Genomic DNA, 52,827 nt, shown 5'->3' on the forward strand with positions numbered 1-52,827 from the left:
AACACAATACTGCATGTTCAATAGTTAAGTTATTATATTTTATATTATATAGATACAGTGCCTTCAGAAACTATTCACACCCCTTGACCCTTTCCCAATTTTTTTGTGGTAAAGCCTGAATTTAAAATGGATTAAACTGAGATTTTGTGTCACTGGCCTACACACAATACCCCATAATGTCAAAGTGGAATTATGTTTTCAGAACTTTTTACAAATTAATTAAAAATGAAAAGCTGAAATGTGTCGAGTCAATAAGTATTCAACCCCTTTGTTATGGAATTCCTAAATAAGTTCAGGAGTAAAAATGTGCTTAACAAGTCGCATAATAAGTTGCATGGACTATGTTCAATAATAGTGGTTAACATGATCATCTCTGTACCCCACACAGATCTGTAAAGTCCCTCAGTCGAACAGTGAATTTCAAACACAGAATCAACCACAAAGACCAGGGAGGTTCTCCAATGCCTTGCAAAGAAAGGCAGCTATTGGTAGATGGAGAAAAAAAAGCAGACAGGACAATAACCTAAAACACAAGGCCAAATATACACTAAGTGTACAAAACATTATTAGCACCTGCTCTTTCCATGACATAGACTGACCTGGTGAATCCAGGTGACAGCAATCATCTCTTATTGATATCACTTGTTAAATCCACTTTAATCAGTGTAGATGAAGGGGATGAGAGGATTAAAGAAGGATTTTTAAGGCTTGAGACATGGGTTGTGTATGTGACATTCAGAGGGTGAATGGGCCAGATGAAAGATTAAAGTGTCTTTTCACGGAGTATGGTAGTACTCCGCTGCTGCGTTTTTCCCTCTCAACAACCAACTTGACAGAGCTTGAAGATTTTTTGAAGGAATAATGTGCAATCCAGGTGTGCTAAACTCTTCGAGACTTATCCAGAAAGACTGACAGCTGTAATCCAGAAAGACTGACAGCTGTAATCCAGAAAGACTGACAGCTGTAATCCAGAAAGACTGACAGCTGTAATCCAGAAAGACTGACAGCTGTAATCCAGAAAGACTGACAGCTGTAATCCAGAAAGACTGACAGCTGTAATCCAGAAAGACTGACAGCTGTAATCCAGAAAGACTGACAGCTGTAATCCAGAAAGATTGACAGCTGTAATCCAGAAAGACTGACAGCTGTAATCCAGAAAGACTGACAGCTGTAATCCAGAAAGACTGACAGCTGTAATCCAGAAAGACTGACAGCTGTAATCCAGAAAGACTGACAGCTGTAATCCAGAAAGACTGACAGCTGTAATCCAGAAAGACTGACAGCTGTAATCCAGAAAGACTGACAGCTGTAATCCAGAAAGACTGACAGCTGTAATCCAGAAAGACTGACAGCTGTAATCGCTGCCCAAAGTGATTCTGACATGGCCTGTGAATACTTATGTAAATGAGATATTTCTATATTTAATTTTCTAGAAATTTGCTAAAAATTCTCAAAACATGTTTGAATTTTGTCATGATGGGGTATTGTGTGTGTAGATGAGTGAGATAATTGTTTTCTTCATAAATGTTGAATTCAGGCGATATAAACAACATGTGGAATAAGTCCAGGGGTACGAACACTTTCTGACGACACTGTTCATCATTGTTACTTATATTTCCTCGCTGGATCAAATGTGAACTATGAATATTTATTGTTTGGCTATTTAAGGATTATTTATGTTTACTTTAATTACTTCAGATCTTGTGTGTGCTTGTGTGCGTACTAATGTGTGTGTGTGTGTGTGTGTTGATAGCTACTGTAGATGCTCATGCTGTTAATGATATGTATATCAGGGATATACAATGATACTTTCTGTTTTATTTCATGACTACTACAACACTACAGACAGTGAGTCCAGATGAAGTGTTCTGCACAGATATGTGTCATTGTAAAGTATGATAATAGTGTTGTATATTAGATACAAAGTACTATTGCAAAGTAAAAATGGTATAATACGTATGAAGTATTTAAGTGTAAAGTTTAGTAAAACATTGTGTATACAGTATAGTGTTTTATGGTGTGGGACATACAGAAGATTTAACATGATGATAACTGTGTGTGTGTGTGTGTGTGTGTGTGTGTGTGTGTGTGTGTGTGTGTGTGTGTGTGTGTGTGTGTGTGTGTGTGTGTGTGTGTGTGTGTGTGTGTGTGTGTGTGTGTGTGTGTGTGTGTGTGTGAATAGTGATAATAATGACGTTAATCATTAAACATTCTGGAGCAGCTGAACACCATATTACAGACCTACCTATCTACATGGAGGTTCAGACACTGCAAGGCGTGTGTGTTTGAGTGTGAGTTATTGAGTGTGAGAGAGAGAGAGAGTGTTAATTCATGTGTGTGTTGGCTCTTGCTCAGTGGGAGTGCTATAAACTGACAGTCAAGTGGTTGTAGGGTGATGTTGACTACAGGAGAACAGATCTGTAACCCAACATGTCTGATATTTTATAATAAACAGGTTTTTGGATCAACTCTGTATTCTTTTCTGGTTTCCCCGCTTGTCTTGGAACATGTGCACATGTGACAGAACAAAGAAACAAGACATAATAGACAAAGAGGGAGGATTATGAGGGAGATGGAGGATAAAGAGAGAGAAATAGAGGCAGGATAATGAGGGAGAGAGAGAAAGAGAGGCAGGATAATGAGGGAGAGAGAGAAAGAGAGGCAGGATAATGAGGGAGAGAGAGAAAGAGAGGCAGGATAATGAGGGAGAGAGAGAAAGAGAGGCAGGATAATGAGGGAGAGAGAGAAAGAGAGAGGATAAAGAGGGAGAGAGAGAAAGAGAGGCAGGATAATGAGAGAGAAAGAGAGAGGATAAAGAGGGAGAGAGTGTGTCAGGATTCACCTAGGGGTCATGATTTGGGGCTGTACAAATGTTTGATGTATTACAATAATTGATTATGCTTATGTTATATTAATAGAAGGGGATGGGTTATAAGACCCCTCCCTCCTTACATTTATAGGGTCCTAGACTACAGAATTGGCTGCCTCTCCTTCCAGTTCTCTGCTGCCAATGACTGGAACGAACTACAAAAATCTCTGAAACTGGAAACACTTATCTCCCTCACTATCTTTAAGCACCAGCTGTCAGAGCAGCTCACAGATCACTGCACCTGTACATAGCACATCTATAATTTAGCCCAAACAACTACCTCTCCCCCTACTGTATGTGTGTATTTATTTATTTATTTTGCTCCTTTGCACCCCATTATTTCTATCTCTACCTTGCACATTCTTCCACTGCAAATCTAGTGTTTTACTTGCTATATTGTATTTACTTCGCCACCATGGCCTTTTTTTTTGCCTTTACCTCCCTTATCTCACCTCATTTGATCACATTGTATATAGACTTATTTTTCTACTGTATTATTGACTGTATGTTTGTTTTACTCCATGTGTAACTCTGTGTTGTTGTATGTGTCGAACTGCTTTGCTTTATCTTGGCCAGGTCGCAATTGTAAATGAGAACTTGTTCTCAACTTGCCTACCTGGTTAAATAAAGGTGAAATAAAACCAATTATAAAAGATTAACAATATATATATTCATTATATAGTTTTAGAATTGTTCCACAGCTGTTTGCTCTTTCTGTCTCTTATAATGTGTGACTGAGACAGAACTCTGCAGGGGAGTGTGGAAGATAAGCGACTACTCAGACATTCCACAATAAATCAGCTTTGTGGAGGGGACATGTATTGCCTAGCTTTTAGATAAACACTGAAACTCTGTTTGTATAGCTATGGATGCAGGGTTTTGTTCTCAGGAGTAAAAAGGTCATGACGTAGTCAGTGACATCACTAAGGCGGGACTTCGGTTTAATAAAACACCTTGAGACCTTTTGTTTGATGCAGAACTTACTCAGCAACATTTGTGCTGTGTTCCTGTTTGTCAACTTATGTCTGCAATTGAATTAATAAAGGTTTTTGAATGATTTTATTAAAGATATTGTCATAATGCTAATTTCACCAATGAGCCAATGATGATTGACAAGGAGGAAAGGAACAAACCTAACAAGAGGATGAAGAGAGAAAGAGAGAAGATAATGAGGGATTGATAGAGAGGATAAAGAGAGAGAGGATAAAGAGAGAAAGAGAGAGAGGGGATAAAGAAGGAGAGAGAGAAAGAGAGAAGATAATGAGGGAGAGTGATAGAGAGGATAAAGAGAGAGAGAGGGGATAAAGAAGGAGAGAGAGAAAGAGAGAGAGAGGGGATAAAGAAGGAGAGAGAGAGGGGATAAAGAAGGAGAGAGAGAAAGAGAGAGAGAGGGGATAAAGAAGGAGAGAGAGAAAGAGAGAGAGAGGGGATAATGAGGGAGAGAGAAAGAGAGAAGATAAAGAGAGGAGAGTGATAGAGAGAAAGAGAGAGAGAGGGGATAAAGAAGGAGAGAGAGAAAGAGAGAAGATAATGAGGGAGAGTGATAGAGAGGATAAAGAGAGAGAGAGGGGATAAAGAAGGAGAGAGAGAGAAGAGAGAAGATAATGAGGGAGAGATAGAGAGGATAGAGAGGAAAGAGAGAGAGAGGGGATAAAGAAGGAGAGAGAGAAAGAGAGAAGATAATGAGGGAGAGATAGAGAGGATAAAGATAGAGAGGATAAAGAGAGAGAGGAGAGAGAGAGAGGGGATAAAGAAGGAGAGAGAGAAAGAGAGAAGATAATGAGGGAGAGTGATAGAGAGGATAAAGAGAGAGAGGATAAAGAGAGAAAGAGAGAGAGGGGATAAAGAAGGAGAGAGAGAAAGAGAGAAGATAATGAGGGAGAGTGATAGAGAGGATAAAGAGAGAGAGGATAAAGAGAGAAAGAGAGAGAGGGGATAAAGAAGGAGAGAGAGAAAGAGAGAAGATAATGAGGGAGAGTGATAGAGAGGATAAAGAGAGAGAGGATAAAGAGAGAAAGAGAGAGAGGGGATAAAGAAGGAGAGAGAGAAAGAGAGAAGATAATGAGGGAGAGTGATAGAGAGGATAAAGAGAGAGAGAGGGGATAAAGAAGGAGAGAGAGAAAGAGAGAAGATAATGAGGGAGAGTGATAGAGAGGATAAAGAGAGAGAGAGGGGATAAAGAAGGAGAGAGAGAAAGAGAGAAGATAATGAGGGAGAGTGATAGAGAGGATAAAGAGAGAGAGAGGGGATAAAGAAGGAGAGAGAGAAAGAGAGAAGATAATGAGGGAGAGTGATAGAGAGGATAAAGATAGAGAGGATAAAGAGAGAGAGAGAGAGAGAGGGGATAAAGAAGGAGAGAGAGAAAGAGAGAAGATAATGAGGGAGAGTGATAGAGAGGATAAAGAGAGAGAGGATAAAGAGAGAAAGAGAGAGAGGGGATAAAGAAGGAGAGAGAGAAAGAGAGAAGATAATGAGGGAGAGTGATAGAGAGGATAAAGAGAGAGAGGATAAAGAGAGAAAGAGAGAGAGGGGATAAAGAAGGAGAGAGAGAAAGAGAGAAGATAATGAGGGAGAGTGATAGAGAGGATAAAGAGAGAGAGGATAAAGAGAGAAAGAGAGAGAGGGGATAAAGAAGGAGAGAGAGAAAGAGAGAAGATAATGAGGGAGAGTGATAGAGAGGATAAAGAGAGAGAGGATAAAGAGAGAAAGAGAGAGAGGGGATAAAGAAGGAGAGAGAGAAAGAGAGAAGATAATGAGGGAGAGTGATAGAGAGGATAAAGAGAGAGAGGATAAAGAGAGAAGATAATGAGGGAGAGTGATAGAGAGGATAAAGAGAGAGAGGATAAAGAGACAAAGAGAGAGAGGGGATAAAGAAGGAGAGAGAGAAAGAGAGAAGATAATGAGGGAGAGTGATAGAGAGGATAAAGAGAGAGAGGATAAAGAGAGAAAGAGAGAGAGGGGATAAAGAAGGAGAGAGAGAAAGAGAGAAGATAATGAGGGAGAGTGATAGAGAGGATAAAGAGAGAGAGAGGGGATAAAGAAGGAGAGAGAGAAAGAGAGAAGATAATGAGGGAGAGTGATAGAGAGGATAAAGAGAGAGAGGATAAAGAGAGAAAGAGAGAGAGGGGATAAAGAGAGAGAGGATAAAGAGAGAAGATAATGAGGGAGAGTGATAGAGAGGATAAAGAGAGAGAGGATAAAGAGAGAGAGGATAAAGAGAGAGAGAGGGGATAAAGAAGGAGAGAGGATAAAGAGAGAAGATAATGAGGGAGAGTGATAGAGAGGATAAAGAGAGAGAGAGGGGATAAAGAGAGAGAGGATAAAGAGAGAAGATAATGAGGGAGAGTGATAGAGAGGATAAAGAGAGAGAGGATAAAGAGAGAGAGGATAAAGAGAGAGAGGATAAAGAGAGAGAGAGGGGATAGAGAGGAGAGAGGATAAAGAGAGAAGATAATGAGGGCGAGTGATAGAGAGGATAAAGAGAGAGAGAGGGGATAAAGAGAGAGAGGATAAAGAGAGAAGATAATGAGGGAGAGTGATAGAGAGGATAAAGAGAGAGAGGATAAAGAGAGAAGATAATGAGGGAGAGTGATAGAGAGGATAAAGAGAGAGAGGATAAAGAGAGAAGATAATGAGGGAGAGTGATAGAGAGGATAAAGAGAGAGAGGATAAAGAGAGAAGATAATGAGGGAGAGTGATAGAGAGGATAAAGAGAGAGAGGATGAAGAGAGAAAGAGAGAGAGGGGATAAAGAAGGAGAGAGAGAAAGAGAGAAGATAATGAGGGAGAGTGATAGAGAGGATAAAGAGAGAGAGGATAAAGAGGAGAGAGAGAAAGAGAGAAGAAAGAGAGAGAGAGAGAGGGGATAAAGAAGGAGAGAGAGAAAGAGAGAAGATAATGAGGGAGAGTGATAGAGAGGATAAAGAGAGAGAGGATAAAGAAGAGAGATAAAGAGAGAGAGAGGGGATAAAGAAGAGAGAGAGGATAAAGAGAGAAGATAATGAGGGAGAGTGATAGAGAGGATAAAGAGAGAGATAAAGAGAGAGAGGATAAAGAGAGAAGGGATGAAAGAGAGGAGAGGATAAAGAGAGAAGATAATGAGGGAGAGTGATAGAGAGGATAAAGAGAGAAGATAAGAGGGAGAGTGATAGAGAGGATAAAGAGAGAGAGATAAAGAGAGAAGATAATGAGGGAGAGAGAGAGGATAATGAGGAAGAGAGAGAGGATAAAGAGAGAAGATAATGAGGGAGAGTGATAGAGAGGATAAAGAGAGAGAGGATAAAGAGGGAGAAGATAGAGGGGATAAAGAGAGAGAGGATAAAGAGAGAAGATAATGAGGGAGAGTGATAGAGAGGATAAAGAGAGAGAGGGGATAAAGAGAGAAAGAGAGAGAGAAGATAAAGAGAGAGAGAGGATAAAGAGAGAAGATAATGAGGGAGAGTGATAGAGAGGATAAAGAGAGAGAGGATAAAGAGAGTTAAAGAGAGAAGATAATGAGGGAGAGGATAGAGAGGATAAAGAGAGAAGATAATGAGGGGAGTGATAGAGAGGATACAAGAGAGAGAGGATAGGAGAGAGAGAGGTGAGAGTGAGAGAGGAAAAGATGAGGGAGAGATAGAGAGGAGAGAAAGACAATGAGAAGAGACACAGTAAAAGAAGAAAAGAGCTAGATTGAAAGAAAGATGAGACTGTTACTCATCCTTGAACTGGACAGAAATCAATGGGATCAGGTGGTTAGAGAAGAGATGGGGAAGGGGAGAAAAGAGAGAGGGAGGGGAGAGGAGATACAACAGAGGGGGTAGGGGAGATGAGGTGAGGTGAGAGAAAAGATGGGGGAGTGGAGAGAGAAGAGAGGGGGTAGGGGAGAGGTGAGGTGAGAGAAGATGGGGGAGTGGAGAGGTGAGACAAGAGAGGGGGTAGAGAGGGGGAGAGGAGGAGAGAGAAGAGAGGGGGTAGGGGAGAGGTGAGAGAAAAGATGGGGGAGAGCCTGACAGACAGGGGAGAGGGGAGAGAAGAGGGGGGAGAGGAGAGACAAGAGAGGGGGTAGGGGAGAGGTGAGGTGAGAGAAAAGATGGGGGAGTGGAGAGGTGAGACAAGAGAGGGGGTAGGGGAGAGGGGGGAGAGAGAGGAGAGAGAAGAGAGGGGGTAGGGGAGAGGTGAGAGAAAAGATGGGGGAGTGGAGAGGTGAGACAAGAGAGGGGGTAGGGGAGAGGAGAGAGAAGAGGGGGAGAAGAGAGGGGGTAGGGGAGAGGTGAGAGAAGAGAGGGGGAGAGGTGAGACAAGAGAGGGGGTAGGGGAGAGGAGAGAGAAGATAGGGGGAAGGGGGAAGGTGAGAGAAGAGATTAGGAAGGAGAGAGGGGAGTAGAAGAAGTGATGAGTGGAGGAGGGGAGGGGTAGATGTGAGGAGTGGAGGAGGGAAGAAGGAGAGAGAGGGGAAGAGTTAATGGGCCTGACAGACACACAGACACACATGAAATGCAACTCAGGGCTGAGGAACACACACACAGAGTGATGAGTAACAGACAGAATAGTCATTCAGCAGTGAGATTAACGACTGAACTCTTCTGTCTTAATCAAACACCTGCTCTCTCCCTCTGTCTTTGTCTTTCTCTTTCCTTCTGTCTCTGTCTCTCTTTCTCTCTCCCTTTCACTATACCTCCCTCTCATCTCTCACTTACTCTTTGTACTTACTATTCCTTGTCAGTAGGACAGTCCAGTCTGCAGGGACAGTCCAGTCTGCAGGGACAGTCCAGTCTGCAGGGACAGTCCAGTCTGCAGGGACAGTCCAGTCAACAGGGACAGTCCAGTCTGCAGGGACAGTCCAGTCAGCAGGGACAGTCCAGTCAACAGGGACAGTCCAGTCTGCAGGGACAGTCCAGTCTGCAGGGACAGTGCAGGGACAGTCCAGTCAGCAGGGACAGTCCAGTCAACAGGGACAGTCCAGTGCAGGGACAGTCCAGTCTGCAGGGACACAGTCTGCAGGGACAGTCCAGTCAGCAGGGACAGTCCAATCAGCAGAGACAGTCCAGTCAGCAGGGACAGTGTCAACAGGGACAGTCCAGTCAACAGGGACAGTCCAGTCAGCAGGGACAGTCCAGTCAACAGGGACAGTCCAGTCTGCAGGGACAGTCCAGTCTGCAGGGACAGTCCAGTCAGCAGGGACAGTCCAGTCTGCAGGGACAGTCCAGTCAACAGGGACAGTCCAGTCTGCAGGGACAGTCCAGTCAACAGGGACAGTCCAGTCAGCAGGGACAGTCCAGTCAACAGGGACAGTCCAGTCAACAGGGACAGTCCAGTCTGCAGGGACAGTCCAGTCAGCAGGGACAGTCCAGTCTGCAGGGACAGTCCAGTCAGCAGGGACAGTCCAGTCTGCAGGGACAGTCCAGTCTGCAGGGACAGTCCAGTCAGCAGGGACAGTCCAGTCAGCAGGGACAGTCCAATCAGCAGAGACAGTCCAGTCAGCAGGGACAGTCCAGTCAACAGGGACAGTCCAGTCAACAGGGACAGTCCAGTCAGCAGGGACAGTCCAGTCAACAGGGACAGTCCAGTCTGCAGGGACAGTCCAGTCTGCAGGGACAGTCCAGTCAGCAGGGACAGTCCAGTCTGCAGGGACAGTCCAGTCAACAGGGACAGTCCAGTCTGCAGGGACAGTCCAGTCAACAGGGACAGTCCAGTCAGCAGGGACAGTCCAGTCAACAGGGACAGTCCAGTCAACAGGGACAGTCCAGTCTGCAGGGACAGTCCAGTCAACAGGGACAGTCCAGTCTGCAGGGACAGTCCAGTCAACAGGGACAGTCCAGTCAGCAGGGACAGTCCAGTCAACAGGGACAGTCCAGTCTGCAGGGACAGTCCAGTCTGCAGGGACAGTCCAGTCAACAGGGACAGTCCAGTCTGCAGGGACAGTCCAGTCAACAGGGACAGTCCAGTCTGCAGGGACAGTCCAGTCAACAGGGACAGTCCAGTCAGCAGGGACAGTCCAGTCAACAGGGACAGTCCAGTCAACAGGGACAGTCCAGTCTGCAGGGACAGTCCAGTCTGCAGGGACAGTCCAGTCTGCAGGGACAGTCCAGTCAGCAGGGACAGTCCAGTCAGCAGGGACAGTCCAGTCAACAGGGACAGTCCAGTCAACAGGGACAGTCCAGTCTGCAGAGACAGTCCAGTCAACAGGGACAGTCCAGTCTGCAGGGACAGTCCAGTCAACAGGGACAGTCCAGTCTGCAGGGACAGTCCAGTCAGCAGGGACAGTCCAGTCAACAGGGACAGTCCAGTCAGCAGGGACAGTCCAGTCTGCAGGGACAGTCCAGTCAACAGGGACAGTCCAGTCAGCAGGGACAGTCCAGTCAACAGGGACAGTCCAGTCAACAGGGACAGTCCAGTCTGCAGGGACAGTCCAGTCTGCAGGTGCAGTCCAGTCAGCAGGGACAGTCCAGTCTGCAGGGACAGTCCAATCAACAGGGACAGTCCAGTCTGCAGGGACAGTCCAGTCAACAGGGACAGTCCAGTCAGCAGGGACAGTCCAGTCAACAGGGACAGTCCAGTCAACAGGGACAGTCCAGTCTGCAGGGACAGTCCAGTCAACAGGGACAGTCCAGTCAGCAGGAACAGTCCAGTCAACAGGGACAGTCCAGTCAGCAGGGACAGTCCAGTCAGCAGGGACAGTCCAGTCAGCAGGGACAGTCCAATCAGCAGAGACAGTCCAGTCAACAGGGACAGTCCAGTCAACAGGGACAGTCTAGCCAGCAGGGACAGTCCAGTCAACAGGGACAGTCCAGTCAGCAGGGACAGTGCAGTCAATAGGGACAGTCCAGTCAACAGGGACAGTCCAGTCAACAGGGACAGTCCAGTCAGCAGGGACAGTCCAGTCATCAGGGACAGTCCAATCAGCAGAGACAGTCCAGTCAACAGGGACAGTCCAGTCAGCAGGGACAGTCCAGTCATCAGGGACAGTCCAATCAGCAGAGACAGTCCAGTCAACAGGGACAGTCCAGTCAACAGAGACAGTTCAGTCAATAGGGACAGTCCAGTCAGCAGAGACAGTCCAGTCAACAGGGACAGTCCAGTCAACAGAGACAGTTCAGTCAATAGGGACAGTCCAGTCAGCAGGGTCCTCTGGTGTTTCAGTTCTCAGTGCGTGTCACTGTGTTTGATTGTGATAGATGTGTGTAATGGTGTGTGTGAATGGACAATCAATCAATCAAATTTCAATCAAATGTATTTATAAAGCCCTTTTTTCATCAGCCGATGTCACAAAGTGCTATACAGAAACCCAGCCTAAAACCCCAAACAGCAAGCAATGCAGATGTAGAAGCACGGTGGCTCGGAAAAACTCCCTAGAAAGGCAGAAATCTAGGAACATAACTAGAGAGGAACCAGTCCTCTTCTGGCTGTGCTGGGTGGAGATTATAAGAGTACATGGCCATTAAGGCCAGATCGTTCTTCAAGATGTTCAAACATTCATAGATGACCATCAGGGTCAAATAATAATCACAGTGGTTGTAGAGAGTGCAGCAGGTCAGTACCTCAGGAGTAAATGTCAGTTGGCTTTTCATAGCCGAGCATCCAGAGGTCGAGACAGCAGGTGTGGGAGAGAGAGAGATAGAGACAGAGGCCAATGTTGTCTGTACACAAAACTGCACAGAATTCTTGATACTCACAATATTATAGCGAGTATAGGGAACAAGGAGATCTGATGAGCTTAGAAAGGTTCTGATCAGATTGTTGTGTTTAGAGGTTAATTCAATATGTATCGGGATCATAGACGTTACACACAGATTAGACAGACCAGTGGTTAAATTGAGCAGGAGCTACCCGGAGTCAGGCTCCTGCATATTGGGTCAAAGGGAGAGAACAAAGCGGACCTGAACTCCAGCACCTTACAGGTCCAAATACAAAAGTAGGATAGAAGAAGGATTAACCAAGGTTAGGTTTGAGCTGGGATGTGGACATGAAGCTAGGTTTAGGGTTTTGTGTGTGTCTGTGTGTCCCTCTTCCTTAGGTGATAACACACTCATCTATGTGAGTATTTTCTATCTTTTGGGATTAGCATCATATGTTGGTTAGGCTGTGTATCTTATTTATTTCTTTTTGCCTCGTCTAAATAAATGAACGATATATATATATAAAACATGTCCCTGTTATGCCCGAATTCGACCCAAAACCAACCAGGAAGTCTGCAGCGTTGAGAGCGGTTGTATGAAACCAACCCGTTCATCAAGCAAAGCTCTCAACCATACTAGCTCGCTCTTAAAATCTATTCAGTTCAACTCGCCATAAATTCTGCATCTGAACTGTGCATAAGCTGATACTAGATCTGTGGCTATGAGCAACTTCAAAGCAGTCTCTCAGGCAGACGGGTTGCCTCCCGCAATGTTCCAATATTCCAATTTACAATGTCCACAGGAGGCTGCTGTGGGGAGGACGGGTCATAATAATGTCCGGAACAGAGCAAATGAAATGGCATCAACACCTTCAAACCATGTGTTTGATGTATTTGACACCATTCCACTAATTCCGCTCCAGTCATTACCACGAGCTCGTTCTCCCCCACCAACTTCCTGTGCCATATGCATACAAAGTTAGTTAGGTATAGAGGAAAGGGCAGAGTTGGGTCATCCGACTTTCTTACATCACAGCCTTATCCGCTTGTAGCCATAGTGTAAACATTCCCCGGATACAAAGTGACTAGTTTGCGTAAACTACCTTCCCTAAAACCACTGCAAAGGTTTTGCCTGCAAACTTTGGTTTTGAATTGCGATGTTTGGAGGTGTTTGCCTCGTGATTTATTGGGAGAGTTATCTGTCTGAAGAGGATCCTCCCCAGATTTTTTTTCATTATTTTTTTTAATTACCAAGAGAATCCGTCATTAATTCCAGACCCTAGTAACTGTTGCTGCCGTAGGTCTAGGATTTCTTATTGAGTTGGAATGGAGAATTAGCATGCCACATAAGAGACAAGAATTAGCCTGTTTGTATTGTGTTTGAATGGTAGCGAACTATTAGCCTGTTAGTGTAGGGGTTGAATGGAGAATTAGCATGGTAGCCATGAGACAAGCATTAGCCTATTTGTATTAGATTTGAATATAGAAGTAGCATTCTAGCAATGAGACAAATAACAATTTGCTTTGTGGTTGAATTAATAATTAGCATGCTAGCATGTCAGCGATAGGGAATCAGCACACCAGCCCCTTACAAACAAAAAAATACAAGATAAGATTTAATTCATAAACACATTAGCTATGCCACAGCAAAGTAATTACACCAAGCAACATAAACAGCACAAGCTTGTGTTTTTATTTGCTATTAGCTTCATAACTGAATTGTGTCTTTCAGCTATGCAGGAACATATCATAGAGACACAGTGTTTTTTGACAGAGAACATATTATTTGATTAGGTTTTTAATTATATTTTGTTGCCAAAGGAGTCTGCATATTCAGTGAATTTAGTTGATATAAGGATTATTTATGGGTTCTCTGACCCTGTTTCCATGGGGATTTGATACAGTGTTAAACATTTAATAATAATATCACTTGAAGCAATATTTTGTGCAATTATATTTGAATGTATTTCTCCCAGAGTGAAGAAGAGAAGTCTGTACAGCTTCTTACAGAAGAGAGAAGAGGAAATGAGAAGAGAAGAAAGGAGAGGAGAGAAGGGAAGGGAAGAGGAGAGAACGAAAGGAGGGAAAGAGGAAAGGTTTTCTTTCCCTATCTCTCCTCAATCGCTTTGAATGTGAGTGTGATGTCATCATTATATTATATTAGGTTTTAGTGCAGTATTTCACTAGCCTAACCCACAGACTTTATTTAAAACCTAACTCAAGAGTGTGGTGATGAAATTAAGCAGTTAAACGTTGAACGGTGGTCGATTGCTATCACTAGAAATCCCAATTCAGGGAAATGACAAAGTATGCAAACAATTGATTGGTCATCACTATAATAACTTAGACCTACCTACGACTTACAGCCTTAATTAAATGCATTGTCCCTGGGTCACATTATTATTGTCCCTGGGTCACATTATTATTGTCCCTAGGTCACGTTATTATTGTCCCTAGGTCACATTATTATTGTCCCTAGGTCACATTATTATTGTCCCTAGGTCACATTATTATTGTCCCTAGGTCACATTATTATTGTCCCTAGGTCACATTATTATTGTCCCTAGGTCACATTATTATTGTCCCTAGGTCACATTATTATTGTTCCTAGGTCACAGCCATTTTAAAAGTTATATATATAAAGTACCAATCAAAGGTTTGGACACACGTACTCATTCCAGGGTTTTTCTTTATTTTCACTACTTCCTACATTATAGAGTAATAGTGAAGACATAAAATATATGAAGTAACACATATGGAATTATGTAGTAACCCCAAAAAGTTTTAAACAAATCAAAATATATTTTACATTTGAAATTCTTCAAAGTAGCCAACCTTTGCCTTGATGACAGCTTTGCACATTCTTGGCATTCTCTCAATCAGCTTCATGAGGTCACCTGGAATACATTTCAATTAATAGGTGTGCCTTGTTAAAAGTTAATTTGTGGAATTTCTTTCCTTTTTAATGCCTTTGAGACAATCAGTTGGGTTGTGACAATGTAGGGGTGGTATACAGAAGATTTGGTAAAATACCAAGTCCAAATTATGGCAAGAACAGCTCAAATAAGCAAAGAGAAACAACAGTCCATAATTACTTTAAGACATGAAAGTCAGTCAATGTGGAACATTTCAAGAACTTTTATTAAAGTTTCTTCAAGTGCAGTCACAAAAACCATCAAGCGCTATGATGAAACTGGCTCTCATGAGGACCGCCACAGGAAAGGAAGACCCAGAGTTACCTCTGCTGCAAAGGATAAGTTCATTATAGTTAACTGCACCTCAGAAATTGCAGCCCAAATAAATGCTTCACAGAGTTCAAGTAACAGACACATCTCAACCTCACCAGTTCAGAGGACACTGCATGAATCAAGCCTTCATGGTCGAATTACTGCAAAGAAACCACTACTAAAGGACACCAATAAGAAGAAGAGACTTGCTTGGGTCAAGAAACATGAGCAATGGATATTAGACCAGTGGGAATCTGTCCTTTGGTCTGATGAGTCCAAATTTTAGATTTTTGGTTCCAACTGCCGTGTCTTTGTGAGACACAGAGTAGGTATGATCTCCACATGTGTGGTTCCCACCGTGAAGCATGGAGGAGGAGGTATGATGGTGTGAGAGTGCTCTGCAGGTGACACTGTCTGTGATTTATTTAGAATTCAAGGCACACTTAACCAGCATGGCTACCACGGCATTCTGCAGCGATACGCCATCCCATCTGGTTTGTGCTTAGTGGGACTATCTTTTGTTTTTCAACAGGACAATGACTCAACACACCTTCAGGCTGTGTAAGGGCTATTTGACCAAGAAGGAGAGTGATTGAGTGCTGCATCAGATGACCTGGCCTCCACAATCACCCAACCTCAACCCAATTGAGATGGTTTGGGATGAGTTGGACCACAGAGTGAATGAAAAGCAGCATATGTGGGAACTCCTTCAAGACTGTTGGAAAAGCATTCCAGGTGAAGCTGGTTGAGAGAATGCCAATAGTGTGCAAAGCTGTCATCAAGGCAAAGGGTGGCTACTTTGAAGAATCTCAAATATAAAATACATTTTGATGTGTTTAACACTTTTTTGGTTTCTACATGATTCCATATGCGTTATTTCATAGTTTTGATGTCTTCACCATTATTCTACAATGTAGAAAATAGTACAAACAAAGAAAAATCCTTGAATTAGTAAAAATTATGACTGATACTGTATTTGCCTCAATTACTTCGTACCCCTGCACATCAACTCAGTACTGATACCCTGTATATCTTTACTCATTGTGTATTTATTATTTATTTTACCGTTAGTCTACACCTGCTGTTTATGAAGCATGTGACAAATGAAATGTGATTTGAATTAATTTGACACAGATACACAGGTCACAGCATGTGCATGGAGCTGTGTGTGGGGAGAGGGGGAAGGTGAACTCATTTCATACCAAATTAATTTGAAAATAATAATTATTAGTTGCTTAATACTTCATGTAGGGATATGTTTTTTTTCTTCAGAAACAGAGAGGTATGAATAAAGAGAGAGAGAGAGGCAGAGAGACAGGTGTTTTTTCTGATCTCCTGCACACACACACAGCTCTTCTCTGCAAGTACCCGCTGTCACACACACAGTGGAAATGGACTCTATCGGCAGTGCTGACCTCTGTTTCTCTATCTATCTATCTATCTATCTATCTATCTATCTATCTATCTATCTCTCTAATCTCCCTCCCTCCCTTTTTCTCTCAGTCAACATGGATACTAGCCTACTGTATCATACTAAAATATTGCCCTGACCACTGACCACAAGAGGGAGGTAGAGGATCACCGTGTGTGTGTGTGTGTGTGTGTGTGTGTGTGTGTGTGTGTGTGTGTGTGTGTGTGTGTGTGTGTGTGTGTGTGTGTGTGTGTGTGTGTGTGTGTGTGTGTGTGTGGCAGGTCATTTGGGGGGTATGACTTTGTCACCAGCCGGAGTCACACGCAGTCAGAGATAAATATAGGAGCGCAATTCACACAGGCACACACATGCTCAGACACACAAGGACGAGATAGATTTGTATCACTCTCTTCTACTCTCTCTCCACTCCGTCTCTTCAGCGATTCCCTGCTTCGTGCAATCTCAGAGGTCACAGATCAGAGGTCAGGTCACCATGGTAACAATGAGCTGGATGCTGCTGTTGTGTGTGCTGGCAGAGGGGTATGGGTCAGAGGTCGGAGTTCAGGAGGGGTGCGGCCATTGGATGGGAGGTGTTCCTGGGACTCCTGGTCTGGACGGGCAGGATGGGAGAGATGGGAGAGAGGGACGCCAGGGAGAGACAGGAGACACTGGACTTCCAGGTAGAACACATCAGGGAATCAACAATCAACATATAGATTCTCAAACTTTCTCTCACTCACTCTCTTCGTCCATCTCATGCTCTTTCTCCTGTCCTCACTAGGTGTGAGAGGGGAGAGGGGAGAGGTGGGGGAAGTTGGGGGGGACGGATTCCAGGGACGACGGGGTTTCCCGGGGGCCCCAGGGCTGCAGGGGCAGAGGGGCGAGAGTTCCTTCCTGTATCGCTCTGCCTTCAGCGTGGGACTAACCACACCCACTACCACGACAGACACACCCCTTCACTTCACCAAGATCTTCTACAACGAACAGGTACTGTGTGTTTGTGTGATGTCAGAGCAAATATCAAATATCGATTCTTCTTTCCAGCTTCACTATATCCGGTTTTTCTGTCTGTCTGTCTGTCTGTCTGTCTGTCTGTCTGTCTCTGTCTGTCTGTCTGTCTGTCTGTCTGTCTGTCTGTCTGTCTGTCTGTGTCTGTCTGTCTGTCTGTCTGTCTGTCTGTCTGTCTGTCTGTCTGTCTGTCTGTGTCTGTCTGTCTGTCTGTCTGTCTGTCTGTCTGTCTCTGTCTGTCTGTCTGTCTGTCTGTCTGTCTGTCTGTCTGTCTGTCTGTCTCTGTCTGTCTGTCTGTCTGTCTGTCTGTCTGTCTGTCTGTCTGTCTCTGTCTGTCTGTCTGTCTGTCTGTCTGTCTGTCTGTCTGTCTGTCTGTGTCTGTCTGTCTGTCTGTGTCTGTCTGTCTGTCCGTCCGTCCGTCCGTCCGTGCAGCATCACTATGATGACATCTCAGGGAAGTTCCGCTGTTTTATCCCCGGAGTGTACTACTTCACCTTCCACCTCACTGTACAGGTAACACACAAACAAATCCTGTAGTGGTAAGTTACTGTACAAAAAGGTACAATATCTTACTGTAAATTTGGTTTAAACAGTACATTACTGTAAACTTTGTTTAGAGTCAGGGGTGTAAGGTGGGCTGTCTGTACAGTAGCGGTGTGTGTGTTGTTTAGGGTCAGGGGTGTAAGGTGGGGCTGTACCGTAACGGCCGTGTCATGTCGCTGACTCTGGACCAGTTCCTGACCTCTGACCTGGACCAGTCCTCTGGAGGGGCGGTCCTAAACCTCTCATCTGGAGACCAGGTATGGCTGCAGGTGAGTCATACGCTGCCAATTCAAAGAAACAATGAAGGGGTCTTTTTTCCTTTAGTTCCTTTAGTTCCTTTAGTTCCTTTAGTTCCTTTAGTTCCTTTAATTCTTTATTATTTAGAGTTCTAAAGTCTGGTTGAAAAAGTCAATATGGCTGAATCAGGCAAACAGAACTATTTTACCAAACTGGTGAATTTCCTATGGCTGCTATTAGATGTTGTATGTTTGCATTAGAATTTGACCTTTTACTCCTCACCACAAGTCACTAACTTATTACTTCATTAATAGCTAATATAATATCCCTCTGTCTACAGGTGTATGGTGCGGAACAGGAAGAAGTTGGAATTTACGCTGACATCAACAACGACTCCACCTTTACTGGCTTTCTGATTCAGCCGCGCCTACCTAGCAGCCCATTGGACAACCGCCGACGCTGACTTCCTGCTTTAGCTGTGCCTACCAGGCAGCCGATTGGACAATCTGCTCCACCATACCCCACCTCTCTCCTTATCCCCCACCTCTACCTATCCCCACCTCTCTCCCTATCCCCCACCTCTCTCCTTATCCCCCACCTCTCTCCTTATCCCCCACCTCTCTCCTTATCCCCCACCGCTCTCCTTATCCCCCACCTCTACCTATTCCCAACCTCTCCCTATCCCCCCACCTCTCTCCTTATCCCCCACCTCTCTACCTATCCCCCACCTCTGCCTATCCCCCACCACTCTCCCTATCCCCCACCTCTACCTATCCCCCACCTCTACCTATCCCCTACCTCTCTCACTAACCCCTACCTCTCTCCCTATCCCTATCCCTCACCTCTCTCCCTATCCCCCACCTCTACCTATCTCCCACTTCTCTCCCTATCCACCACCTCTCTCCCTATCCTCCATCTCTCTCCCTATCCCCCACCTCTCCCTATCCCCTACCTAACCCCCACCTCTCTACCTATCCCCCACCTCTCTCCCTATCCCCCACCTCTCTCCCTAACACCCACCTCTCTCCCTATCCCCACCTCTCTATTTAGCCCCCACCTCTCTCCCTAACCCCACCTCTAAACATCCCCCACCCCTCTCCCTATCCCCCACCTCTACCTATTCCCCACCTCTACCTATCCCCCATCTCTCTCGCTAACCCCCACCTCTAACTATCCCACATCTCTCTCCCCATCCCCCACCTCTACCGATCCCCCTCCTCTCTCCCTATCCCCCAGCTCTATACCTATCCCCCACCTATCTCCCTATCCCCCACCTCTCCCCCATGCCCCACCTCTCCCCCTATCCCCCACCTCTACCTATCCCCCACTCTCTCCCTATCCCCCACCTCTATCTATCCCCCACCTCTACCTATCCCCCTCCTCTCTACCTATCCCCCACCTTTCTCCCTAACCCCCATCTTTCTCCCTAACCCCCACCTCTCTTCCTAACCCCCACCTTTCCCTATCCCCCACCTCTACCTATTCCCCACCTCTACCTATCCCCCACCTCTCTCCCTATCCCCCACCTTTCCCTATCCCCCACCTCTCCCTATCCCCCACCTCTCCTTCGCTAACCCCCACCTCTATCTATCCCACACCTCTCTCCCTATCCCCCTCCTCTCTACCTATCCCCCACCTCTCTCCCTATTGCCCACCTTTCCCTAACCCCCACCTCTCTCCCTATCCCCCACCTCTCCTTCGCTAACCCCACCTCTATCTATCCCACACCTCTCTCCCTATCCCCAATCTCTAACCAATCCCCCTCCTCTCTCCCTATCCCCCACCTCTACCTATCCCCCACTTCTACCTATCCCCCACCTCTCTCCCTAACCCCCACCTCTACCTATTCCCCACCTCTACCTATCCCCCACCTCTCCCTATCCCCCAACTCTATCTATCCCCCACTTCTACCTATCCCCCACCTCTACTATCCCCCACCTCTCCCTATCCCCACCTCTCTACCTATCCCCCACCTCTACTATCCCCTACCTCTCCCTATCCCCACCTCTACCTATCCCCCACCTCTACCTATCCCCCACCTCTCTACCTATCCCCCACCTCTACTATCCCCCACCTCTCACTATCCCCACCTCTACCTATCCCCCACCTCTACCTATCCCCCACCTAACTACCTATCCCCCACCTCTACTATCCCCCACCACCACCTATCCCCAACCTCTACCATCTCTACCTATCACCCACCTCTACTATCCCCCACCACCACCTATCCCCAACCTCTACCATCTCTACCTATCCCCACCTCTACTATCCCCCACCACCACCTATCCCCAACCTCTACCATCTCTACCTATCACCCACCTCTACCTATCCCCCACCTCTACCATCTCTACCTATCACCCACCTCTACCTATCCCCAACCTCTACCATCTCTACCTATCCCCCACCTCTACCTATCCCCCACCTAACTACCTATCCCCCACCTCTACTATCCCCCACCACCACCTATCCCCAACCTCTACCATCTCTACCTATCACCCACCTCTACTATCCCCCACCACCACCTATCCCCAACCTCTACCACCTCTACCTATCCCCCACCTAACTACCTATCACCCACCTCTACTATCCCCCACCACCACCTATCCCCAACCTCTACCATCTCTACCTATCCCCTGTTCTCTGAGATAAGCTGTATTAAATACTAAAAGTAAAACTCCTCTCTCTCTCTATTTTCCCCCTCTCTTTCTCACTTTGTTTCCTTTCTCTTTCCCTCCCTTCCCCCGTATGTCCAATCCACACACTCTCCTCTCCTCCTGTCCCTGAGTGTGTACAGCTGGCCTCCAGCCAAAGGGCCAGTGTGTGTGTGTGTGTAGCTGTAATCTATATTTATAATCATCTTAGTTCTGTAATGATAAAGGTCACCTGCCACAGGCTGTCACATACACATGAACACGCACACACAAAAAGAGAAGCTGTGTGAGTGGGTTTACTCTGGGCTCACAGCTGTTGTTACTGAGTCAGAGTGCTCTTGGATCAATAAAGTTGTATTGATGTTTCAAACTGGGTTTTTTCTTGTCTTTCTGTGAGTTGGGGAGCGAGGTGGGTTAGTTGGGGGAGGGGTCAGGTGCATGGCAGGAAAGGGGAGAGGGATATTTTTAAAGCTCATTTTAACTTCTCCCCCTTCTCTTTGTTCATTCACTCTGCACCCTTCTCCCCAAAGTGTGCACTCATCCACTCCTGTTGTATTTAAAATGAGTCAACATTAATGTTTAAAGTACCATAATGGTTTATATGTGTATAGGGGGACCCCTATAGCCTATAGGGGTCAGTAGTAGATAATATGACCACTGTTAGCCTATAGGGGTCAGTAGATATTACCACTGTTAGCCTATAGGGGTCAGTAGATAATATTACCACTGTTAGCCTATAGGGGTCAGTAGATAATATTACTACTGTTAGCCTATAGGGGTCAGTAGTAGATCATATTACCACTGTTAGCCTATAGGGGTCAGTAGTAGATAATATTACTACTGTTAGCCTATAGGGGTCAGTAGATAATACTACCACTGTTAGCCTATAGGGGTCAGTAGTAGATCATATTACCACTGTTAGCCTATAGGGTCAGTAGATATTACCACTGTTAGCCTATAGGGGTCAGTAGATATTACCACTGTTAGCCTATAGGGTCAGTAGATATTACTACTGTTAGCCTATAGGGGTCAGTAGATAATACTACCACTGTTAGCCTATAGGGGTCAGTAGTAGATCATATTACCACTGTTAGCCTATAGGGTCAGTAGATATTACCACTGTTAGCCTATAGGGGTCAGTAGATATTACCACTGTTAGCCTATAGGGTCAGTAGATATTACTACTGTTAGCCTATAGGGGTCAGTAGTAGATCATATTACCACTGTTAGCCTATAGGGTCAGTAGATATTACCACTGTTAGCCTATAGGGGTCAGTAGATATTTTTATATTTTTTTATTTCACCTTTGAGGTAGGCAAATAATTACAATTTTGCAGATTAACACTGGAGTGATAAATGATCAGATGGTCATGTACAGGTAGAGATATTGGTGTGCAAAAGAGCAGAAAAGTAAATAAATAAAAACAGTATGGGGATGAGGTAGGTAAAAATGGGTGGGCTATTTACCGATAGACTATGTACAGCTGCAGCGATCGGTTAGCTGCTCAGATAGCAGATGTTTGAAGTTGATGAGGGAGATAAAAGTCTCCAACTTCAGCGATTTTTGCAATTCGTTCCAGTCACAGGCAGCAGAGAACTGGAACGAAAGGCGGCCAAATGAGGTGTTGGCTTTAGGGATGATCAGTGAGATACACCTGCTGGAGCGCGTGTTACGGGTGGGTGTTGCCATCGTGACCAGTGAACTGAGATAAGGCGGAGCTTTACCTAGCATAGACTTGTAGATGACCTGGAGCCAGTGGGTCTGGCGACGAATATGTAGCGAGGGCCAGCCGACTAGAGCATTCAGGGGGTCAGTAGATATTACTACTGTTAGCCTATAGGGGTCAGTAGATAATACTACCACTGTTAGCCTATAGGGGTCAGTAGTAGATCATATTACCACTGTTAGCCTATAGGGTCAGTAGATATTACCACTGTTAGCCTATAGGGGTCAGTAGATATTACCACTGTTAGCCTATAGGGTCAGTAGATATTACTACTGTTAGCCTATAGGGGTCAGTAGTAGATCATATTACCACTGTTAGCCTATAGGGTCAGTAGATATTACCACTGTTAGCCTATAGGGGTCAGTAGATATTTGTATATTTTTTTATTTCACCTTTATTTAACCAGGTAGGCTAGTTGAGAACAAGTTCTCATTTGCAACTGCGACCTGGTCAAGATAAAGCATAGCAGTGTGAACAGACAACACAGAGTTACACATGGAGTAAACAATTAACAAGTCAATAACACAGTAGAAAAAAAGGAGAGTCTATATACATTGTGTGCAAAAGGCATGAGGAGGTAGGCGAATAATTACAATTATGCAGATTAACACTGGAGTGATAAATGATCAGATGGTCATGTACAGGTAGAGATATTGGTGTGCAGAAAGAGAGCAGAAAAGTAAATAAATAAAAACAGTATGGGGATGAGGTAGGTAAAAATGGGTGGGCTATTTACCGATAGACTATGTACAGCTGCAGCGATCGGTTAGCTGCTCAGATAGCAGATGTTTGAAGTTGATGAGGGAGATAAAAGTCTCCAACTTCAGCGATTTTTGCAATTCGTTCCAGTCACAGGCAGCAGAGAACTGGAACGAAAGGCGGCCAAATGAGGTGTTGGCTTTAGGGATGATCAGTGAGATACACCTGCTGGAGCGCGTGTTACGGGTGGGTGTTGCCATCGTGACCAGTGAACTGAGATAAGGCGGAGCTTTACCTAGCATAGACTTGTAGATGACCTGGAGCCAGTGGGTCTGGCGACGAATATGTAGCGAGGGCCAGCCGACTAGAGCATTCAGGTCGCAGTGGTGGGTGATATAAGGTGCTTTAGTGACAAAACGGATGGCACTGTGATAAACTGCATCCAGTTTGCTGAGTAGTGTTGGAAGCTATTTTGTAGATGACATTGCCGAAGTCGAGGACCGGTAGGATAGTCAGTTTTACTAGGGTAAGTTTGGCGGCGTGAGTGAAGGAGGCTTTGTTGCGGAATAGAAAACCGACTCTAGATTTGATTTTCGATTGGAGATGTTTGATATGAGTCTGGAAGGAGAGTTTACAGTCTAGCCAGACACCTAGGTACTTATAGATGTCCACATATTCTAGGTCGGAACCATCCAGGGTGGTGATGCTAGTCAGGCGTGCTGGTGCAGGCAGCGAACGGTTGAAAAGCATGCATTTGGTTTTACTAGCGTTTAAGAGCAGTTGGAGGCCACGGAAGGAGTGTTGTATGGCATTGAAGCTCGTTTGGAGGTTAGATAGCACAGTGTCCAAGGACGGGCCTGAAGTATATAGAATGGTGTCGTCTGCGTAGAGGTGGATCACTAGATATTACTACTGTTAGCCTATAGGGGTCAGTAGTAGATAATATTACTACCATTAGCCTATAGGGGTCAGTAGATAATATTACTACTGTTAGCCCATAGTCGTCAGTAGATAATATGACCACTGTTAGCCTATAGGGGTCAGTAGATATTACCACTGTTAGCCTATAGGGGTCAGTAGTAGATAATATTACTACCGTTAGCCTATAGGGGTCAGTAGATATTACCACTGTTAGCCTATAGGGGTCAGTAGATAATATTACCACTGTTAGCCTATAGGGGTCAGTAGATAATATTACTACTGTTAGCCTATAGGGGTCAGTAGATATTACCACTGTTAGCCTATAGGGATCAGTAGTAGATAATATGACCACTGTTAGCCTATAGGGGTCAGTAGATACTATTACCACTGTGAACCTATAGGGGTCAGTAGATAATATTACCACTGTTAGCCTATAGTCGTCAGTAGATAATATGACCACTGTTAGCCTATAGGGGTCAGTAGTAGATAATATGACCACTGTTAGCCTATAGGGGTCAGTAGTAGATAATATTACCACTGTTGGGCTGTAGGGGTCAGTAGTAGATAATATTACCACTGTTGGGCTGTAGGGGTCAGTAGTAGATAATATTACCACTGTTGGGCTGTAGGGGTCAGTAGTAGATAATATTACCACTGTTGGGCTGTAGGGGTCAGTAGTAGATAATATTACCACTGTTAGCCTATAGGGTCAGTAGTAGATAATATTACTACAGTTAGCCTATAGGGGTCAGTAGTAGATAATATTACTACCGTTAGCCTATAGGGGTCAGTAGTAGATAATATTACTACTGTTAGCCTATAGGGGTCAGTAGTAGATAATATTACTACCGTTAGCCTATAGGGGTCAGTAGTATATAATATTACCACTGTTGGGCTGTAGGGGTCAGTAGATAATATTACCACTGTTAGCCTATAGGGGTCAGTAGATAATATTACCACTGTAAGCCTATAGGGGTCAGTAGATAATATTACCACTGTTAGCCTATAGGGGACAGTAGATAATATTAACACTGTTGGGCTGTAGGGGTCAGTAGATAATATTACCACTGTTGGGCTGTAGGGGTCAGTAGATAATATTACCACTGTTAGCCTATAGGGGTCAGTAGATAATATTACCACTGTTAGCCTATAGGGGTCAGTAGATAATATTACCGCTGTTAGCCTATAGGGGTCAGTAGATAATATTACCACTGTTGGGCTGTAGGGGTCAGTAGATACTATTACCACTGCTAGCCTATAGGGGTCAATAGATATTACCACTGTTAGCCTATAGGGGTCAGTAGATAATATTACTACTGTTAGCCTATAGGGGTCAGTAGATAATATTACCACTGTTAGCCTATAGGGGACAGTAGATAATATTAACACTGTTGGGCTGTAGGGGTCAGTAGATAATATTACCACTGTTGGGCTGTAGGGGTCAGTAGATAATATTACCACTGTTAGCCTATAGGGGTCAGTAGATAATATTACCACTGTTAGCCTATAGGGGTCAGTAGATAATATTACCGCTGTTAGCCTATAGGGGTCAGTAGATAATATTACCACTGTTGGGCTGTAGGGGTCAGTAGATACTATTACCACTGCTAGCCTATAGGGGTCAATAGATATTACCACTGTTAGCCTATAGGGGTCAGTAGATAATATTACTACCGTTAGCCTATAGGGGTCAGTAGATATTACCGCTGTTAGCCTATAGGGGTCAGTAGATAATATTACCACTGTTGGGCTGTAGGGGTCAGTAGATACTATTACCACTGCTAGCCTATAGGGGTCAGTATAGAACATGGACACAAAGAGTAAAATACATGTTTTTCAAAGCTTTTATTTAAAACATTCAAAGTGTAAAAAAAACTTTACATAATACATCATAAACAAAACAAACACAAAAATAATGTGAAGTTTGTAGCTTCAGAAGTGAAGCAGAGCTGCAAGAATGTATTAAATATTCCAGTGAGAATAGGGGGTCAATTAATCAATGAATAAAAGCTATCTAACTGACAGATAAAACAGCTAGTGGAGAGAAACTCCTCCTGCTAACAGCACATTACTATGTGTGTGTGTGTGTGTGTGCCTGTTCTTCCATATGTGACATGTGTGTGTGTGCATGTGTGTGTGTGTCAGACTTCATTCAATCTTATTGTTTTGTATTAAATATAGTGTTCCATGTCATCTGCTCCTGTTTTTGGCTGGTGTGTTAGTTAGTTTTGTTGTTGTAGTCTTTAGGGCATATGCAGTGTGTCTATGTATGTAATCAAATCAAATCTAATTTTATTTGTCACATACACATGTGTGTGTGTGTGTGTGTGTGTGTATGCATGCATGTATGTGTATATGTGTGTATTTATTTTTGGCGGTAGTCAGCAGCGTATGCTCTGTGGTTATCCTGTTCAGGGTACTGGTCTCTGTATCCTCTCAGCATGTCCTGGAAGCTGGGCATTCCCTGCTGGGTTGAGGGGTAGGACCTGTATGACAGCCCCTGCGAGGGAGGGGGGTAAGCCCCGTAGGTCTCCTCCTGGCCACTCTGGTATGGCTCTGAATCTGCCTCGCTTTCTCTCTCTGGCTCCCCCTGGTTGTAGCTATGGTCCCGGCTGTGCTGTGGCTCTCCCTGGTGTACAGCTTGGGCGTTGGCGTCTGGCAGCAGATCCTCCCGGGGTTCATAGCGACGCAGGCGGCAGTTGGTGTCGTACTCCGGGTCACAGTCGGGGTCAGAAGGCTCCAGAACTCCGTTCCGTGATCCATCGGCATTGAGATGCGGCTCGTAGGGCTCGGCGGGGTAGGCGGTGTTACGGTGGACGCCAGAACGCGGCTCTGCGCGGGCTATTGGGTAGCACTCCTGGTCGTAGCCGATGAAGCATTCATAGCCCTCCTTGGTCCTTCCCCGGGGGCCCAGCGGGTGGCGATCCTCCTGTGTGGGCTCCTCATAGCGGGGAGGGGAGGCGGGGGCCTGCTGCGGCGGGGAGGGGGGGACATGTCTGTGCATGGAGGCTGCAGCTTCACGATACATTTCTAAGGGATCGTTAGCATTAGCCTGCCTGTACATGGTGTATGGGTCGTTAGCTTGAGCACTAGCGATAGCTCGGCGGTACATGGCATATGGGTCAATAGCTGGAGCGCTGGGAGAACTGGCTTGGCGGTACATGGCATATGGGTCACTAGCTTGAGCTCTGAGAGCACTGCCTTGGCGGTACATGGCATATGGGTCACTAGCTTGAGCTCTGGGAGCACTGCTTTGGCGGTACATGGCATATGGGTCACTAGCTTGAGCGCTGGGAGCACTGCCTTGGTGGTACATGGCATATGGGTCACTAGCTTGAGCGCTGGGAGCACTGCCTTGGTGGTACATGGCATATGGGTCACTAGCTTGAGCGCTGGGAGCACTGCCTTGGCGGTACATGGCATATGGGTCACTAGCTTGAGCGCTGAGAGCACTGCCTTGGCCGAACATGGTATATGGGTCACCAGCTTGAGAGCTTGGAGCACTGCCTTGGCGGTTACCATTAGCATTAGCATAAGCATCCCTGTACATAGCGAATGGGTCGCTGCGTTGCTCGGGAGCTGGGGGCGCAGCACGCATTGCGGCAGGTTCATCTTTGTGTTCTTCCTTGAACTCCTCTGGTGCCGTGGCGTACTTGGTTGCAGTGAGAGGGTTACAACCGTCCTCAAACAGAGGGTTGCAGGAACCAGGACCTGCCGGGGCGGGGGGAGCAGGGGCACGGGGAGCCTGGGGATGGAAGGACAGTCATGATCATGATATTACAATTCAATGATAATCGCATATAATAACAATGATGATGGCGATGATAACAAATACCAATCTTACCTGTAGGGATGCAGCGTAGGCGCAGCGAGGGTCTCTGGGGTCACAGTTGGGGTAACGGAGGAAGAGGCCGGAGGGAGCTTTTTGGACCAGCTGGGGTTTACAGGTGGGGTCTTTCGGATCACAGCCCAGGTGGGCGTAGGAGGGCATGGGCCCAGCGGAGGGATTGTGGCCGAAAGCAGCTCTCAGGTGGTACTGGAGACAGTCCACATCCTCCGCTGAACAGATACGCAGCAGCTCCGCCTTCTGCTCCTGGACGGGAATAAAAACAATCATGCGTATGTTAATTATAGATATAGACACTATACATTAGTATAGTGGTACAGTAAAAGCAGTAATAGTGTAGTAATACTGTACCTTGGACAGGAAGGGCTGCACAGCGGGGGAGGAGTAGTACCCAGAATGAGGTTCTTTAACAGCCACAGGGGAGCGCACATAATTGGGGGCTGGGGCCTTGACCGGGCCAGGAGAAGGTGGGGGCTGGCTCTTGGCAGCATACAGACAATATGGGTCCCTACACAGGACATTAGATTAGATTCAATTCACAAGCATACAATTATATAACACAGACATCAATTAACATGACTGACCTGTAGGAGTCACAGGCCTTGACAGGGGCGGGTTTAGGAGGGGCCTTGGGGGTTTCAGGTTTTTGCCGGCTAGTGGCCGAGGCCACGCAGTTTGGGTCCTCTGAGTCGGCGCAGGCCTTGTAGATGTCCCCTAGGTGGCCCAGGTAGGCCTTATAAGAGCGACGTCCCTCAGCACGGTTCTTATTTTGGAGGTAGGCCAGGTAGACCCTGTCCAGCTCCTGGACCTAAGGGGGGAGGGGGGAGAAGGGGATAAAGATATGAGGTTAGAAGTATATGAGGTTCATAAAGATGAAAGCCAAAGCTAGGGAAACCCCAAGAACATGAATAGAGATACCTGTGAAGTTCCCCAAGGTTCCCATGTCATTCTCAAACACAATATCCCTTTTCATCTCTAAGCAGATGATACCTCAACTGTGAAGGTTTGTGGTTAGTTAGTGTTGGCCCCTTGGGACCAGAAGGTTTGTGGTTAGTTAGTGTTGGCCCCTTGGGACCAGAAGGTTTGGGACCATTCCCGGATAACACCCCAATCTCCTCAGAGTGTACTCACTGCCTCCGTGTTTCCATTGTCCGTGAAGTATTTGTACCAGCTCCAGAAGTCTGAGTGTTGCTTGTACCAGCTGATGTTTCTACGGTTACGGACAAGCCTCCTTGCCGATGCCATGGCAACCGCTGTCTCTTCAGTGGCATCCCCTACTGGTGAGACATCAAGCATCAAAAACATTGTTGTGTATGTCAAGTATGTTTGTGAGGTAGTTGTGCATTTACCTTGTCCATTGAGCTTCTGTAACACCGGCCCTGCCGACAGGAATTCTGAGGAGACAGACACACACTGTCAGAGCTAGATGTTGCCAGAGTCAGCAGCAGAAACCAAAACATGCTGACATATACTACTAAGTACTTTTCCCCACTGCAAGTGTAATATACAGGTGGAAAGGTGTGGGAATAAACACACACAGGTTTACAGGGCAGGGGTTATTGGCCGTGCCTGGATGTTCGGTGACTACGGCCCTTTGTAGATTTTATAGGTGAGCATGTAACAGTGGACCCCAACTGGGCTAGCTACCTTACAGAGCTCCGTGTGTGTGTGTGTGTGTGTGTGTGTGTGTGTGTGTGTGTGTGTGTGTGTGCGTGAGAGAGAAACAGTAGACACAGCGTTGCATGCTCTTTCATCTCCACAGGGGAAAATGGTGTTAGCAGTTTTTAGAGGGAAGGACAGCGTGGGGCGGAGGTAGAGAGAGAAGAGATGAAAGGAGGGAGAAAGAGGGATGGAGGAAGAGAAGGAGAGAGAGATGCATGGATGATGGATGGAGGGAGGTGTGTGTGGTGTTGGGGTAAATGTTGCTGTCTCAGTGTATCCGCTGTATTATATTTAATGAGCCAGTAAAAGACCGGAACATCTGTAAACAACAGTCTTTACGGGGCAGAGGGGGGGGTGGGGGGGGGAGCAGGAGGCGGGACTGATGCTGACAGGTAATAATCTTTTACAAGTGCTGGAACGATGAAAGAATTCCCTCTCCTCCCCCTCCTCCATCCCTGTAAATACATGATGGGTTAAGGTTAGGATTATGGGTCTGTTGAGAAACAGTTTTAGAGGAAAGAGGAGATTAACTAAAGATTCCCCTGAGGGGAACTGTCAATCATGTCAACACAGAACCAGAAACAGCTGGTCTGGTGGCAGTTACCCGAGGCAGTTATCCGAGGCAGATATCCGAGGCAGTTACCCGAGGCAGTTATCCGAGGCAGATCCATATGGTGAGGTTATAATAGAGGTTATTACAACAGGTAATAATTAGAGGCAGACAGAGACTGTTATGAGTTTTAGTTAGGACAATGTTTCTGAATCGGTTCTTTGGTTACCCTCAGGACTGGACATTTTACTTCTAGCCCAGCAATAACAGACCTGGTTCAACTAGTCAAGGGCTTGCGAATAGGCAAGGTGAGGAGAGGAGGACTACGGTAGGAGAGGATCAATATTCACAAAGTCCATCCATCAGAAACCACTATGTCTGCTTGAGCATGACTGCATGTGTGACTCACCAGGCAGCAGTATGGTGGCCAGCAGAGCAGCAGTCAACACACCGGAGAACGACGTTCTGCTCCTTCCAGCCATGGCCGCCTCCTCTACTACGGACAATTTCAGGTAAATACCAGTGGAAACAGTTTACTGTGTTTCCTATACCCATGCCATTCCAAACCAAGACTAGTGAATGCTGTAGAAGACAGTTAGTACCCTCATCCTGCTAAATCACATTTAGTTGTCTTGCTTCCCATAAGAAAAAATGATAACAATGTTTCCAGTCTACATCCACCCGTGTGTCTGCTTCCACCAGTCTAAACTGCTTCCTCAGAGGGTCTTCTATCGGAGTCTCATCAGGGGGTTTAGGCTGCTCTGCTGGTTGATTCTCCTACACAGGCTACAGGTGTTTCAGAGCGCTCAAACCTGACCTTAAACTGGACTTAAACCAAACCTTGATGTTGTCTTACCTGTAGTTGTGTGTAGTGGAGTCTCTGTTGGATCTTGAGGAGAGGCTGTATCAGACGAAGACCACTGGCTGGTTCAGAGGCTGGATGTTTAAGTGTGTATGTGAGGCTCCTGGTGCACCCTGTCCCTCTGGCTCTACTGACAGACTGTGCCCCCTAAAATGGTTAGGTCTGGTTTTAAACAGACCCCTAATAATTAACACACACAAACCTTTCCAGGAGATCGAGGGGCACTGCTACCAGAGCTGCTATTGGCTGCTGCCAGCTCAACCACCCGACCAATCAGAGACTCCGTAATTACAGAGAGAGAAGAGAGAAGAGAGAGCGAGAGCGAGAGCGAGAGAGAAAGAAAAGAAAGACAGAGAGCTAAAACAACAGAGGGAGACAAGGAAATAGAAGGGAAATAATGAAGGGGGAAAGGAGGGTAAAGGAGCCACATAAGCACTTCCCAGAACCCATTTTGTAGGAGGAAGGCCCAAAACCCTGCATGCTAGCTGCTGTTAGACAGCTCTGTTGGCACACACTGACAGCTGGTCTGCCCATCAGTCATTTCAGGTGCTAGTTTCCTCATTAGTTCTACTGTTCAGACACATCTGCCCTGTAACTGAGGGTTTACACACACCACTGTACACATCCATCCGTACAGTGGTTCTCGAGCAACGTCCCTGTAAGATGCAATAGCACCCAAACCTAACAGGTGATGGTTTCAGACTCACCAAACACTCCAACTAGGTCGCAGCCACACAGAGATGGATATAAATATATGCATTTGTCACCGGTGTGTTTTGTATCCAACTTGTTATGGTGCTACAGTGTGCACTACTGAATACAACCCATTTGACACTGTCTAAGGCCTTGCTGTCCAGTAGCCATCAACATACTGGAAATGTTAACTGGGGATGTCCTATATATTTATTCTAGGTATGAGTGTGCATGTGATATTATGGAGTATGTAATTATTAGTCCACTAACAGGTGTTTCTCAGCGCCTAAAGACCTGCCTGCCGCAGCACATTGAAGCACGACCACTCTAAAGCAACACTGATCATTTAGCTCAGCTATGGAATGCATGGGATCCACAGAATTCACATACACATCTGCTTTTTAAAAGAGCCTTTATTTTTTAACAAACACAGTGGCAGTGTGTGTGTTGGGGGGGGGGGGGGGGGGGGGGGGGGGTCTTCATTCACTGCAGGTCCTCATCATCAAACAAATCCTCGAAGTCTGAGAGAAACAGATAGAGAAAAACAGAGAGACCGAGTGAGAAACAGAGACAGGGAAGCAGAGACAGACAGAGAGAAACAGAGACAGACAGAGAGAGACAGAGAGACAGAGAAACAGAGACAGGGAAGCAGAGACAGACAGAGAGAAACAGAGACAGACAGAGAGAGACAGAGAAACCGAGACAGACAGAGAGAAACAGAGACAGACAGAGAAAGACAGAGAAACAGAGACAGACAGAAAGGATAGGTCAGTGAGTTTCTGATTTGATTGACAGCTCCTATGTGCTGACACTTAGATGACTGACATGATAGGCATGCTGAAGTTTGAAAACATCCTAAAATAGTTATGTATGATTCATAACAGATCATGCAGTAGTACCATATGTTAGTATTTGGTATGTAGTATCTGGGCTCTCAAGACTTCAGGTTCTAGGAGGGGTTTGGTGTTAACAGATGTGAGTGCTGCTTTAGGGGAGCTACAACCACTAAAGGACACAATCACAGACACCACAGAAACACAGGGGAATGTGTTTTTCTGCTGGGTGTGCGTGTATGATACGTGGTGTGTATGTGTGTTCAAAGCGGCAGGCTGGCTAAGTGTCCTGCTGAGTTTCAGTCTAACAGGAACCATAAACCCCTTTATCATCCCCCTCTCCTCCTCCCCCTCTACCTGTCCTCTTCCTCCCCTTCTACCTGTCCTCCTACGTGTCCTACTCCCTCTCTACCTGTCCTCTCCTCTACTCCTTGTTCTCCTCCCCCTCTACTTGTCCTCCTCCCCCTCTACCTGTCCTCCTCCTTGTCCTACTCCCCCTCTACCTGTCCTTCTCCCCTCTCCTCCTTGTTCTCCTCCCCCTCTACCTGTCCTTCTCCTTGTCCTACTCCCCCTCTACCTGTCCTGCTCCCCTCTCCTCCTTATCCTCCTCCCCATCTCTTCTCCTCCTTGTCCTCCTCCCTACCTGTCCTGCTCTCTTCTCCTCCCCCTCTCTTCTCCTCCTTGTCCTCCCCCTCTCTTCCTTGTCCTCCTCCCCCTCTCTTCTCCTCCTCCCCCTCTTCTCATCCTTGTCCTCCTCCCCCTCTTCTCCTCCTCCCCCTCTCCCCCTCTCTTCTCCTCCCCCTCTCCCCTTCTCTTCTCCTCCTCCCCCTCTCTTCTCCTCCTTGTCCTCCTCCCCCTCTCTTCTCCTCCTTGTCCTCCTCCCCCTCTCTTCTCCTCCTTGTCCTCCTCCCTTCTTCTCCTTGTCCTCCCCCCTCTTCTCCTCCTTGTCCTCCTTCCCCTCTCTTCTCCTCCTTCCCCTCTCTTCTCCTCCTTGTCCTACTCCCCCTCTCCTCGCTTACTTTACATACTTAACCATCTCATCTGCCATTCCTCCTGTCCTCTCGCTCTCTCTCTCCCTCTACTCCCCCACTCCTCCCATTCCCCCTTCACCTACTACTACCCCTTACATCTCCTTCTTTAGCGTTCCTCTCCTCTTTTTAATGATCAGTTTCTAGGTCATGTGCTACTGAGACAAACTGTTTGTCCTGTAGCTAACTGCCAGATGAAAAACACATTAGCTACATTGTGTGGTGTGTGTCTGCGTTTGTGTAAATTGAGGTTTACATGGAAAATACGTGTGTTAGTTACTGAGATACGGCCCTGTTGGCAAAACAAACACAAACAGAACTAGGGATGTAACGATTCACCAACACGCATCAGTCCCCGGTTCAAATGTTTAAGGATGCAAGTGTATCGCGGATCCCAAACTGATCCAAATGTAGCATGCAATGGTCAGAAAACCGATTCAAATGTTTTGAATCTCCGGTTCACATTTTTGTGTTTGCACATATTACGTTATTTCTACCATCCTAAAATACCTCTATTATTTTGTGACAACTGAAGCTTCCTCTGTTTCAGTGTGGAACTGCTTTGACAGTCATTGATCTACAAGTCATTTTGCATGCCAGACAACCCCAGGCAACAACCCCAGGCAACAACCCCAGGCAACAACCCCAGGCAACAACCCCAGGCAACAACCCCAGGTAATACCAGTAGCCTAGTCAAACTGCCTGCGCACTGTGCCCTGTTCCACTCGCTGACCAACGCCAGGTAGGCGGCCTGTTCTTCAGCATTCAAATGCTTAAACAGTTTGAGTGATATCTGGCTTTATTAGTGGAGTGACAACCGGTGTCATTTGCTAGGTTATTGTTATCTATGCGCTGTTAAAAATGGTGTTTTACCGGAGAGAACAAAAAGAATGGGAGACAGAACTCTGCCTATACCTGTTGAACAGCTTAGAACCGATTTTATTTGGATTATTCAGGTTCATCAGCATTGTTTGGATTTACACAATCAGTGTCATTTCACTGTAAGGTCTACCTGTTGTGTAACAAATAACATTTGATTTTCGAAAAATATTATTCGTCTTTAAAAAAAAAATATATATATATATATATATATATACAGTCGAAGTCGGAAGTTTACATACACATATGTTGGAGTCATTTTTCAAACACTCCACAAATATCTTGTTAACAAACTATAGTTTTGGCAAGTCGGTTAGGACATCTACTTTGTGCATGACACAAGTCATTTTTCCAACAATTGTTTACAGACAGATTATTTCACTGTATCACAATTCCAGTGGGTCAGAGGTTTACATACACTAAGTTGACTGTGCCTTTAAACAGCTTGGAACATACCAGAAAAGGATGTTATGGCTTTAGATGCTTCTAATAGGCTAATTGACATCATTTGAGTCAATTGGAGGTGTACCTGTGGATGTATATCAAGGCCTACCTTCAAACTCAGTGCCTCTTTGCTTGACATCATGGGAAAATCAAAAGAAATCAGCCAAGACCTCAAAAAATAAATTGTAGACCTCCACAAGTCTGGTTCATCCTTGGGAGCAATTTCCAAACGCCTGAAGGTACCAGGTTCATCTGTACAAACAATAGTACGGAAGAATAAACACCATGGGACCACGCAGCCGTCATACCGCTCAGGAAGGAGACGCACTCTGTCTCCGAGAGATGAACGTACTTTGGTGCGATTTAAATCGATGTTGGAACAACAACAAAGGACCTTGTGAAGATGCTGGAGGAAACGGATACAAAAGTATCTATATCCACAGTAAAACGAGTCCTATATCGACATAACCTGAAAGGCTGCTCAGCAAGGAAGAAGCCACTGCTCCAAAACTTCCATAAAAAAGCCAGACTACGGTTTGCAACTGCACATGGGGACAAAGATCGTACTTTTTGGAGAAATGTCCTCTGGTCTGATGAAACAAAAATAGAACTGTTTGGCCATAATGACCATCGTTATGTTTGGAGGAAAAAGGTTGGAGGCTTGCAAGCCGAAGAACACCATCCCAACCGTGAAGCACGGGGGTGGCAGCATCATGTTGTGTGGGTGCTTTGCTGCAGGAGGGACTGGTGCACTTCACAAAATAGATGGTTTCATGAGGGAGGAAAATTATGTGGATATATTGAAGCAGCATCTCAAGACATCAGTCAGGAAGTTAAAACTTGGTAGTGAATGGGTCTTCCAAATGGACAATGATCCCAAGCATACTTCCAAAGTTGTGGCAAAATGGCTTAAGGACAACAAAGTCAAGGTATTGGAGTGGCCATCACAAAGCTCTGACCTCAATCCTGTAGAAAATGTGTGGACAGAACTGAAAAAGCATGTGCGAGCAAGGAGGCCTACAAACCTAACTCAGTTACAACAGCTCTGTCAGGAGGAATGTGCCAAAATTCACACAACTTATTGTGGGAAGCTTGTGGAAGACTACCCAAAATGTTTGACCCAAGTTAAACAATTTAAAGGCTATGCTACCAAATACTAATTGAGTGTATGTAAACTTCTGGCCCACTGGGAATGTGATTAAAAAAAAAAAAGCTGAAATAAATCATTGTCTACTATTATTCTGACATTTCACATTCTTAAAATAAAGTGGTGATCCAAACTGACCTAAAATAGGGATTTTTTTACCAGGATTAAATGTAAGGAATTGTCAAAAACTGAGTTTAAATTTATTTGGCTATGGTGTATGTAAACGTTTGACTTCAACTGTGTGTATCTACACATTGGGTGATGAGCACTTTTGCATGACCGAAACGAGAAGATCTCTCCATAAAAACTTCCAAACGAGATCGGGGTGGAATCCAAAATTGTGCTATATATTCATTGGCTATGTCATAGCGCATTTGTAAATGATAAATATTGATCCATTACTAGCTCAAACACTTAATCTGCAAAAAGGACAAGATAATGTGGGTGATGGTGATTTCAGAACCAAAGTGGGGACAAAAAACTCATCTGATAGTGGGGTGGTAGATGCCTAGTCTCCCTTATGACGCAGCTCAGGTGCCTACGTAGTACATGCACCATAGACATATATAATTTACACACACACACACACACACACACACACACACACACACACACACACACACACACACACACACACACACACACACACACACACACACACACACACACACACACACACACACACACACACACACACACACACACACACACACACACCTCATGAGCTTTATCATCAGCAGATTAGAATTTAGAATGGGAAATGAATGTGTTTATGCAAAAAAATGTAGTGCATCATATCGAATCGGATCGATTAGTTTCAAACTAACTAAAACATATCTTTCCTGTATCGTATAGGAGCCCATGTATCTATATGTATGGAACCGTCTTGAAAGGGAAAGATGCACATCCCTACACAGAACACTTTTAGTTGACCCCTCCCTAGTCACATAGATATTTGACATAGCCTCTACACAGTCTAGCCCAGTGTCTCCCCCAACCTATTCTCCAGCATTTCCAGCCATTCCACTTATTTGATCTATTCCCGCAGCAATACACCTGATTCAACAGGTGATCAGCACTCTATTAGATTAAATCAGGAATTCTAGTACCGGAATATAACAAATAAGTGTAATGACTAGAGTTACTCAAGAATATGTTTGAGAAAAACGGGTCTATTCTAGCCTCCTGCCCTGCCCTGCCTACCGTGTTAGTGTGTGTGTGTGTGTGTGTGTGTGTGTGTGTGTGTGTGTGTGTGTATCTCACCGTTGAAGAAGTCTGAGTGCACTGCTTTCTCATTTGCTGCCAGGTCCATGAGCAGACCGCTGCTGCCCCCTGCCTGAAGAACACACACCAGGTACAGTTTCATAATGTTAGCCATTTATCAACGTACATAAAACACATATGAGCTCAACAAGAAAAGTACAATAAATCAAAGACAGTTCGTTCAGTCTACAGACAAAAGGGTAACCGTGTAACTAGCTAACGTTACGTTAAAAACAACTAACGTTATATGTGCTAACGCTACAGCTACACAACATTCTAGCCTCTGACAAAATGCAGATATATGCCTTCTAAACATAGCTAGCTAGCTAACGTTAGTAGTAGCAAGTTCCCAACAACTGTGTGTTGAACAAGATGACTGGATAACAGCGGGCGTTTTTTGTATCCGAGTCACTTACTGTATGTAGGTGGCTAGATGACTGTTGGCGTTAACATGGTAACGTTAGCTAGCTAGGTCGGTGATTCTTTCCTGTAACCTGATGATTACTAACCTCGTCTAGATCCACATAAGGCCCGGCGCCTTCAGGGAACATCTCGTCCACCGCTGGTTTCATGATAATTTCTGTCTTTGACGAGTTACCGTAAAGAATATTAACGTTAGCTACCAAGCTGTTTTCTGTCAAAGTAAACAAAACAAATCGGACCTTTCTTCTTCTATGATATATGGCGGCCCGAAAACAACCGTTAAAGGTGCATGGCGCCACCTACTGTGCTGAAGTGTGTGGTCAATCACGGTTTACAACATTAGCTCCACATTTCTAAATCCTCCTACCTAAAGCAGTACTTCTGAGAAAATAAAAAAGAGCCCTACTAACTTCTAATAGACCATCCCCCAAATCCCTTCCAACCCCCCCCCCTCAAACCCGTCCAACCTCAATGACCCTACACTTCAATCTTTCTCTCCCAACATACTAACAACAATAAAATAACACATGCTCTACTGTTTCATCAACAATACACTCCAGACACAAACCATTCACATGCTTGCCAACCAGATGTAATGACGAGTACAATGTCCTAGGTGTAATCGAGCAAACACCACCTCTTCCTTCCTAATCTGACTTTTTAATCTTGGTCCACCAACCTTTCTTTCATATAAATGACGTCCCTTGGGCTCAGAGTCCCATCTCTTCTGCCACACATCTATCAAAATGGCTCTGATCTTACATTTGGCCTCATCACTACCCAGTGGAACATTAATATCAATTATATCTTGTTTCAAAGCTCTTTAACTATCTGGTCTACAACTTCATTCCCTTCCACACCCGAATGTGCTGGGACCCAGCAGAATCTCACTACTACACCCAGTCTCTCAATTCTCTATAATAACATGAATGCCTCCAATAGTAGGTCACTCCTATTATATTTACCAGATGATAAACTATTCACTGCTGACATGGAATTTGAGCCTACTCACTTCTTCTTCTTTAAGGTTGGTGTATTGCCGCCACCTACTGTACAGGGTAGCGAAACAAAAATAACATACAAAATGTAACAAAAATAAATAAATAATCTCACTCCTTCAGTCACAATTCAAAACACATCCATACACAGGCTCAGGGGCCTGTGAGGACGAAGCATTAATCGAAAGGATTCCTTGTAATGCCTCAGCCGCACTCACAATGATGACTATTTTCTCAGATTTTCTCTCTGTTTGCGCTGTGCAGTTGAAAACCAATGCAATAAATGCAACAAAGTCCACCTTAGCATGCAGGATGTCAGTATCCCTCTAGTGTCTCTACGCCTACTAACATTATTTCTTCAACTTCACTCCTTTCTTCTACTCTTCTCGCTTCCTCCGAATAGGAGACATTCTGGACAGGCCTTATTCTTGCCACCTCTGTCACCTTCACCCGAACAGGAAACTTCAGGAATTTGGGTGCATGTTCACTACCACAATTGCAGCATTTAGATTTAGCTGGCATATGATACTCCTCCCGTCTACATACACTTTACACATGCATGGGTTTGGTCACGTAGGCTCTCACAGGGTATCTCAGTGGTGGAAAACATACTCAAATGTCATACTTGAGAAAAAAGTAAATATACCTTAATAGAAAATGACTAATGTAAAAGTCAAAGTAAATGAAATTGCTAAAATATACTTAAGTATCAAAAGTAAAAGTATTAATAGTCTCAAATTCCTAACCAGACGGCATAATTTGTATTACATGTTTTATTGACGGATAGCCAGGGGCACACACCAACACTGAGACATAATTTACAAATGAACTATTTGTGTTTAGGTAGTCCACCAGATCAGAGTCAGTAGGGATAACAAGGGATGTTCTCTTGATAAGTGTATGAATTAACCATTTTCCTGTCGAAATGTAACGAGTACTTTTGTGTTTCAGGGAAAATGGATGGAGTAAAAGTACATTATTTTCTTTAGGAATGTAATGAAGTAAAAGTTATAAAAAAAATATAAATAGTAAAGTACAGATACCCCCAAAAAATTAAGTTATACTTTAAAGTAATTTTACTTAAGTACTTTACACCACTGGTATGTCATAAAACCCAAATACACGTGAGAAGGCAGAGACTCTTCTTCAGAAAACAACAGAATGGATGGAGTGGGCTTCCTCGCTCCATCCACCATGCGGGTCAGTCGGTGTGCACCAACCACTTGATCCAATTCTTCACGTATATCCTTTGCATTCACCTCATGCGGCACCTCAGAGATAACACTCTTCATAGGCGCCCTGCTTCGAAGATCCACACATCACACATTCCAATCTGATATTTTCTTGAGGCCACTTCTCGTTACTTTCACCAACACCACCTTACCCAATGCAGCCGCGATTTTCATAGAGACTACAAACGGATCTCCCAGGTAACTCCATCGATCCAAAACCCTTACTCCGACCATAAAAAAAAAACTAGGCTTGGATTTACAAGATTCCACTACTATTTTACTTCTCTAATTTCTTTATGTATTCGTCACTGTATTCCAATTCTTCTCATCTCCACTCGACACGCCATCTGATTCAAACAGAACATCTGCTTCCGCCATCTTCCAACAACAAGTTCCCGACAATCAGCCTCCCCATCAAAGTTTCCCCTAGCATAGATCAACGCCACTTCTTCTTATTCTTTGTCACGCCCTGACCTTTGATATCCCTGTTTTTCTATATATTTTGGTTAGGTCAGGTTGTGACTAGGGTGGGTACTCTAGTTTTTGTACATTCTATGTTTTGTATTTCTATGTTGGCCAGCTGTTTATCATTGTCTCTGATTGGATATCATATTTAGGCAGCCCTTTTCCCCACTTTCTGGTGTGGGATCTTGTCTGTGTATAGTTGCCTTAGTGCACATCAGTAGCTTCACGTTTTGTTTGGTTGTTTTGTTCATTGAGTTTTGATGTATTAAAATTATGTGGAACTCTACTCACGCTGTGCCTTGGTCCGATCCTTACGACGAATGTGACATTCTTCTTTAAATTGGCATACACCGCCACCTACTGTACTGGAGTGTGAGGTGGGTCACGGCCTCTCCATTCATCCCTATCAACTACACCCATTAAAACCTCACCACTATTCCACTACTTGGCCCTATCTGATCCTACACCAGCCCGGCAGCCTGAGAGGACGGGACGCTATCGTTCAGCACACCTTGTAACTCTTCTGCAGTAAAATCCTGTACACCCAAGAACTTCTCTGCAGCTGCCACCACATCTATTTTCTGTGATTTACGTTCCATTTCTGCAGTAAGGTTGATAACCATTGGTTATGAATGCTAAGAAACCAACCTTACTGAAGAAGCACGTTATTCCTATCACTCTCTATTGGCCTCGGCCTACTCACAGGGAGCCTCTTAGGATCCCTCGCCTTGGACCCATCTTCCTCTACTACTCTCTTCACTGCCTCCGCAGTCACAGCAGACTGTCACAGTTGACATCTTCATGGGTCCACCTGAACCCGAATCCCCGAGACCCAACCCGGGACCTAAGTGGGTCCAAAATTCTAACTTTTCCCTCGGGTCCTGGTCAGGTCCTGTTTGATTGACATCAGGTCTCGGGTCTATGTAACTACAGCTGATAGACCTGAATGGACCCGACCTCGGCTCTGCATAGCCCATAGCATACTTATTTTACGCTGACAAGGTGAATATATTGACTTATTGAAGGCCAACAGAGAGGAGCTTTAAGTCAGTTCTTTTCCCGAGGCACATGGTGCAGAGTGCCTGCTCCTTCTGGATGGAAGAAACGCAAAAAATCATCACGAGTCCACTTTGAGTTACTTTCACAGACTCCACAGTCCCCAACCTCTTCTCCACCCAACCTGACACCACATATGGACCAGCCAGAAGGCAAGGATCCATTCATTCCAAACATCTCACTCCCACCGGGCCAGAATCATCTTTGTCATCATAGGGACGATTACCTGCCTCCGCAGGTAATTCATTCTCACTCTTGTCAAGTTCCATTTCTGACCTACCAGAGTAAGTTTTTTTTCTTTTTGTGCTTGACACCAATCTTCCTCACCACCGCTTGCCTCTACACCAGGGCTCTTCAACCCTGTTCCTGGAGAGCTACCATCCTGTACGTTTTCACTCCAACCCTAATCTAGCCCACCTGATTCTAAGAATTGGCTGGTTGAGTAGCTGAATTAGGTTAGTTACATCTAGGGTTAAAGGGAAACCCTACAGGAGGGTGGCTCTCCAGGAACATGATTGGAGAGCCCTGCTCTACACTAACACCACTTTTTTTTTTTGTAACAATATAATGGGCTTGACTGTCACAAGGAATCAACTGGTGGTTTGGGTGTAGGTAGAGATTGAAGGTTGGCTAAAATGTAGATAAAACTATGTAAAACATTGGACAAACACCCAGGTGATGAAAGGAGTAACATACCTAGGATTGGAAACTCATAGGTAATTGTAAAATAAATCTATATTTTGTGAAAATTCCACATACAAAATCCCTATCCCTAATCCTTGCAAGTATCCAAATTAAAGACAATAAATTATGACAACGAGATCACATTTCTTGTCAAAATGTATTATTATTGCACATTACATTGATATAACTTTTTAGATTATAGCAGTGTTTGGAATTAAGGTTTTTTTCTCATCTGTGAGATGCATTCATATATTTAATGATATGGCCAAATACATATTTATATAACCTTGTTTTTTAAATGCATTTCAATTGACAATATGACTTATCCTTATGTTGCCCTCTTTTCCTCCCTCCCCCTCTCCTTATATTCTCCCCCTATTTTATCCCTTCTTGCCCCTCTCCCCACCTTCTCTATCTCATTCTCCCTCTACCCTCCCTCTCTCTCTCTCCTCAATGTTCATGTCCCTCGTTGGTCTCATATCCCAGTGTGTCTCCCAGGTGTTGGTGAGCATAGAAGGCCCGGGCCATTTCATTGATGTGGTTGTAGGCTCCAATAGACCTGAAGTACTCTACGTAGTGCCAGAAGTCTGAGGTGGTGTAGGGCCAGTATGGGACTGCCGGGGGCTCATCATATGGAACTACAGACACACAGACAAAAACAAATCACAACAATCACTGACTGACAACCCCAAGGAAGTCTACATAATATAATAATAATGTAGGGCCTATCAGCACATGTTACAGAAGGTCTGTGTGTGTGTGTGTGTGTGTGTGTGTGTGTGTGTGTGTGTGTGTGTGTGTGTGTGTGTGTGTGTGTGTGTCTATTTTACCTCCTTCAGGGGTGAAGGCTCTGGCATCTGTAAAGAGGAGAGGGGGAGAGATGGAGAGAAGTTTAGCATTCTGGAGCATTTCACGTATTCCACAAACAAAGAAGGGATTGAGATTTCGGAAAAATTTGCCCCTCCCTGAGGACTCTGGGATACCTGAAGAAACTTTCTTCCTTCCTCCTCAAATATTATTCCTCACTGGGTTTACACACACACACATACACACACACACACACACACACACACACACACACACACACACACACACACACAGTGCTCTTTGTCCACATGCAGTTCTCATAACAAACCTCTCCTTATGTATGCAGAAAGCGGTAATTCCTGAATCCACCATTAAGTCATAGTTATCTCCAGCTCTGAGTCAGTTAACTTCTAATGCTGTGTACTTATTCTAGCACTTTAATATGGATTAACTACATACAACGACACACAATATGGATTACACATATAGCACTATTTACTAATAGATTTTACATAAAATGCTTAACATCAGTCCCGGCCTAAACCCCCTAAGAGTAAGCAGAAGGTAAAATAACTGAGGTTATCCCAGAGGTTGCTGATGATTAGTAATAGTTTAAGGAAACACTGCTGTGATGGAGACTTCTATTTGCAGCCTCATTTTAATGGAGGCAGAGAGACTCACCAGTGAGCTTACAGGCGATGAGACAGAGGAAGAGAATACTAAGCTGAACCAGCAACTTCATCCTGACTTCTGAAAACACAAACACATTATTATAATTGTTTTAAACTTTATTTTAACAGGGGGTCAACACTGAGACTGAGGGTCTCATTTCCAGGTGAGCCCTGTGGACACAATACACATTGAGATACAATATACACATTTAAAACTACACATGCATAAATACGCAAAATAAAAAAATACAATCATGACAAACAGTTACATTTCTCAGCTACTAGGTCCTCAATCAACACTCTAAACCGCCCGAGTAGACATTGTAAAAACACATATTATACACATAGCCTAGAGTTCATTGAAGAAAACCCCCCTAAACTACTAACTCTAAACTGTACATATTAATCAGAATCAAAACAACAACACTGGGTTGTAGTGAGAAGAGTCTTGTTCTTTTTACCTGTGTGTGTCGTTCCAGAGGTGCTGTCTGTCTCGGGGTCTAGAAGAGTCTAAAGCTCACGGCAGGAATGAAGCAGCAGGATCCTGTTATAAGATCACACGTCCCACCCAATACACACATACACACAGCCCTCCCCACATACCCTTGTCACAACCACACGTCTTCAGTTTGAGGCCAGAGAACTAACTCATGCTGTCGGCATTATATTCATCCCATGAAGCAACCATCACCATTGTTACATAGCTTGACAATAAATCAATCAAACCACATTATAAACTAACAGGTCTACCACTACAGTCTGCAAAGTCTATAAATATAAAATAATGTGATAGATAGATAGATAGTAGAACTTAGATGGTACAGCTGTAGGATCTTAATTTGAGCCAGTTTGCTACAGCAGGAAAATAATCCTGCAGCAACAGTATATTAAAATGACTATGTGGATTATAATTAATGGACCATTTTGTAAGGGTTAATACATTTTCCATTAGGGCAAATCAAGTCTGAAATTTCAAAGTGAAAATGAAAATTCTAAGCAAAAGAATTGTTATCAAATTAAGATCCTACATCTGTAGGTAGCAGAGGTGGGACCAAGTCATTGTTTTACAAGTTACAAGTAAGTCTCAAGTCTTAGCACTCAAGTCTGAGTCAAGTCTCAAGTGAAGACCGACAAGTCCTAAACTTTGAGTTTTGAGTCCTAAACAAGGTGCTCTTCACCAAATTGAATAGCATTTCATATTTTTAGTAATATATTTTCAGAGTAATAGTTAGTATTTTAAATACACGCAAATCATGACTGCTTTTAAAAATATATATATTTATTACTTTCCAAATAAACTTTATATTTCCATGGAAATAGATGGGTAGCCATGATAAAGACACATCAGAGACAACAAAAACAAAATATTGCTCTCTGTCTCTCTCCAGATATACTCTAGACACCTAAAACAATCATGCCATAAAGTTACAATCATTTATTAAAAGGTACATCAAAACAACTGCTACTGAACTGAAATTGTAGGCCTACAATTTTAACACTGGCCTGAATGTCTGAGAAAAAAATACAGATCCCAAAGATGGGAGATAAAACCGGAACATGGAGACTACGTGTGTGATACATAAACACTTTCATGTTCTGTCTTATCTCAGGGCCCTGTGATGCAAAATACCAAATTCGATAAAAGTCTGTCAAGAAATAGAGTGGCGGCAGTAGCACCGCACCGTCCACCCCAGTTTTTTGTTGAGTCTGAATTCACCCGCCGACCTTCCTCTGCACTGCCACGCGCAACTTTTTCTTCGCTGGCACAATTTGATTGGCTGCTGTCCGATTCAAACTGTAATCCGTTAAATGAAGAGTTGATGCTCTGCACAGTTTTGATAATGTCATCTTTTTAATATTTGGGCATAGGGAGGGTATCAAGTCAGTGTAACAGTATAGCTTCTATCCCTCTCCTCGCCCCTACCTGGGCTCGAACTAGGGACCCTCTACACACATCGACAACAGCCACCCTCGAAGCATCGTTACCCATTGCTCAACAAAAGCCGCAAACCTTGCAGAGCAAGGGGAACAACTACTTCAAGGTCTCAGAGCGAGTGAAGTCACCGATTGAAACGCTATTAGCGCGCACCACCTCTAACTAGCTTGCCATTTCACATCAGTTTGGGTCAAAAGGCTCAAGGTTAAGTTAAGTCACAAGTCATTGGTCTTAAAGTCAAAGTCGAGTTGCACGTAACTTTATTGATTTTGTCAAATCGAGTCTAAAATCCTCATATTTGTGACTCGAGTCCACACCTCTGGTACAGTTGAAGTCGGAAGTTTACATACAATTAGGTTGGAGTCATTTAAACACATTTTTCAACCAACCACTCCACAAATATCTTGTTAACAAACTATAGTTTTAGCAAGTTGGTTAGGACATCTACTTTGTGCATGACATAAGTAATTTTTCCAACAATTGTTTACAGAGATTATTTCACTTATAATTCACTGTATCACAATTCCAGTGGGTCAGAAGTTTACATACACTAAGTTGACTGTGCCTTTAAACAGCTTGGAAAATTCCAGAAAATTATGACATGGCTTTAGAAGCTTCTGATAGGCTAATTGACATCATTTGAGTCAGTTGGAGGTGTACCTGTGGATGTATTTCAAGGTCTACCTTCAAACTCAGTGCCTCTTTGCTTGACATCATGGGAAAATCAAAAGAAATCAGCCAGGACCTCAGAAAATAAATTTTAGACCTCCACAAGTCTGGTTCATCCTTGGGAGCAATTTCCAAATGCCTGAAGGTACCACATTCATCTGTACAAACAATAGTACGCAGGTATAAACACCATGGGACCACGGAGCCGTCATACCGCTCAGGAAGGAGACGCACTCTATCTCCTAGAGATGAACGTACTTTGGTGCGAAAAGTGCAAATGAACCCCAGAACAACAGCAAACGACCTTGTGAAGATGCTGGAGGAAACAGGTACAAAAGTATCTATATCCTGTCACGCCCTGACCTTGGAGAGCCTTTTTATTTCTCTATTTACTTAGTTTAGGGTGTGATTTGGGTGGGCATTCTATGTTTTCTATTTCTTTGTTTTTGGCCGAGTGTGGTTCCCAATCAGAGGCAGCTATCATTGTCTCTGATTGGGAATCATACTTAGGCAGCCTTTTTCCCCACCTATGTTTGTGGGTAATTATTTATTGTCTGTGTGTGTTTGTGTGTAATTATTTATTGTCTGTGTGTGTTTGTGGGTAACTATCTATTGTCTGTGTGTGTTTGTGGGTAATTATTTATTTTCTGTGTGTGTTTGTGGGTAACTATTTAATTTCTGTGTGTGTTTGTGTGCTCCACGGTTGCATCACGTTCGGTTTCTGTTTACCAGTTTTTTTGTGAAAGTTTCACTTTATTAAAGATGTGGAATTACATGCTCGCTGTACCTTGGCTCATCTATGACAGGGAGTTTGAAGACAGTGAACGTGACACATTTGGACTCATCAGACTTACATGCACGCTGTACCTTGGCTCGTCTATGACAGGGAGTTTGAAGACAGTGAACGTAACATATCCACAGTAAAACGAGTCATATGTTGACACAGCCTGAAAGGCCTCTCAGCAAGGAAGAAGCCACTGCTACAAAACCGCCATAAAAAAAAGCCAGACTACGGTTTGCAACTGCACATGGAGACAAAGATCATATGTTTTGGAGAAATGTCCTCTGGGCTGATGACACAAAAATAGAACTGTTCGGCCATAATGACCATTGTTATGTTTGGAGGAAAAAGGTAGAGGCTTGCAAGCCGAAGAACACCATCCCAACAGTGAAGCACGGGGGTGGCAGCATCATGTTGTGGGGGTGCTTTGCTGCAGTAGGGACTGGTGCACTTCACAAAATAGATGGCTTCATGAGGGAGGAAAACGATGTGGATATATTGAAGCAACATCTCAAGACATCAGTTAAGTTAAAGCTTGGTCGCAAATGGGTCTTCCAATTGACCCCAAGCATACTTCCAAAGTTGTGGCAAAATGGCTTAATAAGGACAACAAAGTCGAGGTATTGGAGTGGCCATCACAAAGCACTGACCACAATCCTATAGAAAATTTGTGGGCAGAACTGAAAAAGCGAGTGCGAGCAAGGAGGCCTACAAAGGCCACAGACTGTACACACTCACTCACACCTACTGTACACACACATACTGTACACACTCACACACACCTACTGTACACACTCACACATACTGTACACACTCACTCACACCTACTGTACACACTTACACAAATAAATACTGACTAGAACTGCGAGTTGAAGACTGATGGTGTTGTCTCCCCTCAGAGAGTAGTCAGCCTGGATGCACTTCCCTCTCTCAAAGGATGCTCTCTATCTTGTACCAAGTGCCCAAGTACTGGTAAGGGTAGGAGAGAGGTGTTGTTAAGAATGTACGCTTTAAAGCTGTGTGTGTGTGTGTGTGTGTGTGTGTGTGTGTGTGTGTGTGTGTGTGTGTACCTGCTGCAGGTTGAAATTGGGCTGGACGCTGGGGTTGGGGCATGGACCCCAGTGGTAGTATGTCTGGGCGGAGACCAGAGGGACAAGAGACAGGAAACCTTTTTCTTATGAGAGGAGAGATGGGAGAAGGGGACGAGAGGTAAAGCCATAAGGTACAGTAAAGCTGTATGCCTATGAAGTGTCCCAGGACACGTCATCTGACTTGTAGGACTCTGCAGGCAGTCTACATACCACCTGTACTGCTACACCTGTTCCTCCAGTTCAAGTTTTTCTAGTTTTTATTGTCACATGCACAAATATAAGTATGTGTGTTGGAGTGTCAGTGTGAGTGTGTATAGAGTGTGCATAGAGCGAGTTTGAGTCAATGAAACAATTAAATGGGTCATTGCAGATAGTCTGTGTAGCCATTTTGTTAGCTATTTAGTAGTCTTATGGCTTGGGGATATAAACTGTTCAGTAGCCTGTTGGTGTCAGACTTGTTGCTTCGGTACCACTTGCCATGCGGAAGCAGACAGAAAAGTCTATGGCTTGGGTGGCTGGAGTCTAACAATTTTAGGGTCCTTCCTTTCACACCGCCTGATATAGAGGTCCTGGATGGCAGGGAGCTCGGCCCAGTGATGTACTGGGTTGCCCGCGCCACCCTCCGTAGTGCCATGCGATCGAGGGTGGTGCATTTACCATACCAAACAGTAATGTAGCCAGTCAAGATGCTCTTAATGGTGCAGCTGTAGATTTGAGGGCCCATCCAAATCTTTTCAACCTGATGAAGAAGTGATGTTGCGCCTTCTTCACAACTGTTTACGGTTTGTGGACACAGAGGGAACTTGAAACTCTCGACCTGCTCCACTGCAGCCCCGTCGATGGGGATGGAGGCGTGCTCACCCCCCCATTTCCTGTACTCCACGATCAGCTCCTTGGTCTTACTGACATTGAGGGAGAGGTATGAACCCAGTATGAACCACACTGCCAGGTCACTGAACTCCTCCCTGTAGGTTGTCTCATCGTCGCTGGTGATCAGGCCTACCACCGTCGTGTCATCAGCAAACTTGATGGTGTTGGAGTCGTGCTTGACCACGCAGTCATGGGTGAACAGGGAGTACAGGAGGGGACTAAGCACACACACCTGTGGGACCCCCGTGTTGAGGGTCAGCGTGGTGGAGGTGATGTTGCCTACCCTCACCACCTGGGGTCGACCCGTCAGGAAGGCCAGGATCCAGTTGCAGAGGGAGGTGTTCAGTCCCAGGCTTCTAAGCTTGGTGACGAGCTTGGAGGGGACTATGGTGTTGAACGCTGAACTGTAGTCAATGAACAGCCTTCTCACATAGGTATTGCTTTATCTAGGTATTCCTAGATGTATCTTATCTAGGTAGTCCTCTTTTCTTATCTCTTATCCCTTCCCTGTGAACTTGTTTCTATAATGGTGAAAGTGTGTATGTGTGCGTGCATTGTGCCTGCGTGTGTCCCTATTTTACCTCCTTCAGGGGTGAAGGCTCTGGCATTTGGAAGAGGGAGAGAGGTAGAGAGACGGAGAGAAAGAAGTTTAGCATTCTGGAGCATTTCCTGTGTGTCTCCATGGTAACTGTGCCCAACTCTCAGGATGCAAAACATACACGCCTCAACAGCCCTATTACTTTCCTCCTACATTGAAAAACAACATCTCAAACCTGCCAGTGTGATTTCAATAGAAAGCTTTGCTCCTAAAGGTCACGAAACACGCAGTCAAAAACATCATATTACACTGTAGATTTACACTGTAAGCTTGGCTTTTTTGCTTACTACACGATTCCATGTGTGTTATTTCAAGGTTTTGATGTCTTCACTATTATTCTACAATGTAGAAAATAGTACAAATAATGAAAAACCCTTGAATGAGTAGGTGTGTCCAAACTTTTGACTGGTACTGTAGATGAGTACCTTAGTCAGAAAATCCCAGGAGTGGTCAGTGCACGTCACCTGACCCATATGGTAAATGGAAAGAAGGAGAAAATCCTGTCGATATTGTTGTTTGAGGAAACTCTACCTGAATATGTGAGGCTTGGATATGTGAGGTATGCATTGCGAAAATTTGTGTCCAAACTATTACAGTGTGGAAATTGTAAAGGATATGGTCACATTTCAAATGTTTAAAGACTGGAGGAGTATAATATTGAAGAATCTGTGAATGGAAAATGTTGCGACTGTGGTGGGGATCATACTCCGGACTTCCTTGAGTGCCCTGTAAGGGTGAAGGAGGCCGAGGTGTCAAGGATCAGGGCTGCCAGCAGATCTCCTATGTGGAGGTGGTGAAGAGGGTCGAAGGGGCGAGAGGCAACAGTGTTGAAGATATGGTGGTAGATGCATTGCAACCAGTTGATAGTGTTTTAAGTAAATCAGGTCATCTGGATACACTCATTGTGAAGAAGGTGGATTTTGTGGCATGTATAGCCACAGTGATTAATTGTACAGCACAAGTGTCTAAGAAGTCAAAGAAGCTGGATGTCATTATATCTGCAGCCGAGAAGTGTTTGGGGTTCCAAGATTTCAAAGCAGAAGCACTACAAGGACTATTGTTGCTAGGAAGTGTCCCACCCTCACAGGAGGATTCTGAGGCTGTGTTGGGATCTGATTAGAATGATTTTTTTACAGAAAAGCATCTTGATTTTGTTTGGTTAATTCATTTTTTGGGGTAGTTAGTATGATATTTAATTTTTACCCAAATGTTTTTTCCTTTTTGGGGATCCTTATTATCCACCCGCAGTAGATGGCTGAATGCACATTTAATTGTTGGTACGCCATTATACCATAGAAGAAGACCAAGCCCACAAATTGGGGAGAACAAACAGTATTTTCTATTTACACCCATTATAAAAGTGCCAACTTTGTTGTTGATTTTTTTATACAGAAATAACAAAACATGCTGAAAAGCTGCCGTGTTGTTCAATGTACATGTAACCAGGTCAAAAATCCCGACCTACGGTTCGCAATGGTCCCGCATAGGGAAATAGAGCCTGTAAGAAGAGCCCTGTGACATCAGGCTATTCCTTGTGGAAGATTGGGAAATTGTGGGGACCTGGTGTCCATGTAAGCTACATGGAAAACATTTCATCACGGGCAGGGTTGGATAGATTACATTCCAAATGTAATCTGTTACAGTTAATAGTTACTGTTCCAGAATTTTAATCAGTAATGTAAATTTGCATTACCCAAACTCAGTAGCGTAATCTGATTACATTCCATTACTTTTAGATTCCTTTCCCCTTAAGAGGCATTAGAAGAAGACAAAAATGTATGTTACAAATTGAACGACATCTATTGCAGGATAAATCAATGTTAAAGTTTACATAGCTGGCCATATATAAATGTTAAATTTTACTTAATGGGTTGGTTATGTAGGCTTCTTCTAACCCATTGCTTTCTACTACATATAATTATATGGTTAAATGATATCTTTACATTAAAAACCAAGTCTATCAGAATTCCAGTCATTCCAATAAATGTTATACCCCTTGATGTTCAAGAATAGGACTTGGAGATATGGAAGTATAGATTAGCATGACCCCAAAACTAAGCACTTATTAGCCAGCCCTATTCTGTTTTTGATTTTGTTGTCATGGAGGACTGATTGAGCTCTTTGAATCGAGTTGAAAAATAAATGCTGCACTCATGGAATGCCATGCTTTGAGCACTACTGAAAAGTGCTATTTACATGTGAAAAATTAATGCCATATGCTGCATTTGCTCTATCATTTACCTTTTTGTTGGTGACACAATGATATCTTGATAATATGTTTAAAGGCCAGATCAACAGATGAAACAATAACAAAACACCCGCCCCGCCTCTGTTTTAGTAAAAAACTGAGGGTTGGGCCTGGAGAAATGTAACCACTCTCAGATTAATAGACAGAGCTATGGATGCAAGGACTGACCATCCATGATATCAAAATTATTGTTTCAACCATGTTATGGGGCTATATGGTGTTTATTTACATTTACACTGTTTACAAACATTTTTAAAAAACGAGCAATAAAAGCCCCACTTTTATTCAAAAGACTTGGATCCACACTGTTGCAAGAGCGCATTTTTCACTGGTTGTACACATAAACAATGGTTGATAGGCAGTTTAAATAATGTCTTGAATTCAACCATTATTGGGTTCAAATACACATGTATATTTGTGAACAGGCATCCACAACAACCACAATCGGTGTTTCACATGAATTCGCTATGTAGATATCAATAATAAGTGATATCCGTATCGCCGTAGACTACGCCACTGCTGTCATTCTTACCTCCAAGTGTTTAAGCAAGTTAGATAATCTTTGGATGCCGACAGCAGTCGCACCATTGGAAGACATAGTTTGGACTGTAGCCAACAAAAGTATATTCCTGCTCTTTTTCCGCGATCTATCAAACACATTTGGTGTGTCATCATAGTGGTCTCTGACTTGTGGTCAGACTTGCTCAGGTGAAACCAATTTACATTTGCAATTTCAATGCTGATTTGAATGTCATTGAGAAAACAGAGAAGTGGCAAAGATTTTTTTCGCAAACATTTTGCTGGTAATGTAACTGATTACAGTTACCGTTTTTTTTGTAATCGCTTACATGTAACGGATTAATTGATTGTAATTGTTTTACTCCCCAACCCTGATCACGGGTTAGTTTTGTCCGTTTGTAACTCCACTCACTACTTGTAGTTGAGTTGAGGGGGGCGGGGGAGCGGTGAGAGTTATATTATTTAAGATACTCTAGTAGGGCTTTCGAGGGATGGACAGGGACTCCGCTGTCCTGACTTTAGGGGGAAGCTGGTTCTACCATTGGGGTGCCAGGACAGAGAAGAGCTTTGACTGGGCTGAGCGGGAACTGCCCTCCGGCAGGGGTGGGAGGGCCAAGAGACCAGAGGTGGCGGAACGGAGTGCTCGGGTTGGTAAATAGGGTTTGAGAAAATCTAATTATATT

General features: G+C 44.4%; 4 protein-coding genes across 7 annotated transcripts; 1 reads left to right on the plus strand and 3 right to left on the minus strand.

The window, feature by feature from the left end:
* Positions 1–16,470: 16,470 nt before the first annotated feature.
* LOC139420645 (adiponectin, C1Q and collagen domain containing, a) lies at positions 16,471–20,911 on the plus strand. 2 transcript variants are annotated; one of them, XM_071170853.1, is made up of 5 exons: positions 16,471–16,782; positions 16,884–17,089; positions 17,543–17,623; positions 17,782–17,922; positions 18,231–20,911. In XM_071170853.1, exons 1-5 carry the CDS (start codon positions 16,596–16,598, stop codon positions 18,351–18,353), a joined length of 738 nt encoding a protein of 245 aa, XP_071026954.1. In that variant the 5' UTR covers positions 16,471–16,595; the 3' UTR covers positions 18,354–20,911. The 2 variants fall into 2 exon arrangements, with proteins under 2 accessions (XP_071026954.1, XP_071026955.1); XM_071170854.1 differs by having other exon boundaries at positions 16,482–16,782; positions 17,782–17,910; positions 18,231–18,411.
* A 4,803-nt stretch (positions 20,912–25,714) lies between these two features.
* On the minus strand, positions 25,715–30,913 carry LOC139420275 (actinodin1). 3 transcript variants are annotated; one of them, XM_071170175.1, is made up of 8 exons: positions 30,804–30,913; positions 30,357–30,443; positions 29,085–29,129; positions 28,867–29,012; positions 28,320–28,543; positions 28,087–28,243; positions 27,733–27,981; positions 25,721–27,633 (listed from the first exon to the last, which is right to left on the minus strand). In XM_071170175.1, exons 2-8 carry the CDS (start codon positions 30,427–30,429, stop codon positions 26,254–26,256), a joined length of 2,274 nt encoding a protein of 757 aa, XP_071026276.1. In that variant the 5' UTR covers positions 30,430–30,443; positions 30,804–30,913; the 3' UTR covers positions 25,721–26,253. The 3 variants fall into 3 exon arrangements, with proteins under 3 accessions (XP_071026277.1, XP_071026276.1, XP_071026275.1); XM_071170176.1 differs by lacking the exon at positions 30,804–30,913 and having other exon boundaries at positions 25,715–27,633; positions 28,867–29,009; positions 30,357–30,546; XM_071170174.1 differs by lacking the exon at positions 30,804–30,913 and having other exon boundaries at positions 30,357–30,546.
* A 1,051-nt stretch (positions 30,914–31,964) lies between these two features.
* On the minus strand, positions 31,965–37,838 carry LOC139420276 (COP9 signalosome subunit 9). Its single transcript, XM_071170178.1, has 3 exons — positions 37,606–37,838; positions 37,097–37,169; positions 31,965–32,023 (listed from the first exon to the last, which is right to left on the minus strand). Exons 1-3 carry the CDS (start codon positions 37,666–37,668, stop codon positions 31,986–31,988), a joined length of 174 nt encoding a protein of 57 aa, XP_071026279.1. The 5' UTR covers positions 37,669–37,838; the 3' UTR covers positions 31,965–31,985.
* A 4,272-nt stretch (positions 37,839–42,110) lies between these two features.
* Positions 42,111–43,987, minus strand: LOC139420646 (otospiralin). The gene is made up of 4 exons (XM_071170855.1): positions 43,894–43,987; positions 43,443–43,511; positions 42,785–42,811; positions 42,111–42,592 (listed from the first exon to the last, which is right to left on the minus strand). The coding sequence occupies exons 2-4, from the start codon at positions 43,501–43,503 to the stop codon at positions 42,405–42,407; spliced, it is 276 nt and encodes a 91-aa protein (XP_071026956.1). The 5' UTR covers positions 43,504–43,511; positions 43,894–43,987; the 3' UTR covers positions 42,111–42,404.
* Between the last annotated feature and the right edge of the window lie 8,840 nt (positions 43,988–52,827).

This window comes from Oncorhynchus clarkii, chromosome 11 (genome assembly GCF_045791955.1).
Source record: "Oncorhynchus clarkii lewisi isolate Uvic-CL-2024 chromosome 11, UVic_Ocla_1.0, whole genome shotgun sequence".
In the NCBI taxonomy this organism is placed as follows: domain Eukaryota; kingdom Metazoa; phylum Chordata; class Actinopteri; order Salmoniformes; family Salmonidae; genus Oncorhynchus; species Oncorhynchus clarkii.

What these genes read in the sequence shown, in the direction of transcription:
- LOC139420276 (XM_071170178.1), bottom strand. Translation starts at nt 37,668, where the DNA reads ATGAAACCAGCGGTGGACGAGATGTTCCCTGAAGGCGCCGGGCCTTAT. An exon ending in CTTATGTGGATCTAGACGAG is followed by an intron (nt 37,170 to 37,605) that starts GTTAGTAATCAT and finishes TGTGTTCTTCAG; the next exon opens with GCAGGGGGCAGCAGCGGTCT. An exon ending in GCACTCAGACTTCTTCAACG is followed by an intron (nt 32,024 to 37,096) that starts GTGAGATACACA and finishes TGTTTCTCTCAG; the next exon opens with ACTTCGAGGATTTGTTTGAT.
- LOC139420645 (XM_071170853.1), top strand. Translation starts at nt 16,596, where the DNA reads ATGGTAACAATGAGCTGGATGCTGCTGTTGTGTGTGCTGGCAGAGGGG. An exon ending in CCTTCCACCTCACTGTACAG is followed by an intron (nt 17,624 to 17,781) that starts GTAACACACAAA and finishes TGTGTTGTTTAG; the next exon opens with GGTCAGGGGTGTAAGGTGGG. An exon ending in GAGACCAGGTATGGCTGCAG is followed by an intron (nt 17,923 to 18,230) that starts GTGAGTCATACG and finishes CTCTGTCTACAG; the next exon opens with GTGTATGGTGCGGAACAGGA.
- LOC139420275 (XM_071170175.1), bottom strand. Translation starts at nt 30,429, where the DNA reads ATGGCTGGAAGGAGCAGAACGTCGTTCTCCGGTGTGTTGACTGCTGCT. An exon ending in GGCCACCATACTGCTGCCTG is followed by an intron (nt 29,130 to 30,356) that starts GTGAGTCACACA and finishes CTGTCTCCTCAG; the next exon opens with AATTCCTGTCGGCAGGGCCG. An exon ending in CCTACGCTGCATCCCTACAG is followed by an intron (nt 27,634 to 27,732) that starts GTAAGATTGGTA and finishes TTCCATCCCCAG; the next exon opens with GCTCCCCGTGCCCCTGCTCC.
- LOC139420646 (XM_071170855.1), bottom strand. Translation starts at nt 43,503, where the DNA reads ATGAAGTTGCTGGTTCAGCTTAGTATTCTCTTCCTCTGTCTCATCGCC. An exon ending in CATCGCCTGTAAGCTCACTG is followed by an intron (nt 42,812 to 43,442) that starts GTGAGTCTCTCT and finishes TCCTCTTTACAG; the next exon opens with ATGCCAGAGCCTTCACCCCT. An exon ending in AGCCTTCACCCCTGAAGGAG is followed by an intron (nt 42,593 to 42,784) that starts GTAAAATAGACA and finishes GTGTGTCTGTAG; the next exon opens with TTCCATATGATGAGCCCCCG.